Source organism: Ylistrum balloti, unplaced genomic scaffold (genome assembly GCF_031769215.1).
Source record: "Ylistrum balloti isolate Yb309-2 unplaced genomic scaffold, AGI_CSIRO_Ybal_v1 Utg371538, whole genome shotgun sequence".
Taxonomy (NCBI): domain Eukaryota; kingdom Metazoa; phylum Mollusca; class Bivalvia; order Pectinida; family Pectinidae; genus Ylistrum; species Ylistrum balloti.
The window spans coordinates 63,592-135,680 of record NW_026782793.1 but is presented as its reverse complement, the minus strand read 5'-3'; the positions used below and the strand labels follow the sequence as shown (position 1 = coordinate 135,680).

The 72,089-nt window shown below is 33.9% G+C and overlaps 2 protein-coding genes across 3 annotated transcripts; both read left to right on the top strand.

Moving 5' to 3' along the window:
• The first annotated feature begins 31,764 nt into the window (after positions 1-31,764).
• Positions 31,765-32,523, top strand: LOC132562864 (uncharacterized). The gene has a single exon (XM_060227640.1). It carries the CDS (start codon positions 31,765-31,767, stop codon positions 32,521-32,523), a length of 759 nt encoding a protein of 252 aa, XP_060083623.1.
• Positions 32,524-46,761: 14,238 nt separating this feature from the next.
• LOC132562860 (uncharacterized) lies at positions 46,762-58,488 on the top strand. 2 transcript variants are annotated; one of them, XM_060227636.1, is made up of 4 exons: positions 46,762-47,216; positions 48,770-49,000; positions 54,446-57,815; positions 57,951-58,488. In XM_060227636.1, exons 1-3 carry the CDS (start codon positions 46,859-46,861, stop codon positions 55,066-55,068), a joined length of 1,212 nt encoding a protein of 403 aa, XP_060083619.1. In that variant the 5' UTR covers positions 46,762-46,858; the 3' UTR covers positions 55,069-57,815; positions 57,951-58,488. The 2 variants fall into 2 exon arrangements, with proteins under 2 accessions (XP_060083619.1, XP_060083620.1); XM_060227637.1 differs by lacking the exon at positions 48,770-49,000.
• The last annotated feature ends 13,601 nt before the right edge of the window (positions 58,489-72,089 follow it).

Sequence of the window (72,089 nt, the reverse complement as noted above, 5' to 3'; positions counted from 1 at the left end):
CTGCTCTATGATAAAGTCTCCTTACCCAACTTAGTTATAATGCATCTGCAAAGGCTCTTATATTTCTCATTTTTAAACCACCATTTATAAGGTCTTGCATCACTACATTTCTCTTGATTTTGTCTATTTTACTACTCCACAAAAATTCAAATATGATAGATTCGATTGTCTTAAATGCTTTTTCATCGGGATTTGGTAAAGCTATAAAGAGGTGGTTGAGCTGAGAAATTAAAAGGGATTTTATTATGTGTATTTTACCTATTGGTGTAAGATTTCTTCTTTTCCATGTATTTATAAGTGCTTTTAGCTTTACTATTTTCTTGTCATAATTAATTTTTGGCATAGCATGAAGATTGACATCAAATTCTACTCCTAGAAGAGTAAACCGCTCTTGCCCCATTGTAGATTCAAATCTGGTAAAAAAAGTATCTTCACTATACTTCTTAGACCCTATCCATATAATCTGGGTCTTATCAATGTTTACTTTAAGACCTGAAATGCTAGCATATGTATTAAGTTCTTTTAAAGATTCCGATAATGATGGTTCAGATCCATCAAGTGTGAAAAAAGTGTCATCAGCGTATTGAGATAGCAAAATAGGAAGCTCACCTGCTTTGATGCCTTTAATTCTATGGTTATTTCTAATTCTAATCACTAGAACTTCAGCACAGAGGATGAAAATATAGGGTGCGAGCGGGTCGCCTTGTCTACAGCCCCTTCTAATATCAAAGAAAGCAGATAAGTTACCTCCCTGGTTAATTGAAGCTGATACATTTTTATGTAGCGTTTTAAACCATACAATAATATCATTTTTGAATCCAAAATAGATTAAAACCTTTTCAATAAACTTCCAAGAGACAGAGTCAAACGCTTTTTCAAAGTCTACCATTAAAATCATACCTGGTACATCATTTTCTTCTGCATATTGCATTAAATCATATAGTAGTCTAGTGTTTTCTCCTATATAGCGTCCCAATATAAAACCAGTTTGATCCATATTAATTAGCTTGTCTAAAACTGACTTAAATCTATTAGAAATAACCCCTGATGCTATTTTGTATGTAACATTTAATAAGGATATTGAACGCCAGTTTTTAATCAAATGTCTAGGCTTATTCCCTTTAGGAAGGCAGGTGATCACTGCTTGTCTCTGAGTAACTGAAAGTTCTCTATGTGAATACCCATAATTTAAAGACCTGACAACATAAACACCTATCTTATTCCAAAATTTTTTTTTAAATTCTGCAGTGAACCCATCTGACACAGGACTTTTGTTGTTTTTCATATTCTTTAAACATTTACTGGCTTCTTCTAATGTGATTAAACCTTCTAAATTTTCAGCTTCTGTTTCAGAGAGTTTAGGAATACTGTTAAAATTTAGATATTCATTTAAATTAATGTCTGTAATAATTCCTTCTTCGTATAGATTCTCATAAAACAATTTTACTGTTTCTAAAATCTCTTCCTGTTTTATAATTATGTCTCCTTCATCTGTCTGAACTTTCGGAATTATTTTTGATGTAAAGTTTCTATTTTCTAATAAAAAAAATAGCTTGTTGGTTTTTCCCCTTCCTCTATCCATTGTGCTCTAGATCTCACTAAACTGCCTTTCATTCGAAGTATTCTAATCTGCTCTAATTCTCTTTTCTTAGATTCTATCTGGTTTATATCAAGATTATCCTCATTTTCTAAAACCTCAAGGGGTCAGGCCTACTGGTAACATAAAATTGAATCTATTTCACTCACGAATTCTTCAGACCAAATTTGGACAAAATAACTTCATTCAACGATTCTTTACACCACATTTGGACACCACCCAATCATTCATCAAGAGGAAAGAATTGAAAGCATTTGTATTTATCTCCCATTGAGCAAAGACCCTCTGACCCCAACGTGACGGGACCTAGTATTTGTACAAGAATGGTTTCCCATTACTGTAAGTAAGACCTTACCAATCAGAAAGAAAAGATTCTAAAACAAAATTAATTATTTTTGTTAAATCCCCTATCGGGCCCATCTCTATTGCCCAAGGAGGGTCAGACACACCATTCATGTAGAGCTGATCCCTTTTTACCCATGAATATTTCAAACCAAATTTTAAACAAAGTTCAATCATTCCTACAGAAGAATTTGCTATATTTCGTCCCGGAGGGAAGCTGGTGATAGGATGGGGTGGGAGTTGGGGTCAGATCTACCGTACCGTTTATTTACAGTTGAAATTGCCTTCGTCATTAATGACAAGTAACGATTTTTCAGCAAACAATTGACAGACGACCAACGACGGGGACACCACGGTATGGCAAAGGTTCATCGGTCGTTCGAACCTGGTTATCTTATAATACTGACATTAAGAAAGCATATACATAATGTTTTGCATGCAAACATTTTTATTGGAATTGTTCAATATATATGTTACTTGTTTCTAGTACCGTTTCTGCATTACGACACTATTAAGGGTCTTATAATAATTTTGAACGACATTCTTTCAAGGAATTTACATAGTGCATACATCTGTAACAGTCAAATATGAACAAGAATTTCAGCTGCATTAAGGAAATCGCTCAACACGGGTTTTCTTTGAGTAGCTGCATCATAGGTCGCGTATTTCGTACGACTGCCGGCATTAATTTCAAAATTAACGATTACGGTTCATATTATCCAAATATTTCTTATCGGGTTCTTGCTCTTTTCTTCATTGTTTATAGAGGTAATGTCTTATAATGATTTTTGTACAACCGCCTTATAACGCATATTTTTTCATCACTTCACTCTAACAGTCATATGATCACCTGACACCAACTACTACTTACCTCCCTATTCAACACAAAACTCAACACGACAAAGTTATCTCAATAATACATAATTATACGTGCACATTATATATTAATCAGGCATAATTTTGTCCTTTCGTATTCAATTAAATATGAAAATATAGATCAATGTAAAATATATATAAAAAGTAATATACTCGTGTTTCCTACTTAAGGGGACACGAAATCATATATATACCTCACTTAGGGTGACCCGCTACTTGGGGCGACTTTTTTGCTGTCGCCCTAATGTTTACCATTATTTTTAATGGTTAAAACGTTGTTGTACAAATTATTGCATTTAGGCTTTTATTCATCTGCATTTCATCTCTGTAAACATGAAAACAGAAAAGAAAAATCTTTGATAATAAAAATGTTAAAGCATGTTGAATTTCAAACTCTATATATCGATGATTTGAAATAGTATTACTTAGGGGGACAGACGTTTAAACACGTTTTTTCTCTATTAATCAAACGTATATACAGAAAAAAAAATGCTTTTATCGACAAAATATGCTGTAGAATCGATTATCAAAATCTGAAGAAAACAACATCTCTAGATCATCTGCATTTGACTTACTACAAAAATTTGTCCCTATATTTGCCGACTTGGCGTGGTATCCGATTTCAAGCTAACTTATGATTGGTTGAAATATAATTTTCTTCACTTCCTGCATTCGGATTTTCTTTTTGTTACGTTGCTGGAAGTGGATAAAAATAGAGACCATACGAGTATGATAAGTCATTTCGACTGTGTTTAGTTTTCATATATCAATATGAAAATATACTGAGGCGAAAGGGCTTGTTAACGCCATGCTACTTTCCGTTAAGTAATGTCTGTATACATGTGTGACCTAGTAAACAAGCGTGCTGTCATGACTACAGACATAGCTGCACACATTCCATAGGGTTATTTAAACGTACTTGATACACATAGTGTAATGGTGCATTATGTGTATTATTGTTCTTTAGGTATGTACGAGCTGTTACATTAAAACGAAACAGTAAAGGGATCTTACAAATATTCGTATATTTATTGTAACTATCGGAACAAAACATACCGCACAATCAGTTTTCACACATCAATAGTTCATGAATGCGACAGCAAGTGATCAATGTTTTATGAGACAAAAGGAAATGATTTACTTTTTTTTTTAAAGACTTTCTCTCGTGGCCTATCCGTAGTTTACTAGGACACAATTTACAAATAATTTGGTGATCCCAAATCAAAATGTTTCAGTGAATACTTCAAAAAAATCTGTCGTTATGCTGTTTAAAATTACACAAAAGAGATAAGCTTTTAAGAAGTAATTGATCCATTATTTCAAGCGGACAGCTCATAATTTTTGGACCAGGAATATCTTGTTTGGTTTTAACAAAAATTATCCTTTACAGACTAGTACTTTAGGCTGTTCACAATCCGATATGATGAATTATACACATCTACATTAATAAATAAACAATTTGAATTATGTAAAATTATTTACAATTAAGATGTTTCACAGTAACGTTATATGGCACTGCAACTGATAATGTAGTTATTACGAAAAAAATCAGCATATCATGGTAAACAGGATCATGATAAAACAGTGACTACGAGCTGTGATATGGAATAATCAAGGGAAAATATGAATATACATGAAAGATATATGAGAACTTTCTTATTTTTATCATCATCAGCGTATTAAATATTGTTGGCAGAATGTCACTGGTAATTTATCAATTAATATAGATCTTTCGTTCTAAGTTGTTTCATGAACAAGCATACAGATGTTTCTTTTTTTTTCATTTTCGTTTAAGACGAAAAAGTCCGAGAAAAGAAACAAGTGTGTTTTAGGCAAACTGAATTGTATAAGTATACATTATATACAATAAATTTGAGAGAATATTTCCATTTGAAAACTGAGTATTACGTTGTTTTGGAAACTGTGCTTGGTATCAACATTATAAAATAACATCCCTTTCAATTGAATTTTCATCTAAGCACATAAAAACATTTTAGTATCAGTTTCACGAAACGCGAATGTTAGAAATAAATTCGTTTTGACATAATTGCTTGTGAAACACTTATTTACTGAACTATTACAGTGTAAAAAGAAAAAGGATTATAGTACAACCGAAAAAAGTGATCGATTCCTTTCCATCTCGTACACTACGTACGGATCACCTGCCCGATGTGACCTTTTAGTCGTCGAAACGTCACACGCTAATCTTCGACTGGTTGTGTTATAAGGTCATATTTTCTATTGACATTACATACCTGAACGAAATGTTCCGTAAAAGAAAAGACAATAATGCTTGTACATAGTTTGTTTAGGATTTTGTTTTAAGATATGAAACTTGTTCATGAATTCTACTCTGTCTCAGAATATCAGCATATATTAACATCTGAAACTAACTGACTCGTTGAAAAATAGTTCATGGTTTGGTGAGCGAAAAATATGGATCGAGGAAAATGGTAATTTTCAGTAATTGTTGTAACTGTTATAGCATTACCAGCTACCAGAATACACTTGTTCATAATCAGAGTGGATATATTATGCCATAAAATTCAAGGAGGACGTAAAATCAATACAATAAGAAAGACTTTCAGTGTTTCATTGTTCATTTCTTGTGAGAGTTCTTATAAGAAAAAATGAGTCTGAAATGTGCAGATTTCTATATAAGAGAGGAGACCATGAACATGTATCTCAGAGAAAATTTCTTAACATATACCGAAATAGCCTGCGTTTTAATGTCTAAACTCCAGCAATAACCCCCGCTTCAGATAGGGCGGTAAAACCATCAGACAGCGATGACGTTATCTATTTATTAATAGATAACGTCATCAAAATAACGACGTCAAAATGCGCTGTTGTAGACAGTGATTCGGATGACGAAATGTGCTTTAGTAAGAATGGTAGATGATTTAGTCATTTGGTTGCAAAATAGCGTAAATTCCATTTAAAACAACAAACTTTTCTAATTTAGATACATTTTATCAAGATACTCAAATAACGAATCAAGATATGCGATTTCTGCAAACCATTTTTGATGAAAATGCTACGATATCGTTGATGTCATATATTGATGGTGTAGTAATTACGTCATTACATTCTGAGACAAATCTAAAGTACGAATGATTCAGGAGGAAACAACAAATTCCTCCGAATGGCATTATTTTATCTCTTTTCCTTTAGTACCCTTTAGCGTTTTAATGTGTACATCCAAATACCAAATACCATATATCTTTATTATTAACACACCGATGCTGTTATGTGCTCTCTATCATACACAGTCTCACTTAGCGGGATACCTGTAAACCTTTGTCTCTCACCTATTACGCTATGTTGGTTAAGTATCGCTAATTTTCAATCTCTACATAACATAGCAAAGGTGTTCCTATAACAGAACATCAGTATGTAGTTTCAATGGTGTTTACTATGTGGAAAGTAATTAAATGATTGCCACCACTACTTCTTACAGATCAACCAGATCTATGTGTTGTATGAGCGATCTGATTGTGTTTTGTTTTGTGTGGAAATCACTTCAATTCCGTTATGATTCTTGGTCTTTTATAGCAGAAAAGCACAATAATACCTATTTCCCAATGAGCAATAACACATCTAAGATCACTCTTTATTACCACTTTAAAAACCGTCTACGAATATTTATTTTTTACGCTCTGTTGATGCAACAATTCATACTTTGTGAATCGAATTTACGTTATATACAAAAAATGTAACATAACAAAATAGTTGTAATGCTTAACGACTGTAACCCTGAAAAAGGAAAATTTTCAAATTATGACTATGTTCAAACCTCTCGTGAAAGGACAAAGGATGTTTTTTTCAGAATTTACAAAAACTTTGGTAGAATGTTTCACAGGCGAAGATGTTTTTCACAATAGTTTGATAGATGTTTCAACTAGTGTAAATTGTAAGCATTGTCGTTTTCTGAAATAATGCATTATCTGGAAGTAAGTAAGCACTCAAAACAACGAAACTAGTCTGGATCTATGTGAACATCTTAATCTGAATATTCGTGAAATATTTCTTTATTACAGAAAGAAACTAAATAGATGATAGAATAGTCATCAAATTCTGTGAAATGTGTCTTTTCCACAGACAGAAACTGAAAAGACTTTAGAATCGTCATCAAATATCTGATGAAATCCATCTATATCACAGACAGAAACTGAACAGATTATAGGATCGTAATGAAATATCCTTTTAATGTGTCTTTATCAAAGATAGAAACTGAATAGATGAGAGAATCGCTATCGAATATTTGTGGAACCTGTCTTTATCAATTATAGAAACTGAAAAGATGATAGAATCGTCATCATATATCTGGAAAAACAATTTATTACTGATAGAAACTGAATAGATGATAGATTCGTCAACAAATATCTGGAAAAGCATATTTATCACAGATAGGAACAGATTGAATGAAAGAATCGACATCACATATCTGTGAAATCTGTCTTTATCAAATATAGAAACTGAATGGATCAGAGAATCGTCAGTAATCAGATATCCGTGAAATGTATCTACACCAAAGTATAAAAATATCTGGAAAAGAATCTTGAAAAACAGATAGGAACAGATTGAATGATAGAATCGTCATCAAATATTTTTTTAAATTCTGTCTTTATCAAAGAGGGAAACTGAATAGATAATAGATTCGTCATCAAATATCTGATAAAATGCATCATTCTCACATATAGAAAATGAATAGATGATGGAATCGTCATCAAATATTTGCGAAATCTGTCTTAACCAAAGATAGAAACTGAATAGATATCACAATGGCTATCAGATATCTGGAAAAGCATATTTAGTACTGATAGAATCTGAATAGATGATAGAATCGTCAGTCATCATATATCCGTGAAATGTATCTACACCAAAGTTAGAAACTGAATAGATGATAGAATCGCCATCAAATATCTGTGAAATCTGTCTTTATCAACAATAAAAAATTAGTAGATGATAGAATCGTCATCGAATATTTCTGAAATGTATCTTTATCAAAGATAGAAACTGAATAGTTCACGGAATCGTCTGTTATCAGATATCCGTCAAATGTATCTGCACCAAAATTAGAAACTGAATAGATGATCAATTCGTCATCAAATATCTGATAAGATGCATCTTTCTGACATATAGAAACTGCAAAGACGATAAAATCGTCATCAAATATTTGCGAAATCTGTCTTTACCAAAGATTACACAATAGATGACACAATGGCTATCAGATATCTGGAAAAGCATCTTTATTACTGACAGAAACTGAATAGATGATAAAATCGCCATCAAATACCCATGGAATATATCTCAACCAAAGATAGAAGCTTAATAGATGATAGATTCGTCAGTCATCAGATATCCGTGAAATGTATCTAAACCAAAGGTAGAAACTAAATAGATGATAGAATCGTCAGTAATCAGATATCCGTGAAATGTATCTACACCAAAGATAGAAGCTTAATAAATGATAGATTCGTCAGTCATAGGATATCCGTGAAATGTATCTACACCAAAGTCAGAAACTAAATAGATGATAGATTCGTCATCAAATATCTGGAAAAGCATCTTTGAAACAGATAGGAACAGAATAAAAGAGAGAATCGAAATCACATATCTGTAAAATCTGTCTTTATCAACAATAAAAACTCAATTTATGGAAGATTCGGCATCAATTATTTGTGAAATGTATCTTTATCAACTATAGAAACTGAATTGATGATAGAAACGTCATGAAATATCCCTGAAATCTGTCTTTATCAACAATAAAAACTCAATATATGATAGAATCGGCATCAAATATTTGTGAAATGTGTCTTTATCAAAGATAGAAACTGAATAGATCACAGAATCGGCATCAAATATCTGGAAAAGAATCTTTAAAAAGAGATAGGTACAGATTGAATGATAGAATCGACATCACATATCTGTGAAATCTGTCTTTATCAAATTCAGAAACTGGATAGATGATAGAATCGTCATCAAATATTTATTAAATTTGTGTTTAACAAAGATAGAAACTTAATAGATGATAGAATCGTCATCGAAAATTTGATAGATGATAGAGTTGTCATCAAATATCTGAGAAAATTCATCTTTCTAACTTACAGAAACTGAATAGATAACAGAACCGTCATCAAATATCTGTGAAATCTATCTTTATCAACAATAAAAACTCAATATATGATAGATTTGGCATCAAATATTTGTGAAATGTATCTTTATCAACTATAGAAACTGAATTGATGATGGAATCGTCATCAAATACCTGATGAAATATGTCTTTATCAAAGATAGAAACTGAATAGATCACAGAATCGTCATCAAATATCTGGAAAAGTATCTTTAAAAAGAGATAGGTACAGATTGAATGATAGAATCGACATCACATATCTGTGAAATCTGTCTTTATCAAAGATAGAAACTGGATAGATGATAAAATCGTCATCAAATATTTATCAAATTTGTCTTTTACAAAGATAGAAACCTAATAGATGATAGAATCGTCATCGAACATTTGTGGAATTCTTTCTTTACCAAAGTTAAAAACTGAAAAGATGATAGATTCGTCATCAAATATTTGATAAGATGAATCTTCCTCACATATAGAAACTGAACAGATGATGGAAACGTCATGAAATATTTGTGAAATCTGTCTTTATCAACAATAAAAACCCAATATATGGAAGATTCGGCATCAATTATTTGTGAAATGTATCTTTATCAACTATAGAAACTGAATTGATGATGGAAACGTCATGAAATATCCCTGAAATCTGTCTCTATCAACAATAAAAACTCAATATATGATAGAATCGGCATCAAATATTTGTGAAATGTATCTTTATCAACTATAGAAACTGAATTGATGATGGAAACGGCATGAAATATCCCTGAAATCTGTCTCTATCAACAATAAAAACTCAATATATGATAGAATCGGCATCAAATATTTGTGAAATGTATCTTTATCAACTACAGAAACTGAATTGATGATGGAATCGTCATCAAATACCTGATTAAATGTGTCTTTATCAAAGATAGAAACTGAATAGATCACAGAATCGTCATCAAATATCTGGAAAAGCATCTTTAAAAAGAGATAGGTACAGATTGAATGATAGAATCGACATCACATATCTGTGAAATCTGTCTTTATCAAAGTCAGAAACTGAATAGATGATGGAAACGTCATGAAATATTTGTGAAATCTGTCTTTATCAACAATAAAAACTCAAAATATGGAAGATTCGGCATCAATTATTTGTGAAATGTATCTTTATCAATTATAGAAACTGAATTGATGATGGAAACGTCATGAAATATCCCTGAAATCTGTCTTTATCAACAATAAAAACTCAATATATGATAGAATCGTCATCAAATATTTGTGAAATGTATCTTTATCAAAGATAGAAACTGAATAGATCACAGAATCGTCATCAAATATCTGGAAAAGCATCTTTAAAAAGAGATAGGTACAGATTGAATGATAGAATCGACATCACATATCTGTGAAATCTGTCTTAATCAAAGTCAATAACTGAATAGATGATAAAATCGTCATCAAATATTTATTAAATTTGTCTTTAACAAAGATAAAAACTTAATAAATGATAGAATCGTCATCGAAAATTTGATAGATGATAGAGTTGTCATCAAATATCTGAGAAAATTCATCTTTCTAACTTACAGAAACTGAATAGATAACAGAACCGTCATCAAATATCTGTGAAATCTGTCTTTATCAACAATAAAAACTGAATATATGGAAGATTCGGCATCAATTATTAGTGAAATGTATCTTTATCAACTATAGAAACTGAATTGATGATGGAAACGTCATGAAATATCCGTGAAATCAATCTTTGTCAACAATAAAAACTCAATATATGATAGAATCGGCATCAAATATTTGTGAAATGTATCTTTATCAACTATAGAAACGGAATCGATGATGGAATCGTCATCAAATACCTGATGAAATGTGTCTTTATCAAAGATAGAAACTGAATAGATCACAGAATCGTCATCAAATATCTGGAAAAGAATCTTTAAAAAGAGATAGGTACAGATTGAATGATAGAATCGACATCACATATCTGTGAAATCTGTCTTAATCAAAGTCAGAAACTGAATAGATGATAAAATCGTCATCAAATATTTATTAAATTTGTCTTTAACAAAGATAAAAACTTAATAAATGATAGAATCGTCATCGAAAATTTGATAGATGATAGAGTTGTCATCAAATATCTGAGAAAATTCATCTTTCTAACTTACAGAAACTGAATAGATAACAGAACCGTCATCAAATATCTGTGAAATCTATCTTTATCAACAATAAAAACTCAATATATGATAGATTCGGCATCAAATAGTTGTGAAATGTATCTTTATCAACTATAGCAACTGAATTGATGATGGAAACGGCATGAAATATCCGTGAAATCTGTCTTTATCAACAATAAAAACTCAATATATGATAGATTCGTCATCAAATATTTGTGAAATGTATCTTTATCAACTATAGAAACGGAATCGATGATGGAATCGTCATCAAATACCTGATGAAATGTGTCTTTATCAAAGATAGAAACTGAATAGATCACAGAATCGTCATCAAACATCTGGAAAAGCATCTTTAAAAAGAGATAGGTACAGATTGAATGATAGAATCGACATCACATATCTGTGAAATCTGTCTTTATCAAAGTAAGAAACTGGATAGATGATAGAATCGTCATCAAATATTTGTTAAATTTGTCTTTAACAAAGATAGAAACCTAATAGATGATAGAATCGTCATCGAACATTTGTGGAATTCTTTCTTTACCAAAGTTAAATACAGAAAAGATGATAGATACGTCATCAAATATTTGATCAGATGCATCTTCCTCACATATAGAAACTGAATAGATGATGGAAACGTCATGAAATATTTGTGAAATCTGTCTTTATCAAAGATAGAAACTGAATAGATGATAGATTCGTCATCAAATATCTGAAAAAACATCTATAAAACAAATAGGAACAGAATGAAAGAGAGAATCGAAATCACATATCTGTGAAATCTGTTTTTATCAAAGAGAGAAACTGAATAGATAATAGAATCGTCTTCTAAATTTTGATAGATGATAGAGTTGTCATCAAATATCTGAGAAAATTCATCTTTCTAACTTACAGAAACTGAATAGATAACAGAACCGTCATCAAATATCTGTGAAATCTATCTTTATCAACAATAAAAACTCAATATATGGAAGATTCGGCATCAATTATTTGTGAAATGTATCTTTATCAACTATAGCAACTGAATTGATGATGGAAACGGCATGAAATATCCGTGAAATCTGTCTTTATCAACAATAAAAACTCAATATATGATAGATTCGTCATCAAATATTTGTGAAATGTATCTTTATCAACTATAGAAACGGAATCGATGATGGAATCGTCATCAAATACCTGATGAAATGTGTCTTTATCAAAGATAGAAACTGAATAGATCACAGAATCGTCATCAAACATCTGGAAAAGCATCTTTAAAAAGAGATAGGTACAGATTGAATGATAGAATCGACATCACATATCTGTGAAATCTGTCTTTATCAAAGTAAGAAACTGGATAGATGATAGAATCGTCATCAAATATTTGTTAAATTTGTCTTTAACAAAGATAGAAACTTAATAGATGATAGAATCGTCATCGAACATTTGTGGAATTCTTTCTTTACCAAAGTTAAATACAGAAAAGATGATAGATACGTCATCAAATATTTGATCAGATGCATCTTCCTCACATATAGAAACTGAATAGATGATGGAAACGTCATGAAATATTTGTGAAATCTGTCTTTATCAAAGATAGAAACTGAATAGATGATAGATTCGTCATCAAATATCTGAAAAAACATCTATAAAACAAATAGGAACAGAATGAAAGAGAGAATCGAAATCACATATCTGTGAAATCTGTTTTTATCAAAGAGAGAAACTGAATAGATAATAGAATCGTCATCTAAATTTTGATAGATGATAGAGTTGTCATCAAATATCTGAGAAAATTCATCTTTCTAACTTACAGAAACTGAATAGATAACAGAACCGTCATCAAATATCTGTGAAATCTATCTTTATCAACAATAAAAACTCAATATATGATAGATTCGGCATCAAATATTTGTGAAATGTATCTTTATCAACTATAGAAACTGAATTGATGATGGAAACGTCATGAAATATCCGTGAAATCTGTCTTTATCAACTAAAAACTGAATATATGATAGATCGTCATCAAATATTTGTGAAATGTATCTTTATCAAATAGAAACTGAATAGATGATGAATCGTTCAAATATCTGAGAAATCTGTCTTTATCAAAGATAGAAACTGAATAGATCACAGAATCGTCATCAAATATCTGGAAAAGCATCTTTAAAAAGAGATAGGTACAGATTGAATGATAGAATCGACATCACATATCTGTGAAATCTGTCTTAATCAAAGTCAGAAACTGAATAGATGATAGAATCGTCATCAAATATTTGTTAATTTTGTCTTTAACAAAGATAGAAACTTAATAGATGATAGAATCGTCATCGAACATTTGTTAAATCTTTAACAAATATAAATATCATCAAATATCTGTGAAATCTGTCTTTATCAACAATAAAAACTCAATATATGGAGAATCGGCATCAATTATTTGTGAAATGTATCTTTATCAACTATAGAAACTGAATAGATGATGGAAACGTCATGAAATATCCCTGAAATCTGTCTTTATCAACAATAAAAACTCAATATATGATAGAATCGGCATCAAATATTTGTGAAATGTATCTTTATCAAAGATAGAAACTGAATAGATCAAAGAATCGTCATCAAATATCTGGAAAAGCATCTTTATCAAAGAGATAGGTACAATCGTCATCAAATAGAATAGATGATAGAATCGTCATCAAATATTTGTGAAATCTGTCTTTAACAAAGATAGAAACTGAATAGATGATAGAATCGTCATCAAATATTTATTAAATTTGTCTTTAACAAAGATAAAAACTTAATAAATGATAGAATCGTCATCAAATATTTGAAACTGAATAGATGATAGAAACGTCATCAAATATTTGTGAAATCTGTCTTTATCAAAGATAGAAACTGAATAGATGATAGAATCGTCATCAAATATCTGAAAGAAAATTGTCAATATCTGTGGAATATCTTTATCAAAGATAAAACTGAATAGATAATAGAATCGTCATCAAATATGATGATGAAATTGTCTTATCTCAGAAAATTCATCTTTCTAACTACAGAAACTGAATAGATAACAGAACCGTCATCAAATATCTGTGAAATCTGTCTTTATCAACAATAAAAACTCAATATATGAAGATTCGGATCAAATATTTGTGAAATGTATCTTTATCAACTATAGAAACTGAATTGATGATGGAAACGTCATGAAATATCCGTGAAATCAATCTTTGTCAACAATAAAAACTCAATATATGATAGAATCGGCATCAAATATTTGTGAAATGTATCTTTATCAACTATAGAAACTGAATTGATGATGGAATCGTCATCAAATACCTGATGAAATGTGTCTTTATCAAAGATAGAAACTGAATAGATCACAGAATCGTCATCAAATATCTGGAAAAGAATCTTTAAAAAGAGATAGGTACAGATTGAATGATAGAATCGACATCACATATCTGTGAAATCTGTCTTAATCAAAGTCAGAAACTGAATAGATGATAAAATCGTCATCAAATATTTATTAAATTTGTCTTTAACAAAGATAAAAACTTAATAAATGATAGAATCGTCATCGAAAATTTGATAGATGATAGAGTTGTCATCAAATATCTGAGAAAATTCATCTTTCTAACTTAGAAACTGAATAGATAACAGAACCGTCATCAAATATCTGTGAAATCTGTCTTTATCAACAATAAAAACTGAATATATGGAAGATTCGGCATCAATTATTTGTGAAATGTATCTTTATCAACTATAGAAACTGAATTGATGATGGAAACGTCATGAAATATCCGTGAAATCTGTCTTTATCAACAATAAAAACTCAATATATGATAGAATCGTCATCAAATATTTGTGAAATGTATCTTTATCAAAGATAGAAACTGAATAGATCACAGAATCGTCATCAAATATCTGGAAAAGCATCTTTAAAAAGAGATAGGTACAGATTGAATGATAGAATCGACATCACATATCTGTGAAATCTGTCTTTATCAAAGTCGGAAACTGGATAGATGATAGAATCGTCATCAAATATTTGTTAAATTTGTCTTTAACAAAGATAGAAACCTAATAGATGATAGAATCGTCATCGAACATTTATGGAATTCTTTCTTTACCAAAGTTAAAACTGAAAAGATGATAGATTGATCATCAAATATTTGATAAGATGCATCTTCCTCACATATAGAAACTGAATAGAAGATGGAAACGTCATGAAATATTTGTGAAATCTGTCTTTATCAAAGATAGAAACTGAATAGATGATAGATTCGTCATCAAATATCTGGAAAGGCATCTTTAAAAAGAGATAGGAACAGATTGAATGATAGAATCGACATCACATATCTGTGGAATATGTCTTGATCAAAGATAGAAACTGAATAGATGATAGAATCGTCATCTATAATTTGATAGATGATAGAGTTGTCATCAAATATCTGAGAAAATTCATCTTTCTAACTTACAGAAACTGAATAGATAACAGAACCGTCATCAAATATCTGTGAAATCTATCTTTATCAACAATAAAAACTCAATATATGATAGAATCGGCATCAAATATTTGTGAAATGTATCTTTATCAACTATAGAAACTGAATTGATGATGGAAACGTCATTATCCGTGAAATCAATCTGTCAACAATAAAAACTCAATATATGATAGAATCGGCATCAAATATTTGTGAAATGTATCTTTATCAACTATAGAAACTGAATTGATGATGGAATCGTCATCAAATACCTGATGAAATGTGTCTTTATCAAAGATAGAAACTGAATAGATCACAGAATCGTCATCAAATATCTGGAAAAGAATCTTTAAAAAGAGATAGGTACAGATTGAATGATAGAATCGACATCACATATCTGTGAAATCTGTCTTAATCAAAGTCAGAAACTGAATAGATGATAAAATCGTCATCAAATATTTATTAAATTTGTCTTTAACAAAGATAAAAACTTAATAAATGATAGAATCGTCATCGAAAATTTGATAGATGATAGAGTTGTCATCAAATATCTGAGAAAATTCATCTTTCTAACTTACAGAAACTGAATAGATAACAGAACCGTCATCAAATATCTGTGAAATCTGTCTTTATCAACAATAAAAACTGAATATATGGAAGATTCGGCATCAATTATTTGTGAAATGTATCTTTATCAACTATAGAAACTGAATTGATGATGGAAACGTCATGAAATATCCGTGAAATCTGTCTTTATCAACAATAAAAACTCAATATATGATAGATTCGTCATCAAATATTTGTGAAATGTATCTTTATCAAAGATAGAAACTGAATAGATCACAGAATCGTCATCAAACATCTGGAAAAGCATCTTTAAAAAGAGATAGGTACAGATTGAATGATAGAATCGACATCACATATCTGTGAAATCTGTCTTTATCAAAGTCGGAAACTGGATAGATGATAGAATCGTCATCAAATATTTGTTAAATTTGTCTTTAACAAAGATAGAAACCTAATAGATGATAGAATCGTCATCGAACATTTATGGAATTCTTTCTTTACCAAAGTTAAAAACTGAAAAGATGATAGATTGATCATCAAATATTTGATAAGATGCATCTTCCTCACATATAGAAACTGAATAGAAGATGGAAACGTCATGAAATATTTGTGAAATCTGTCTTTATCAAAGATAGAAACTGAATAGATGATAGATTCGTCATCAAATATCTGGAAAGGCATCTTTAAAAAGAGATAGGAACAGATTGAATGATAGAATCGACATCACATATCTGTGGAATATGTCTTGATCAAAGATAGAAACTGAATAGATAATAGAATCGTCATCTATAATTTGATAGATGATAGAGTTGTCATCAAATATCTGAGAAAATTCATCTTTCTAACTTACAGAAACTGAATAGATAACAGAACCGTCATCAAATATCTGTGAAATCTATCTTTATCAACAATAAAAACTCAATATATGATAGAATCGGCATCAAATATTTGTGAAATGTATCTTTATCAACTATAGAAACTGAATTGATGATGGAAACGTCATGAAATATCCGTGAAATCAATCTTTGTCAACAATAAAAACTCAATATATGATAGAATCGGCATCAAATATTTGTGAAATGTACTTTATCAACTATAGAAACTGAATTGATGATGGAATCGTCATCAAATACCTGATGAAATGTGTCTTTATCAAAGATAGAAACTGAATAGATCACAGAATCGTCATCAAATATCTGGAAAAGAATCTTTAAAAAGAGATAGGTACAGATTGAATGATAGAATCGACATCACATATCTGTGAAATCTGTCTTAATCAAAGTCAGAAACTGAATAGATGATAAAATCGTCATCAAATATTTATTAAATTTGTCTTTAACAAAGATAAAAACTTAATAAATGATAGAATCGTCATCGAAAATTTGATAGATGATAGAGTTGTCATCAAATATCTGAGAAAATTCATCTTTCTAACTTACAGAAACTGAATAGATAACAGAACCGTCATCAAATATCTGTGAAATCTGTCTTTATCAACAATAAAAACTGAATATATGGAAGATTCGGCATCAATTATTTGTGAAATGTATCTTTATCAACTATAGAAACTGAATTGATGATGGAACGGCATGAAATATCCGTGAAATCTGTCTTTATCAACAATAAAAACTCAATATATGATAGATTCGTCATCAAATATTTGTGAAATGTATCTTTATCAAAGATAGAAACTGAATAGATCACAGAATCGTCATCAAACATCTGGAAAAGCATCTTTAAAAAGAGATAGGTACAGATTGAATGATAGAATCGACATCACATATCTGTGAAATCTGTCTTTATCAAAGTCGGAAACTGGATAGATGATAGAATCGTCATCAAATATTTGTTAAATTTGTCTTTAACAAAGATAGAAACCTAATAGATGATAGAATCGTCATCGAACATTTATGGAATTCTTTCTTTACCAAAGTTAAAAACTGAAAAGATGATAGATTGATCATCAAATATTTGATAAGATGCATCTTCCTCACATATAGAAACTGAATAGAAGATGGAAACGTCATGAAATATTTGTGAAATCTGTCTTTATCAAAGATAGAAACTGAATAGATGATAGATTCGTCAAATATCTGGAAAGGCATCTTTAAAAAGAGATAGGAACAGATTGAATGATAGAATCGACATCACATATCTGTGGAATATGTCTTGATCAAAGATAGAAACTGAATAGATAATAGAATCGTCATCTATAATTTGATAGATGATAGAGTTGTCATCAAATATCTGAGAAAATTCATCTTTCTAACTTACAGAAACTGAATAGATAACAGAACCGTCATCGAATATCTGTGAAATCTATCTTTATCAACAATAAAAACTCAATATATGATAGAATCGGCATCAAATATTTGTGAAATGTATCTTCATCAACTATAGAAACTGAATTGATGATGGAAACGTCATGAAATATCCGTGAAATCAATCTTTGTCAACAATAAAAACTCAATATATGATAGAATCGGCATCAAATATTTGTGAAATGTATCTTTATCAACTATAGAAACTGAATTGATGATGGAATCGTCATCAAATACCTGATGAAATGTGTCTTTATCAAAGATAGAAACTGAATAGATCACAGAATCGTCATCAAATATCTGGAAAAGAATCTTTAAAAAGAGATAGGTACAGATTGAATGATAGAATCGACATCACATATCTGTGAAATCTGTCTTAATCAAAGTCAGAAACTGAATAGATGATAAAATCGTCATCAAATATTTATTAAATTTGTCTTTAACAAAGATAAAAACTTAATAAATGATAGAATCGTCATCGAAAATTTGATAGATGATAGAGTTGTCATCAAATATCTGAGAAAATTCATCTTTCTAACTTACAGAAACTGAATAGATAACAGAACCGTCATCAAATATCTGTGAAATCTGTCTTTATCAACAATAAAAACTGAATATATGGAAGATTCGGCATCAATTATTTGTGAAATGTATCTTTATCAACTATAGAAACTGAATTGATGATGGAAACGTCATGAAATATCCGTGAAATCTGTCTTTATCAACAATAAAAACTCAATATATGATAGATTCGTCATCAAATTTGTGAAATGTATCTTTATCAAAGATAGAAACTGAATAGATCACAGAATCGTCATCAAACATCTGGAAAAGCATCTTTAAAAAGAGATAGGTACAGATTGAATGATAGAATCGACATCACATATCTGTGAAATCTGTCTTTATCAAAGTCGGAAACTGGATAGATGATAGAATCGTCATCAAATATTTGTTAAATTTGTCTTTAACAAAGATAGAACCCTAATAGATGATAGAATCGTCATCGAACATTTATGGAATTCTTTCTTTACCAAAGTTAAAAACTGAAAAGATGATAGATTGATCATCAAATATTTGATAAGATGCATCTTCCTCACATATAGAAACTGAATAGAAGATGGAAACGTCATGAAATATTTGTGAAATCTGTCTTTATCAAAGATAGAAACTGAATAGATGATAGATTCGTCATCAAATATCTGGAAAGGCATCTTTAAAAAGAGATAGGAACAGATTGAATGATAGAATCGACATCACATATCTGTGGAATATGTCTTGATCAAAGAGAGAAACTGAATAGATAATAGAATCGTCATCGAAAATTTGATAGATGATAGAGTTGTCATCAAATATCTGAGAAAATTCATCTTTCTAACTTACAGAAACTGAATAGATAACAGAACCGTCATCAAATATCTGTGAAATCTATCTTTAACAATAAAAACTCAATATATGATAGAATCGGCATCAAATATTTGTGAAATGTATCTTCATCAACTATAGAAACTGAATTGATGATGGAAACGTCATGAAATATCCGTGAAATCAATCTTTGTCAACAATAAAAACTCAATATATGATAGAATCGGCATCAAATATTTGTGAAATGTATCTTTATCAACTATAGAAACTGAATTGATGATGGAATCGTCATCAAATACCTGATGAAATGTGTCTTTATCAAAGATAGAAACTGAATAGATCACAGAATCGTCATCAAATATCTGGAAAAGAATCTTTAAAAAGAGATAGGTACAGATTGAATGATAGAATCGACATCACATATCTGTGAAATCTGTCTTAATCAAAGTCAGAAACTGAATAGATGATAAAATCGTCATCAAATATTTATTAAATTTGTCTTTAACAAAGATAAAAACTTAATAAATGATAGAATCGTCATCGAAAATTTGATAGATGATAGAGTTGTCATCAAATATCTGAGAAAATTCATCTTTCTAACTTACAGAAACTGAATAGATAACAGAACCGTCATCAAATATCTGTGAAATCTGTCTTTATCAACAATAAAAACTGAATATATGGAAGATTCGGCATCAATTATTTGTGAAATGTATCTTTATCAACTATAGAAACTGAATTGATGATGGAAACGTCATGAAATATCCGTGAAATCTGTCTTTATCAACAATAAAAACTCAATATATGATAGATTCGTCATCAAATATTTGTGAAATGTATCTTTATCAAAGATAGAAACTGAATAGATCACAGAATCGTCATCAAACATCTGGAAAAGCATCTTTAAAAAGAGATAGGTACAGATTGAATGATAGAATCGACATCACATATCTGTGAAATCTGTCTTTATCAAAGTCGGAAACTGGATAGATGATAGAATCGTCATCAAATATTTGTTAAATTTGTCTTTAACAAAGATAGAAACCTAATAGATGATAGAATCGTCATCGAACATTTATGGAATTCTTTCTTTACCAAAGTTAAAAACTGAAAAGATGATAGATTGATCATCAAATATTTGATAAGATGCATCTTCCTCACATATAGAAACTGAATAGAAGATGGAAACGTCATGAAATATTTGTGAAATCTGTCTTTATCAAAGATAGAAACTGAATAGATGATAGATTCGTCATCAAATATCTGGAAAGGCATCTTTAAAAAGAGATAGGAACAGATTGAATGATAGAATCGACATCACATATCTGTGGAATATGTCTTGATCAAAGATAGAAACTGAATAGATAATAGAATCGTCATCTATAATTTGATAGATGATAGAGTTGTCATCAAATATCTGAGAAAATTCATCTTTCTAACTTACAGAAACTGAATAGATAACAGAACCGTCATCAAATATCTGTGAAATCTATCTTTATCAACAATAAAAACTCAATATATGATAGAATCGGCATCAAATATTTGTGAAATGTATCTTTAACAACTAGAGAAACTGAATAGATGATGGAAACGTCATGAAATATCCGTGAAATCAATCTTTGTCAACAATAAAAACTGAATACATGATAGAATCGTCATCAAATATTTGTTAAATTTGTCTTTAACAAAGATTATAGATTGATGATAGAATCGTCATCAAATATTTGTGAAATCTGTCTTTATCAAAGATAGAAACTGAATAGATGATAGAATCGTCATCAAATATTTGTTAAATTTGTCTTTAAAAAGATAAAAACTTAATATCGTCATCAAATATTTGTGATGAAACATATAGAAACTGAATAGATGATCATCAAATATCTGTGAAATCTGTCTTTATCAACATAGAAACTGAATAGATGATAGAATCGTCATCAAATATTTGTGAAATCTGTCTTTATCAACAAAAACTGAATAAAAATCTGTCTTTATCAATATATGATAGAATTTCATCAAATATTTGTGAAATGTATCTTTATCAAACTGAATAGATGATGGAAACGTCATCAAATATCCGTGAAATCTATCTTTGTCAACAATAAAAACTCAATATATGATAGAATCGGCATCAAATATTTGTGAAATGTATCTTTATCAACTATAGAAACTGAATCGATGATGGAATCGTCATCAAATTCCTGATGAAATGTGTCTTTATCAAAGATAGAAACTGAATAGATCACAGAATCGTCATCAAATATCTGGAAAAGAATCTTTAAAAAGAGATAGGTACAGATTGAATGATAGAATCGACATCACATATCTGTGAAATCTGTCTTAATCAAAGTCAGAAACTGAATAGATGATAAAATCGTCATCAAATATTTATTAAATTTGTCTTTAACAAAGATAAAAACTTAATAAATGATAGAATCGTCATCGAAAATTTGATAGATGATAGAGTTGTCATCAAATATCTGAGAAAATTCATCTTTCTAACTTACAGAAACTGAATAGATAACAGAACCGTCATCAAATATCTGTGAAATCTGTCTTTATCAACAATAAAAACTGAATATATGGAAGATTCGGCATCAATTATTTGTGAAATGTATCTTTATCAACTATAGAAACTGAATTGATGATGGAAACGTCATGAAATATCCGTGAAATCTGTCTTTATCAACAATAAAAACTCAATATATGATAGAATCGTCATCAAATATTTGTGAAATGTATCTTTATCAAAGATAGAAACTGAATAGATCACAGAATCGTCATCAAATATCTGGAAAAGAATCTTTAAAAAGAGATAGGTACAGATTGAATGATAGAATCGACATCACATATCTGTGAAATCTGTCTTAATCAAAGTCAATAACTGAATAGATGATAAAATCGTCATCAAATATTTATTAAATTTGTCTTTAACAAAGATAAAAACTTAATAAATGATAGAATCGTCATCGAAAATTTGATAGATGATAGAGTTGTCATCAAATATCTGAGAAAATTCATCTTTCTAACTTACAGAAACTGAATAGATAACAGAACCGTCATCAAATATCTGTGAAATCTGTCTTTATCAACAATAAAAACTGAATATATGGAAGATTCGGCATCAATTATTTGTGAAATGTATCTTTATCAACTATAGAAACTGAATTGATGATGGAAACGTCATGAAATATCCGTGAAATCAATCTTTGTCAACAATAAAAACTCAATATATGATAGAATCGGCATCAAATATTTGTGAAATGTATCTTTATCAACTATAGAAACTGAATTGATGATGGAATCGTCATCAAATACCTGATGAAATGTGTCTTTATCAAAGATAGAAACTGAATAGATCACAGAATCGTCATCAAATATCTGGAAAAGAATCTTTAAAAAGAGATAGGTACAGATTGAATGATAGAATCGACATCACATATCTGTGAAATCTGTCTTAATCAAAGTCAGAAACTGAATAGATGATAAAATCGTCATCAAATATTTATTAAATTTGTCTTTAACAAAGATAAAAACTTAATAAATGATAGAATCGTCATCGAAAATTTGATAGATGATAGAGTTGTCATCAAATATCTGAGAAAATTCATCTTTCTAACTTACAGAAACTGAATAGATAACAGAACCGTCATCAAATATCTGTGAAATCTGTCTTTATCAACAATAAAAACTGAATATATGGAAGATTCGGCATCAATTATTTGTGAAATGTATCTTTATCAACTATAGAAACTGAATTGATGATGGAAACGGCATGAAATATCCGTGAAATCTGTCTTTATCAACAATAAAAACTCAATATATGATAGATTCGTCATCAAATATTTGTGAAATGTATCTTTATCAAAGATAGAAACTGAATAGATCACAGAATCGTCATCAAACATCTGGAAAAGCATCTTTAAAAAGAGATAGGTACAGATTGAATGATAGAATCGACATCACATATCTGTGAAATCTGTCTTTATCAAAGTCGGAAACTGGATAGATGATAGAATCGTCATCAAATATTTGTTAAATTTGTCTTTAACAAAGATAGAAACCTAATAGATGATAGAATCGTCATCGAACATTTATGGAATTCTTTCTTTACCAAAGTTAAAAACTGAAAAGATGATAGATTGATCATCAAATATTTGATAAGATGCATCTTCCTCACATATAGAAACTGAATAGAAGATGGAAACGTCATGAAATATTTGTGAAATCTGTCTTTATCAAAGATAGAAACTGAATAGATGATAGATTCGTCATCAAATATCTGGAAAGGCATCTTTAAAAAGAGATAGGAACAGATGAATGATAATATCTCGACATCACATATCTGTGGAATATGTCTTTATCAAAGATAGAAACTGAATAGATGAATCGTCATCTATAATTTGATAGATGATAGAGTTGTCATCAAATATCTGAGAAAATTCATCTTTCTAACTTACAGAAACTGAATAGATAACAGAACCGTCATCAAATATCTGTGAAATCTATCTTTATCAACAATAAAAACTCAATATATGATAGAATCGGCATCAAATATTTGTGAAATGTATCTTTATCAACTATAGAAACTGATGATGATGATGAAACGTCATGAAATATCCGTGAAATCAATCTTTGTCAACAATAAAAACTCAATATATGATAGAATCGGCATCAAATATTTGTGAAATGTATCTTTATCAACAATAGAAACTGAATAGATGATAGAATCGTCATCAAATACCTGATTAAATGTTTCTTTAACAAAGATAGATACTGAATAGATCACAGAATCGACATCACATATCTGGAAAAGAATCTTTAAAAAGAGATAGGTACAGATTGAATGATAGAATCGACATCACATATCTGTGAAATCTGTCTTAATCAAAGTCAGAAACTGAATAGATGATAAAATCGTCATCAAATATTTATTAAATTTGTCTTTAACAAAGATAAAAACTTAATAAATGATAGAATCGTCATCGAAAATTTGATAGATGATAGAGTTGTCATCAAATATCTGAGAAAATTCATCTTTCTAACTTACAGAAACTGAATAGATAACAGAACCGTCATCAAATATCTGTGAAATCTGTCTTTATCAACAATAAAAACTGAATATATGGAAGATTCGGCATCAATTATTTGTGAAATGTATCTTTATCAACTATAGAAACTGAATTGATGATGGAAACGGCATGAAATATGCGTGAAATCTGTCTTTATCAACAATAAAAACTCAATATATGATAGATTCGTCATCAAATATTTGTGAAATGTATCTTTATCAAAGATAGAAACTGAATAGATCACAGAATCGTCATCAAACATCTGGAAAAGCATCTTTAAAAAGAGATAGGTACAGATTGAATGATAGAATCGACATCACATATCTGTGAAATCTGTCTTTATCAAAGTCGGAAACTGGATAGATGATAGAATCGTCATCAAATATTTGTTAAATTTGTCTTTAACAAAGATAGAAACCTAATAGATGATAGAATCGTCATCGAACATTTATGGAATTCTTTCTTTACCAAAGTTAAAAACTGAAAAGATGATAGATTGATCATCAAATATTTGATAAGATGCATCTTCCTCACATATAGAAACTGAATAGAAGATGGAAACGTCATGAAATATTTGTGAAATCTGTCTTTATCAAAGATAGAAACTGAATAGATGATAGATTCGTCATCAAATATCTGGAAAGGCATCTTTAAAAAGAGATAGGAACAGATTGAATGATAGAATCGACATCACATATCTGTGGAATATGTCTTGATCAAAGATAGAAACTGAATAGATAATAGAATCGTCATCTATAATTTGATAGATGATAGAGTTGTCATCAAATATCTGAGAAAATTCATCTTTCTAACTTACAGAAACTGAATAGATAACAGAACCGTCATCGAATATCTGTGAAATCTATCTTTATCAACAATAAAAACTCAATATATGATAGAATCGGCATCAAATATTTGTGAAATGTATCTTCATCAACTATAGAAACTGAATTGATGATGGAAACGTCATGAAATATCCGTGAAATCAATCTTTGTCAACAATAAAAACTCAATATATGATAGAATCGGCATCAAATATTTGTGAAATGTATCTTTATCAACTATAGAAACTGAATTGATGATGGAATCGTCATCAAATACCTGATGAAATGTGTCTTTATCAAAGATAGAAACTGAATAGATCACAGAATCGTCATCAAATATCTGGAAAAGAATCTTTAAAAAGAGATAGGTACAGATTGAATGATAGAATCGACATCACATATCTGTGAAATCTGTCTTAATCAAAGTCAGAAACTGAATAGATGATAAAATCGTCATCAAATATTTATTAAATTTGTCTTTAACAAAGATAAAAACTTAATAAATGATAGAATCGTCATCGAAAATTTGATAGATGATAGAGTTGTCATCAAATATCTGAGAAAATTCATCTTTCTAACTTACAGAAACTGAATAGATAACAGAACCGTCATCAAATATCTGTGAAATCTGTCTTTATCAACAATAAAAACTGAATATATGGAAGATTCGGCATCAATTATTTGTGAAATGTATCTTTATCAACTATAGAAACTGAATTGATGATGGAAACGGCATGAAATATCCGTGAAATCTGTCTTTATCAACAATAAAAACTCAATATATGATAGATTCGTCATCAAATATTTGTGAAATGTATCTTTATCAAAGATAGAAACTGAATAGATCACAGAATCGTCATCAAATATCTGGAAAAGCATCTTTAAAAAGAGATAGGTACAGATTGAATGATAGAATCGACATCACATATCTGTGAAATCTGTCTTTATCAAAGTCGGAAACTGGATAGATGATGGAAACGTCATCAAATACCTGATTAAATGTTTCTTTATCAAAGATAGATACTGAATAGATACTGTGAAATCTGTCTTTATCAAAGTCAAAACTGAATAGATGATAGAATCGTCATCAAATATTTGTTAAATTTGTCTTTAACAAAGATAGAAACTTATGATAGATGAGAATCGTCATCGAACATTTGTGGAATTCTTTCTTTACCAAAGTTAAATACTGAAAAGATGATAGATTGGTCATCAAATATTTGATAAGATGCATCTTCCTCACATATAGAAACTGAATAGAAGATGGAAACGTCATGAAATATTTGTGAAATCTGTCTTTATCAAAGATAGAAACTGAATAGATGATAGATTCGTCATCAAATATTTGTGAAATGTATCTTTATCAACAATAGAAACTGAATAGATGATGGAAACGTCATGAAATATTTGTGAAATCTGTCTTTATCAAAGATAGAAACTGAATAGATGATAGATTCGTCATCAAATATCTGGAAAAGCATCTTTAAAAAGAGATAGATACAGATTGAATGATAGAATCGACATCACATATCTGTGAAAGACAGAAACTGTATAGATGATAGAATCGTCATCAAATATTTGTTAAATTTGTCTTTAACAAAGATAGAAACTTAATAGATGATAGAATCGTCATCGAACATTTGTGGAATTCTTTCTTTACCAAAGTTAAAAACTGAAAAGATGATAGATTGGTCATCAAATATTTGATAAGATGCATCTTCCTCACATATAGAAACTGAATAGATGATGGAAACGTCATGAAATATTTGTGAAATCTGTCTTTATCAAAGATAGAAACTGAATAGATGATAGATTCGTCATCAAATATCTGAAAAAAAAACATCGATAAAACAGATAGGAACAGAATGAAAGAGAGAATCGATCTTTATCAAAGATAGAAACTGAATCATCAAATATTTGATATCTGAATAGATGATAGAATCGTCATCAAATATTTGTAAATGATATCTTTATCAAATATCTGGAAACTGAATTAATCAGATGAATAGATAACAGAACGTCATCAAATATCTGTGAAATCTATCTTTATCAAAATAAAAACTGAATATATGATAGAATCGTCATCAAATATTTGTGAAATGTATCTTTATCAACTATCTTTAACTGAATAGATGATGGAAACGTATTTGTGAAATCTGTCTTTATCAACTATAGAAACTGAATAGATGATGGAAACGTCATCAAATATTGTGAAATGTGTCTTTATCAAAGATAGAAACTGAATAGATCACAGAATCGTCATCAAATATCTGGAAAAGCATCTTTAAAAAGAGATAGGTATTGAATGATAGAATCGAATCATATCTGTGAAATCATCAAAGTCAGAAACTGAAGATGATGAAAATAAAGTCTGAATAGATGATAAAATCGTCATCAAAGGCATCTTTAAAAAGAGATAGGAACAGATTGAATGATGGAATCGAAATTACATATCTGTGGAATATGTCTTGATCAAAGATAGCAACTGAATAGATGATAGATTCGTCATCGAAAATTTGATTGATGATAGAGTTGTCATCAAATATCTGAGAAAATTCATCTTTCTAACTTACAGAAACTGAATAGATAACAGAACCGTCATCAAATATCTGTGAAATCTGTCTTTATCAACAATAAAAACTCAATATATGGAAGATTCGGCATCAAATATTTGTGAAATGTATCTTTATCAACTATAGAAACTGAATTGATGATGGAACGGCATGAAATATCCGTGAAATCTGTCTTTATCAACAATAAAAACTCAATACATGATAGAATCGGCATCAAATATTTGTGAAATGTATCTTTATCAACTATAGAAACTGAATTGATGATGGAATCGTCATCAAATACCTGCTTAAATGTGTCTTTATCAAAGATAGAAACTGAATAGATCACAGAATCGTCATCAAATATCTGGAAAAGCATCTTTAAAAAGAGATAGGTACAGATTGAATGATAGAATCGACATCACATATCTGTGAAATATGTCTTAATCAAAGTCAGAAACTGAATAGATGATAAAATCGTCATCAAATATTTATTAAATTTGTCTTTAACAAAGATAAAAACTTAATAAATGATAGAATCGTCATCGAAAATTTGATAGATGATAGAGTTGTCATCAAATATCTGAGAAAATTCATCTTTCTAACTTACAGAAAAAATGAATAGATAACAGAACCGTCATCAAATATATGTGAAATCTATCTTGATCAACAATAAAAACTCAATATATGATAGAATCGTCATCAAATATTTGTGAAATGTATCTTTATCAACTATAGAAACTGAATAGATAACAGAACCGTCATCAAATATCTGTGAAATATATCTGTATCAACAATAAAAACTCAATATATGATAGAATCGTCATCAAATATTTGTGAAATATATCTTTATCAACAATAAAAATTCAATATATGATAGATTCGGCATCAAATATTTGTGAAATGTAACTTTATCAACTATAGAAACTGAATAGATAACAGAACCGTCATCAAATATCTGTGAAATCTATCTTTATCAACAATAAAAACTCAATACATGATAGAATCGACAACAAATATTTGTGAAATGTATCTTTATCAACTATAGAAACTGAATTGATGATGGAATCGTCATCAAATACCTGATGAAATGTGTCTTTATCAAAGATAGAAACTGAATAGATCACAGAATCGTCATCAAATATCTGGAAAAGCATCTTTAAAAAGAGATAGGTACAGATTGAATGATAGAATCGACATCACATATCTGTGAAAGACAGAAACTGTATAGATGATAGAATCGTCATCAAATATTTGTTAAATTTGTCTTTAACATAGATAGAAAATTAATAGATGATAGAATCGTCATCGAACATTTGTGGAATTCTTTCTTTACCAAAGTTAAAAACTGAAAAGATGATAGATACGTCATCAAATATTTGATAAGATGCATCTTCCTCACATATAGAAACTGAATAGATGATGGAAACGTCATGAAATATTTGTGAAATCTATCTTTATCAATAATAAAAACTCAATATATGATAGAATCGGCATCAAATATTTGTGAAATGTATCTTTATCAACCATAGAAACTGAATAGATGATGGAAACGTCATGAAATATCCGTGAAATCTGTCTTTATCAACAATAAAAACTCAATATATGGAAGATTCGGCATCAATTATTTGTGAAATGTATCTTTATCAACTATAGAAGCTGAATAGATGATGGAAACGTCATGAAATATTCCTGAAATCTGTCTTTATCAACAATAAAAACTCAATATATGATTGATTCGTCATCAAATATTTGTGAAATGTGTCTTTATCAAAGATAGAAACTGAATAGATCACAGAATCGTCATCAAATATCTGGAAAAGCATCTTTAAAAAGAGATAGGTACAGATTGAATGATAGAATCGACATCACATATCTGTGAAAGACAGAAACTGTATAGATGATAGAATCGTCATCAGATATTTGTTAAATTTGTCTTTAACATAGATAGAAACTAAATGGATGATAGAATCGTCATCGAACATTTGTGGAATTCTTTCTTTACTAACGTTAGATACTGAATAGATGATAGATTCGTCATCAAATATCTGATAAGATTCATCTTCCTCACATATAGAAACTGAATACGAAATCACATATCTGTGAAATCTGTCTTTATCAAAGAGAGAAACTGAATAGATGATGGAAACGTCATGGAATATTTGTGAAATCTGACTTGATCAAAGAGAGAAACTGAATAAATGATAGAATCGCCATCGATCTTTTGTGGAATCTATCTTCATCAAAGAGAGAAACTGAATAGATCACAGGATCGTCATCAAATATCTGGAAAAGCATCTTTAAAAAGAGATAGGTACAGATTGAATGATAGAATCGACATCACATATCTGTGAAATCTGTCTTTATCAAAGACAGAAACTGAATAGATGATGGAATCGTCATCGAATATTTGTGAAATGTATCTTTATCAAAGATGGAAACTGAATAGATCACAGAATCGTCAGTAATCAGATATCCGTGAAATGTATGTACACCAAAGTTAGAAACTGAATAGATGATAGATTCGTCATCAAATATCTGATAAGATGCATCTTTCTGACATATAGAAACTGAATAGATGAAACAATGGCTATCAAATATCTGGAAAAGCATCTTTATTACTGATAGAAACTGAATAGATGATAAAATCGTCATCAGATATCTGTGAAATGTATCTACACCAAAGTTAGAAACTGAATAGATGATAGATTCGTCATCGAAAATTTGATAGATGATAGAGTTGTCATCAAATATTTGAGAAAATTCATCTTTCTAACTTACAGAAACTAAATAGATAACAGAACCGTCATCAAATATCTGTGAAATATATCTTTATCAACAATAAAAACTCAATATATGATAGATTCGTCATCAAATATTTGTGAAATGTATCTTTATCAACTATAGAAACTGAATTGATGATGGAAACGGCATGAAATATCCGTGAAATATGTCTTTATCAATAATAAAAACTCAACATAAGATAGAATCGGCATCAAATATTTGTGAAATGTATCTTTATCAACTATAGAAACTGAATAGATGATGGAAACGTCATGAAATATCCGTAAAATCTGTCTTTATCAACAATAAAAACTCAATATATGATAGATTCGTCATCAAATATTTGTGAAATGTATCTTTATCAACTATAGAAACTGAATTGATGATGGAATCGTCATCAAATACCTGATGAAATGTGTCTTTATCAAAGATAGAAACTGAATAGATCACAGAAGCAGCATATATAGATGTATGGGGTCATGTATAGGGTCATATTTTGGGGGTCATTCCAGATATGGGGTCATCCAGATATGGGGTCATATTTATGGGGTCATCCAGATATGGGGTCATTCCAGATATGGGGTCATCCATTTATAGGGTCTTTCATGTATAGAGTCGGGAGATATAAGAGTGGGTATATAAGCCGGACTTTCACAGTCAGTCTACATCTGAACACTACAAACCATGACAGCTAGAGAGCTACGTTCAGAAAGTATATATGGAAACACAGTGCGATAGTCAATGTGTTACCTTGGTCATCTACGAAGTTGAAGAAACACAGCCCCCAGTGTTTGACGAAGATGAAGAAACGCAAGCACCAGAGCATTTTGTTAGAGAGAAACCCGAAACGACAAAACATTTCGATAGCAAGAAATCCGAAGAAAAAACACCAGACATTGTATCAACGTTCGAAACAGAGAAATCAGATCTTGGCACGAAACAGCAAAATGGTGATTATTGTAAACTGGACATAGGCAACGACTGCTTCGTAGTTGCCAACAAATTCTGTGGAAAAACACTTATTCACATAAGAATGTACGACACCAGTGAAAGAGGAAAATTATATCCGACAAAAAAAGGAATCGCTCTCGATCCTAATCACTGGATTAAGCTGTCATCTTGGTACTACAAAGACGTGGACGAGGCAATAAAGAAATATAATGGTGGTGAGCACGTAGACGAAATGATTCACTTGGGACGTAACAATTACGTGTCACTGAAGACCGGTTACGCCAGAGTGAACATTCGCCGGTGGTTTATGCCAGACCTCGACAAAAGCGAACTGAAAGCCACGCGTGCTGGCGTCGCTTTAACCTTTGAACAATGGGAACGCTTGAAACTCACCATGTTGGTAATGCCAGATTTCATTGGAGACATTCTCGATAACACAGAACTTTGTGTGATGAGGGGTGACCATCAAAACCAGGAAGGAATGATGCAGTGTTTTGACTGCAATCCGAATCAGATTCTGCATTAATAGACTGAGTGATTATGAACAATGTATATGTATTTGTGTAACACCTCATGAATGTACCCCTCCTTGTGTTTATTGAGGTGATAATCATAAAAAAGGAGGAAATAAATATTTAAACTGAATTTCTTGCGTTTCTTATATTTTCATAATATTGATAAAAAGAATAGAAGACATGAAAGCTTAGCGTTGAAAGGGCTTCGGATAATAGTCTGACGTCAGTAACAGCCACCGCTTCGGTTGGTAGAATGCAGACTAAGTGACAGTCAATCATACGTACACCGTCCAGCAAACACCATAAAGTGGGGGTGTTATTTTTATTTTCTTTCAATTCGTCCCCCTTTTTTTAAGTTCATTTATAACAAAATATACTCCAATGTCAAGCACAAAATATACATATTTAATAACATTATTTTTATATACACACAAAATCCTACTATCTTTATGTTATACAAAAGACCAGCAACAACCGTTCTCAAGTACAAATGTTGAGTATTAACACAAGTTACAACAATGATAACATGTATGGCCTGAGTATCGAGCTTAACAAGTTACTCCTTCCACGGCCACACCAGGACTGACTCTATTTGCTGTGATCTTACAGTTTATCCTAAAGCAATTATAATCTAATTCTGATAGGGAAAGTGCCTTCTACTGATCTACAATTAAACCGTGACCAGTTAATGTCTCAATGGTGGAGAGCATGTCCAGCCAATGTTTCACGGCATGATTCTGACACTAAGGTGACCGCAATTAAACTATCTGTCTGATAAGCCAGCCGGTCACATTAGGATTTAACACAAATTATGTTCTTCACTTGAGTAACAAATTTCATCATTAACAGTGTATATATATCCATTATATTCCGTGAAGTTCAATCCTGGAGGACACATGTTTATAATATTCCAAATTTGAGAATGTGTATATATCCATTATATTCCGTGAAGTTCAATCCTTTATAATATCAGCTGAATATCCATTATATTCCGCGAGTTCAATCCTGGAGGACACATGTTTATAATATTCCAAATTTGAGAATGTGTATATATCCATTATATTCCGTGAAGTTCAATCCTTTATAATATCAGCTGAATATTCCAAATTTGAGAATGTGTATATATCCATTATATCCCGCGAGTTCAATCCTGGAGGACACATGTTTATAATATTCCAAATTTGAGAATGTGTATATATCCATTATATTCCGTGAAGTTCAATCCTTTATAATATCAGCTGAATATTCCAAATTTGAGAATGTGTATATATCCATTATATTCCACGAGTTCAATCCTGTAGGACACATGTTTATAATATTCCGAATATGGAATAATACAACTGCAGCACGAATAAATAATATATGTAAAATTCTCAACGGTCTGTTACCGCAAAGGAGAAATTACTGCCGCTATCATATACAACAGGTAACGAATAACCGTGTTAAAATAATAATAAAAATAATAATTTCTTAAATGGCTTCCACGTTTCTCCATTCTGCAGAAGTAGGAGAGGGGGGCAGTGTAACTTTAAGAAAAAAAGGGATGTTTGTGTCTTATCAAAGGTGTACACAATATCTCCATAGTAACTATTGTACACAATAATGTCTTTCTTTTAATAGATTATATCATAATACTTACTTGTAGGATTCTCCTAATGAAGAGGGGGTTCCGCCCCCTCCATTGTAGGAGAGGGTTTCCGACACCACACCTCAGTCTTCGGATATGCTATTAAATATCAAAATAGAGGAATGTAGCGGTTGTACAATAATATATGGCAAGCTAAAGTGGGGGAAAAAGCTCGCTATTCGTGGCATTAATCTTGATTTGAAAAGCTGTACTATACACAACGTATACGTGTGATATAAGGTACTTTAAATGTGCCTAGTAATAAATATCAGTACTGTTTGGTGAATTTTCCTGTCCTCTCTATTCGACAGCGGATATAAAGTTAGAAAGTTTCTTCCACTTTGGTTTGCTAAATAATGACAGATCTATGAGTTCAGTTCTCACTTGATGGATACAGCAAAATAAAACCTTATGAGGGTAAACTTCATATCGAAAAGAGTTCCGAAAAATTTAACTTTTTAACAAAGTAAGCATAAAAGAGTTTTAAAAAATGAAAAACATATACAAATATTGAATACGCATGGTCTGTACAGATGAGTCAGTTCTTTTTGTTTTTAAGTACCATGTACATGTATATAATAATGTTAAATCTATACCGGAAGCGTTGTGGCGCAGTAGGTTTTTGACCTCGGTTGATAGGACAGACGTTTCACGAGTGTTGGTTCGAATCACGGTGGACGCTATTATTTTAAAAAAATATATTCTCTATTAAATGTAATTTGATGTCAATTGATAAAAATTGCTCAATACACACATATATAAATACAAATACTGACACAAAACTAAGATATTCAATTTTATTTCTATCGATAAAATTACCATTCCGGACGACTGAAAATCCGGGAGTATTCGAAAAATCCGGCGCTGAGACATTCTGTTCTCCGGTGCGGACTAAGAAAAAATCAGGCACGCGGCGGCGGCGACGGCGGCGGCCCCTGCCACCAGAATAGGGATGTTGAATAACTAAGTCTGTAAGAAGGGAAGCAACTCCTGTATTCTTGTTGAACTAAATTTTTGCTTTCAACAAATCGGATGAACCCCCCCCCCCCCCCTTGTAAAGGCAAGTGTGGTGACAGGGAAATTGTCTTCAAAGGCAGGGAAACTTCCAAGAAATTCGGTCAGTGGTTGTTTCAAGAGAGACACAGGGATTTCACAGCGATAGCCCACAATATGAAGGGGTACGATGGATATTTTTTACTGTAATATCTTATCGATCAGTCCATCAAGCCGGACCGTCTCATCTACGCAGGATCAAAGATAATGCACATGCACATAGCGAGAGGGCTTAATATCGGAGTCCTTGATTCAGTGAATTTTCTGCCAATGAAACTTTCACAACTACCCGGAGCATTCAGTTTGACGGAATTGAAAAAGGGTTATTTTCCTCACTATTTCAACACTGCAGAAAACCAAACTTATGTTGGTCCTTATCCGCCACCTTCTTATTATGGCTGTGATTCCATGTCCGACAAGGATCGTGAGACATTCATGAAATGGTACGAGGAAAAGACAGAAAGAGGAGAAGTGTTTGAGTTTGAAAAAGAACTAGTTGCATATTGTCGAAGTGATGTTGACATTCTAAAGCAAGCATGTCTCACCTTTCGGCAAATATTGATGGGAATTACGGGGCAACATGGACTGGAATTAAACGACGATGGAGAGATGACTGAAACGCTGGCTGGCGGTCTAGATCCATTTAATGATGTCACAATAGCGAGTGTCTGTACAAGAGTCTTCAGGACAAAATTTCTGAAGGAAACGTGGCAAGTGAAGTTACGGCGAGGTGATCAGATCACTGACTATTTAAAGGCGTATAAGTTGAATGGTGAACTGAAAGTCTTCCACGACGGAGAATGGTTCAGTGGACAACAATTGCAGGAGAAAGACTATGTCATAGAGGAGTCTCATTTCGTCAGTTCTCCAATAGCTCAGGTTCCATCTCATGGTTACACAAGTAGGGATCAGTTTAGTAAAGTATCTATAGAATGGCTCGAATGGATCATGGAGAAGAGACGACGACATGGAAACCAATGTCACATTCGCCACGCACTAAATGGAGGAGAGGTACGTCTCCCGGGAACAAAATACAAACTGGATGGTTACGAATCACCAAGTGAAACCCATCCCGGAGGGGTAGCATATGAATTTATGGGTAAGTACCAATAAAATCAGTTAATTGCAAATATAATTAAAGATTTTTTTTAATTTTGTGAGCATTCAATCACTAAACAACTTTTCTTTGTTATTTTTTTTTGTTATTTCATACGAATTTATGAAAAGGTGAAGGTAAAAAAAAATCAGTTAATTGTCAATGAAATTAAACTTTTTTTCTGTGATTGTGAAAATTCGAATAACGTTTTTTTTTTGTTATTTTTTATTGACATCGATTATGGAAATGAATAAACCAATTAAAATTGTATTTTTCCCTCTATTCACAGATGTCTGTGGCACGGCTGTCCTGAATGCTATCCTGAAGAGAGTCGAAAATAGCCAGAACCCATCAGTCTATGAGTGAACTCTACGAGCTGACAGCGAAAAAGAGAAAATATATACTTTCCCAAGGCATAGAATACGTGGCTATCTGGGAGCACCAATTTAGTGAGCTTCTTAGAAAGAACTCAGAAGCATACAGCTTTGTGGGAACACTTGACGTACAGGAAAGATTCGACCCTCGGAATGCGTTTTTGGAGGACGCACAAATGCCATTAAATTGGCACACTCCGTCAATGAGGGTGAAAAAATCCATTACACGGACTTCACCTCATTATACCCTTTTTTAAACAAGTACACCAAGTATCCCGTTGGTCATCCGTGCATCATTGCACGAGACTTCAAGGACATCGGCGAGTATTTCGGAATAGCGAAGGTGAAGGTTTTACCCCTAAGGAAATTGTTCCATCCTGCTTTGCCTCAGAAAATTGGAGGCAAGCTGACTTTTGCTCTTTGTCACACATGCGCAGAGACACAAAATCAAAAGAGGTGTCATTGTAACGACGACTAAAGAGTAATGATAGGGACATGGTGTACACCGGAACTCGTGAAAGCCGTAGAGCACGGCTACCAAATACTGGAAGTGTACGAAGTGTACCACTGGGACGAAACAGCCCGGTACGATCCAAACACTAGACAAGTAGGTATATTTGAGAACTATATCAACCTATTCTTGAAAATAAAACAGGAATCAAGTGGCAAACCTGTCTGGGTGAAGTCCGAAGAAGACATGGAAAGATACATTAGCGATTATTTTCTTCGTGAAGTCATTCAGTTGGACAGAAATAACGTGAAACAAAACAAGGCCATGGGGTTTCTTGCAAAGCTGCTTTTAAACTCATTCTGGGGGAAATTTGGTCAACGCTTGAACATGCCTCAGACTTCATTCTTTCACGATGCTGAAGCGGACAAATTCTTTCAATGTCTGACGAACCCATCAAAAACAGTGAAAGATTTCCACATCATCAGTGACGACATGATACAACTCATGTGGGAACACGCAGATAATATGGTACCAGAAAACCTACAGACAAATGTGTTTATTGCGTGTTTCACTACTTGTAATACGCGCATGCATCTCTACCAAGAGTGTCTCGAAAAACTCCAAGAGAGAGTTCTGTATATGGATACGGACAGTGTGATATATGTCCAACGTCCAGGGGATTGCAACCTACCTCTAGGTGACTTCTTAGGCGAGCTGACGAATGAACTCGATGGTGGTGACCACATCACGGAATTCGTGTCTGGAGGTCCCAAGCAGTATGCTTATAAGACTCTCAAAGGAAAACACGTCTGCAAAATTAGAGGATTCTCACTTAATTATGCCAACAGTAAATTGATAAACTTTGATTCATTGAAGGACCTCTTGGTGAAACAACAAACGTCCGATGGAATTGATGAAGAACACGAAACTCTATGTATGCCCAACAGGAAAAGGTCATATCCGGCCTGTATAACTCTTGTAAATACTAAAAAGATCACCAGAGAGAAGACACAACGGAGCATATACAACAGAGTGGAAGAAAAAAAGTACCAAATCGTTTATACGAAGCGAGTGATTCAAAAAGACACATACGATACGCTTCCTTTTGGATATTAGTGTAGGCAATAAAAGAATAAGAACTCTGTAATTTAAAAAAAATTAATGTCAAATGATAAACAAGAACAAGTCATGTAAACCCACATAAAACAATGTACATACTTTGTTTCCTTCGTAGTTTACAAAACAAGTCCGTGATCAAAGTTTTCATATAAAGTGTAAATAGTCAAGTGCATATATTTTCATTTTTTTTTTTTTTTTTTTTTGGTTCATATTAGTCACATTATTAACGACAGTAATTGGGACTGAATTCTAATTAAGCTACTACATTTGTACTACTCGATTGTACATTAAAATGTTATCCATTTAATGTCATTGTTCGTTTGTTTTTTCTCTCTATATCCTGGTGGTGCTCCTTTTGTTTTCCGTCGCACGACATAACCTCTTCCCTCTTGACCTTTAGCCTTTTTACGACTGCGGGAATTAGTAATGAATGAAGAAGGTGTGTGAATTTCACGTAGAGCTTTTTGAAATTGTTCGTATCCAGTAGGTTCAAGCTTTGATCCTTTACTTATGACGTCTTTTATAAGATCAGCAATGTGAGAATCCTTCACAACTTAACCCTTGTAGATCATCTGATAATTATCGTCCCAGTCCAAAATTGGACTTCCACTCTTGACGATAAATTCCAAAAGTCCTTTAACTTTGCTCTGAAGCTCCGTAGGAACGATACATTCTAGCATGGTGTTGAGATCGACCCTTGACGTCACCGTGTCCGCCGCACTATTGTTGATTACTTCTTTATTCACTACTGTTTCCTGCATTTGTCTGGGACTGAAGTAAAGCTTCGTACTTCGCCTTGGGTATCAGTATCATCTCCCGAGACATTCTCCTTCAATAATTTCAATACAGGCTTTACTATTAGTGGTAAAATAGCACGCCTTCGGATTAAACTAGCTTTCTTCCGCCTGTTGCTGACCCTTCGGCTGATGATAGATTTAATAAATGTCTGGTAAGGTCTGAGCCTATTTATGTAAGGCGCCTCTATAGGAATCGTTCCCTTGTACAAATTCAAAAAAACTTCACACAATGTGTTTAGTTGACCTTTGCTTATAGTGATAAGCAATGCTTTTCTCTGGTCTGGCTTTGAGGAATACAATAAATGTAAGAAATGAGCGTGCGTCTTCACTGTTCGACTCATGTCGACTACAATGAGCTGAAATTATTTTTGCTTCTTCTATTAGCCTTGAGGTACACTGTGGTGTCCTGATTGGGTAAGACGTTCGTGCGCAGCCTGTACTTGTCAGCAGTTCTGGGCGACATGTTTACCAGAAAGTATCCATATGGAACAGACGTTGCTTTGTCATAAGCGTCCTTGAAATAATTTGTCCTCTTAGGAAATACCTGACTTCCGAACGTAATGACCTGTCTGGAATCTCTAACATTTCTGAATAAGACCACATAATGACAATTCAATGATATGATCTTGGCATACTTTCCAGGCATGTAAGAGGTTCTGTCTCAAAAAAATAACTGTCACATTTCTGTGGTGTGCCGTAACACAAAAAAGAAACAACGAATCTTCCGTTTTTGTTACTTGTGAGATCATATCATCAAGGACGATCACTGTGTGATCAACCCCCTGTGTCCATTCATAGATCTCTTCCTTTGTCGGTAATCCACTATGCAGAATTAAACCGGGTATGTTTTTTTTTCCATTTCATCGTGGAGAGGCTGACTTTCTCCATAGGCAAACACAATTTTGTCTGGTCTTTTTTCAAACATAGCAGAGCTATGTTTTAAGACATTATACGTCCAAGTACTTTTTCCAGACATTGTTGCCCCCGACACCAGTATTGTCGTCGGTGTGTTAAAGGGTAACAGTGCATTAACTTCCCACCATTTGTTGTCTGACATCTTGTCACGTCTGGCTTGCGTTACAGAATGATAACAGATGTAAATGTCCGCTACATATAAATAAAAAAATATTGTTCTAGGGTATCAAAAACTATTTATTCTCATTCATAACGTGCAAACACTACATACAATCAAAATATCGTGTGATGTAATCATATACATATGCGTCAGGGAATCTGCATTGTTTTAATTTATCAACTATGTGAGTCATAGACACGTGTTGACATTTTTGTAACAGATAATACAAGACATGATAACCACAGCTATCGGACGTCTTTGACTGTACAGCTTCATTGTTAGATACACAAGTTTGTGTGTTGTCTTTCAAAAATGTCTCAAAATCTGATGCATGGTACTCTGGCAACCGACCGAAACTGTCGTAGAATTCACCATTCGTTGGCGATTGTAGCCATAAAACCACCCAATGTTTGCCTGGTAAGCCCGAGGGATCCGTGTTACAGACGTATGCTGTTGGGTAACCGCTCACGTAGCGAGGTAATTTATCCGATGGAAACACTCCTCTGACAAATTTCGACAGGCATTTGTCCTCCTTGATGACACAGGTCAGTTGCTTACTGTTCATACTTGTGTATACTTAAAGTCTCTCGAATGATCCACCTCGATAAGAGATGGGAATTCTCCGTGGAGTCCCGTAACTTCTATTAGTGCCTACGTCCATTTTCATTGGTCGAGCCGGAATGCTTTCCCCATTGACGTACAGTGCCACTTCCGAGGCTAAATTGACGAAATTGAACGGGTTTTTGGTGTAGTCACCGTTCACTGCACTCTGTTTCACGAAGGCAAAAAAAGCTTTTGTCGGGAGACTGTTGGACCATACGTTCTGCCAAATGAAAGAACCCGATCCAGTGGGACACGTGTTAATCTTTACTTCCGTTCTCGACAGAGGGTATTTAGCAGTCGTGTCCTTCAATATTTCAGCATGATTGATCAAGACGCCACTGTCCACGTTGATCATGCATGCCTTGAATGCGACGTCTAACAGTTTGAGCCTGTAATCGGGACTATCCTCAGCACTCATCAGAACGAATGGGTTCCGGTTCCTAAACAGTTTCAGGTGAATGTCCACACCATTGAGAAGGTACTTGTCCATTCTGAATATATCTTTGTACAGTGGCCCTTCCAATTCGACAATCTTACTCTTTTCGGTAAAATGGTACCTCAGTTTTAATCCACCGTTGGTCCCAGTAACGGTAGGGTCTCCATCGTCCATGTCGTAGTCGTCTAACTCAAACAATTGTGACTGCAACTGGGAATTCAATGTGTCGTTTCCACTCGACAGCAACACTTTCAAGTATGCTTTCCATGGATAATAACTGGTATTGAGCGATACCAATTTCCCGTTCATGTAACAATCGATCTGTGACCACAGAAAAGGCAGGTTTATGATTCCGGTCTTTTCGTTGGCTGTCAGGACGGTGCCATCGGCCTTGGTTATTTTTACTTTAGCGTAAAGTCTACTACGTCGCAGATCTATGTACTGATTCCCCTGACCCGGTACGGTGATTTCTACGGGACCGTCGTCTTGTTGAAAGGTGGACACAGGCCTACATTCCGAAAAATATATCTTCTCTATGGCCACTTAATTGGGAGGCACGGTAAATATCGACAATTCTGCAGGTATGCCTATGTCCTTGATCTTGTCACTCAGATAAGCCATCACCACTTCTTTGCCCTCTTCGATGAAAAAACACTTTCGTCTTCGAATGGATTCTTGACAGTTTGTGACTTTCTTTTTCCTGTTTTTGTTGTGTTTTTTTTCTGTGTTCTAGATTTAGATGTTACTCCTCTGCGTGATCCCTTGGAACTGACAGTTTTTCCTCGTTTCCTGCCTTTTATAGACACCGGTACATGAGGTACATTTTCCTTCATGGCGTCATTCATTTCGGATTTTGCTCTGTCTTCGACAGCGGCCACGGATGTCACGTGTTTTCCTACCACAGTCTTGCTGTCCTGTTCGTGAGACACGTGAGGGTTAACAGGTATCATGTATGGCTTCTTGACATACATTCCTGCGATACCTCCTCCCGTTTGGTGACCTCTGTATCGTGTAGGATGAAATTTCCCATCCATCATATTCTTATAAAAGGATTTCCATACACCTGGATCTGACACATAACGTGAACCTATCATGTTCTTTAGTGAAACGGTAGTCTCTTCACGAGTAACGTCACCGTCACCTCTCCCTTTAGAAATGATGCTGGTTCGTTGTCTCCGTCCCTTATATACACGTGTACGTCGTGAAATTGTCCGATTCTTAAAGGTACATCATAGGGTTTGTTAAAAATAATATTTCCGTCCTTTTTGTGATATACCCTTCTAAGGAGAGGTATATATTGCCCTCCGACGACTGTGTCGTCGCATAGATCACAACAAACGTACAGTTCTGTGGGAGTTCTGATCTTACCGTCTCGTACCGTAATTTCCGTCAAGGACACCACCCAGTACCCTATGAGACATAGAGGTCTCGGCAACGTTACCCTAAAATCGTAGGGTTCGTTCTTACTATGGATCTTAGCACTGTCCGTTGACCTCAGAACCAGTCTGACTGTCATCCTGTCTTAAAGTGAATGAAGTCTGTCTAAACCCTCCCTATTTATACGTCTTCAAGATCTTTCTTCTTCACCCATGAGTTGAACTTCTTAGGCCAGTGCAACCAAGACACAAGCACTTCCGTTTCGCCATTCCGTTTCCGCTCTTTAATGATTTTGTCTATTTTCCAAGTCGTGTTTTCGTCTACGTTCACTCTTTGCAATTCCTGACTGTAAAATGTGCTCGAAATGAGTTCTCCGCCGAAATCTTCCAACCTATACAGAGGTAAATTTTGTCTCTTAAAGCGACTCCTAACGACGAACACTTCTCCCGTCCACTTTTGGTCGTATTCCCTCTGAAATACGTGTCTGAAATAAGTTATTCTGACGCGATCACCCACTTTGTACTTATAGAAAGGTTTTTCTCGTTTCTTCTTTGTTTTGCTCTCTTTTTTGTGTTCCTTCGGTTTCGATTTCGGTTTGGTTCGCGCCAAGTAGGCCTCAAACGCACTTCCTCTTCGTTCTTTTTATTGATGTTCGATGGCGCCACATTGCCTAGAGGTCTAGATGGAGTATCATTGATGCTTTTTGTGAGCGATTGCAGATGTGACAGGTAATCATAACTCTGATTGTTCATGAACATCCTGTACATCCTATTCTTAATATTCTGGATGTTTCTTTCACTGTAATTTGATTTCTTTTCATTGCGGGTGTAAATCACTTTCACCTGCACACTCCGTAGATAGTCTTGTACCTTTTTTGCTGAAAATTCTCCGTCAGAATCAAAGCGTATCAACGTTGGTTTTCTTCCTTGGGTAAAAATCGATTTCAGTCCTTGCACCACGGATGAACCTGTTTTCTGTTTTAAAGGTGACGTGAAAACGAATCTAGAGAAAACATTTTGAAGTACCAAAATGTACTGTATTCCTTTGTTGTATTTGGCTATATTCTTTACGTCCATCAAATCACCGTCCCATTGGATGTCTATCCCCGAGACTACTACGTGATTTCTTTTGAACTTCCTCTGAACTCTCTTCTGAATTAAATACGCTTCTTTGTTGGACAAATACTGTTTTATCCTTGGAAGTCCTATCTTATATTTCCCTTCCTTCCTAACAACTCTATGTAACTTTTCTGGCCCTGCAAATGCAGCAGGATGACCCGGATTAGTCCAAAGCTCATCGAGGTATTGTTTCTCCTCTGATGACAACATCCTAAAATGACATTAAAGGGAAAATACACTTGTTTATAACTTAATTGTTCCTTCTACCAACCGAAGCGGTGACTGTAGACCTCTGTGCTATTCTTGACTGATCTCATTTCGCATTTCGAATGGCATTGTTGACATGAGCAAGTATATGTTGCAAATAGTTCCACTGTCTGAGGTTTAAGGCGATACCTCGAATGGTGGCCTTTCCAGCAATGAATTGTCTGATGTCGACTAGTACACGTCCTTGGTACCTACATACAGACAAACAAAATCCATTAGGTAGTGAAAACTGTTCCAAACTGCTACACAATGTGCCATTGACTAGAGGTGATGTTGAATCTTCACAGTTTGATATATTTGACACAATCTTAACACAATCTGAGACATTCATCTTGCCTTCTTTTGATGCCAAACTTTCGGTTATAACCAGAGATGTTGTTACTAATGCAATCAGAGCGATTACTCCGACGTTTTTAATGATGCGAATGTGCAGCCCATGTCTCTCATAAAGGGAATTGAGACTAGATGTTATGCTTGGTACCGGTGGTTCCATATCTGGTACAACAAAGTGTTCCATTTTAACCGATGCTTATCCTTCCGTGTCGGAAGCAAAAAATGATGTTAACGAGATCGTTTACCCCTTTTTATGGCTTTCTTCCAAGAGCAAAATATTAACTTAAAAAAAAACAAAAAACAAAAAACAAAAAAAACAAAAAAACAAAAACAAAAAACACACAAAGACATAATCAGATTTTGTATTTCCTACTTTGTGATTATCACAAAATGTAAGAGGGATACATTTAGGAGGTGTTACAAAACCAATTTACAAATGCATTTACTGTCTCCCTCGTATCAGACATGTTTAACATAAAGCCTCTTTTTGACTTCCTTCGAGGCTCCAGCAAAGAAAATTTGTGTTCACACTCTTGTGTTTCCTATTTAAATTTTCAAAATTGGCAAACTGGGTGATCAACTTCTCGAGTTCTGCTTCAGTTATGTCCTTTGGTTCCTTAGCTGTTTTTTCCCTTCGTCATTCATCAAGAGAACACCCCATAAGTAGATGACCCCATATCTGGAATGACCCTATAAATGGATGACCCCATATCTGGAATGACCCCATATCTGGATGACCCCATAAATATGACCCATATCTGGATGACCCTATATCTGGAATGACCCCATAAATATGACCCTATACATGACCCCATACATCTATATATGCTGCTCACAGAATCGTCATCAAATATCTGGAAAAGCATCTTTAAAAAGAGATAGGTACAGATTGAATGATAGAATCGACATCACATATCTGTGAAATCTGTCTTTATCAAAGTAAGAAACTGGATAGATGATAGAATCGTCATCAAATATTTGTTAAATTTGTCTTTAACAAAGATAGAAACTTAATAGGTGATAGAATCGTCATCGAACATTTGTGGAATTCTTTCTTTACCAAAGTTAAAAACTGAAAAGATGATAGATTGGTCATCAAATATTTGATAAGATGCATCTTCCTCACATATAGAAACTGAATAGATGTTCCAAACGTCATGAAATATTTGAGAAATCTGTCTTTATCAAAGATAGAAACTGAATAGATCACAAAATCGTCATCAAATATCTGGAAAAGCATCTTTAAAAAGAGATAGGTACAGATTGAATGATAGAATCGACATCACATATCTGTGAAATGTGTCTTTATCAAAGACAGAAACTGAATTGATGATGGAATCGTCATCAAATACCTGATGAAATGTGTCTTTATCAAAGATAGAAACTGAATAGATCACAAAATCGTCATCAAATATCTGGAAAAGCATCTTTAAAAAGAGATAGGTACAGATTGAATGATAGAATCGTCATCAAATATTTGTTAAATTTGTCTTTAACATAGACAGAAGCTTAATAGATGATAGATTCGTCATCAAATATCTGATAAGATGCATCCTCCTCACATATAGAAACTGAATAGATGTTCGAAACGTCATGAAATATTTGTGAAATCTGTCTTTATCAAAGATAGAATCTGAATAGATCACAGAATCGTCAGTCACCAGATATCCGTCAAATGTATCTGCACCAAAGTTAGAAACTGAACAGATGTTAGATTCGTCAAGATCTGGAAAAGCATATTTAAAAAGAGAAAGGAACAGATTGAATGATAGAATCGACATCACATATATGTGAAATCTGTCTTTATCAAAGGTAGAAACTAAATAGATGATTGAAACGTCATCAAATATCCGTGAAATCTGTCTTTATCAACAATAAAAACTCAATACATTATTAAATCGCATCAAACATTTGTAAAATCTGTCTTTACCAAAGATAGACACTGAATAGATGATAGACTCGACATCAGATATCTGGAAAAACATCTTTAAAACAAATAGGAACAGATTCAATAATAGAGTTGACATCACATATCTGTGAAATCTGTCTTTTTCAAAGAGAGAAACTGAATAGATGATAGAATCGTCATAAAATACATCTGTGAAATGTATCTTTATCAACTATAGAAACTGAATAGATCACAGAATCGTCAGAAATCAGATATCCGTCAAATGTATCTACACCAATATCGTCATCTCATATCTGTGAAACGATTTGAGGTAAACCGAGTCTAAATGTTTGGGGCGATACCGACTTTAAATGTTTGAGGCGATATGAATCAAATCTAAACAGACCTAGGCCATTTTCATTAACTGTATTTCCAAGTGAAATATGGCTATTCGACATTGAAAAAAGGGGAATAGAAAAAATGAACTTCATTTATATATATATATATATATATTTAATTGATTTGGTCCATTGTGTGCGGTCTTTGCTCGTGTCATGGTGGTGCGATATGTCGTCCGGATCCGTTCCTGTCCGTTTCAGTAATTACTAAATACGTAACAGAACAAGATGGCGTCGGCTGAATCGTTTGCTTGCAAGCGTGTTGGTGGAAAGTCGAACATTGAAATTGTATGCAAAAAAATCACGTAATGATTCTTATGTTAGACCTGGTGTTATGAGTTACGACAGTGATGATGATAGAGTATTTGTTGAATTTCCAAAATCGCTTGTTAACGCACTCAACATTGGGTTAGATAGCCTTATGGACGAAACAAACTGGATGGGATATATATCGCTAACGCCTCTCAAGATTTTAAACTCAAATGCTGCGGATTGCCATGAAGGATTTCCATTTTCTAAAGCATATTGTTGTACAGAAAAATATTCCACTCAGTATTCGTTTGGATCCGTTTTCCGGACAGGCATATCGATGCTGATCGAGTTCATGCTTCATCGGACAGTGCCAGACAACAAGCAGGAGAAATTTGTTCTGAGCAAACTTTTGCATTACTTGTTCGATTACCTGGACACAGGTAATACATGTACATATATCATGCACTAACGGAATGTGATTTGATAATTCACGTTCATTAAAAATGTATGAGTTGTTTTTTTAAAATACATAATGTAATTTACTTGGAAAACTGCCTCTCCCCCCTTCCGCCCACTCCTATTCACCTGTTCACGGAATAGGATACAAGAGACAAGAAAGTTTATTGTTTGTCGTATAAAGTATAACATGAAACATTAGCCTAGAAGAGCTATTATTATGACAAACATATAAAAATATCACAGAAATTGTAAGAACATAAACTATAGATTGAACAACTTGAAAGTACTTGAAATGTATCTGCTGTGTGTTACTTATAAATTATCAGAAATATACCTGTTGTGTTTATATTCAACATATTTAGAAATGTATACAAGTGCATTATACAATACTGCTGATATATAATGAACTGATCCCATCTCCATACACTCTTAAGTCTATTACAAATGAATTTGTTGACATGAGCCAGTGAATAAAAAAGGATTATTGTCAGCAAATACATTAACTGTATTATTGAAATCCATACAAGCATACAAGAGTTCAGCTGGTACTCTGTAGTGTCTACAGACGAATGGAGGATGGTCGGACAGACATACTACTGCCCGTATAACCTCCCAAGTTCATTGGGGTGGGGGGGGGGGGGGGGGGGGGCGTGGGGGGTTATAATTATGTTACAGGAGTGAAAAAATGCCGGCCAGTCTGCGGATTGAACCCAGCCACTCCAGACACATGCTCTATACCTTCTGAGCTAACTCACTTGCGGATGATCAGCCCAGTCCAGTTCCACTACAATTACCTATTACTGAAGATGTTTAACAGAACTTATAATTAAAGGCTGTGGATTTTCCAACCCATTGCAACAATTTTTTTTTTAATCATACACAAAAATGAAAACATTTTTGTGCAAAACCGCTGCAAGAACATATGTACATGTGGTGAGCGATGATTTTCACAATAAATTACGATATACTGATATAGCAATTTTTTTTCAAACATGAACGGTCTATACGATTCAATATTCATTTTGGACAATGCACACTGCAACAAAGGTGCCTAATTGGCTCCTACTTGTATTTAAGCAGTGGATTTGTGCCCCCTGAGGCTATAGAGGCAGGCCAATAGGGCTAAATTTAGTAAATTCTTTAAATACCTACTTGTTCTTAAAACGACAGGATAATTTACTAGAACTGGGTTTTAAGCATACTCTGTTGTGAAGGGAAATAAATTCTCCATGATGACTGGCATAGGTCTACATCTGGAGGGGCAGGGTCCAAGAGGGATTTAAGTAAATCCCAAAGGACTTATGAATCCCCAATCAAGAACCATATATGCCTTAACTGGCTATCAAATAATGTGAACACATACAAGCATATACCTACATGTATGTTAAAAATTGACTGTTGGGTTTGGTCTCTATCCTTTGCAGAAATTTAATTTTTGAGCCATATATCTTTGAAATTTTTGAGATTCTGAACTTACTATTAACAATTCAGGCTGTCTTAACCTCTTATTCATATCAACTCCACTATATTTCAGATGCTGAAATTATGAAAAACATGGAAATGTATACAGAGACAGAACTGACAGCAGTTATTGCAAATCATCTGTTTGGCAAGTTGTCTACATCTTCATGTTTTACCATTGACAAGCAGTGCAAAGGCAAAGGTAGAGGACAAGGTGGAAGAGGCAGTAAGAAAACAAGTCCTTTATGCCCTTGTGAAAAGAATGATTGTGTACTGTCAGGAGATTTTGGAGATACAAGTATAGGTACGTTATCATGCAAAACAAACAGTTGAATGTTTCCAGCTGACACATCATTGTTGGCTTACATCCATCACAGTGTTTTTACGCCCACCAGCTTATAGTATTGTGCCAGAAAAAAGTGCTTGTGTAACGGATAACGGGAAAATTACGGATTAATTTGACTTCATCTTTGGAATATGTTGTCGCAAGGGGTTTAGACAGACACCTATTGATTTACAGTGCTGTATGATATGAGGTTGATTTTTAATTAATTTATTTTGGACAACCCTCTTCTTAAACCTCTTTGTATATATATATATATATAAAAGGCTACACCGATGTTGAAATAGATGTGCTAAAAATAGTTCCACGTAGCCCTACACACATTTGTCGTCTGCTAGGCTTGCCTACATGTACCTAATGGTGTCTAACACGTGGTTTAAACCAGGGACTGTTGAGATAGTATTGATACATAGGTATAACTATAACAAAATGCATTATATACACTATGTGTTGTTATCTGAAGGTTAAAGATCTGAATTTCCTGTCCTGATTGTAACTGTGCTAAATTATATATATAGATCTACAGTCACATTTTTATTTTTCAAATCACCTTGCGTCTGTGGTCCGTCCGTCCGTGGTCCTGCCGTCCGTCTGTCATCCGTCCATCCGTAAATAATTCTTGTTACCGCTATTTCTGGGAAAGTACTTGATGGATCTTTTTCAAATTTTATATGCAAGTTCCCCTTGGTCCCTAATTGTGCATTTTACCTTTTTTGGGCTGATCCAAAATCAAGATGACTGACAGGCAGCCATCTTGGATTTTGAGAGTAAAACCTTGTTACCGCTATTTCAGAGGAAGTACTGGATGGATCCTTCTGATATTTCATAGGTATTTGTTTCCCTTGGTCTCTAGTTGAGCATGGTACCTTTTTTGGTCTGATTTGAAATCCAGGTGGCCCACAGGCACCCATCTTGGATGTCGACAGTAATACAGTAGTTTGTTATCGTCTTCCATATTCTATCATATTGATTCAAGACCATGTCCATTATCCACCTATGACTGACTGCTATCTGATAATACTTTGGGATCTTTTTCAAATGATATTTGCCAATAGGTGCTTAATAAAGATATCTTGTGTCATCATTGAGTACATTCAATGAAGACTAGTTCATGAACATTACAACACCTGCAGCAAACAAAAAAAAACAAAAAAAACCCAAATCTTCAAGAACTGAAAACAGATCCTCAAATGGTGGTTTGTAATCAGTTTTTGGACAACAACAGACTTTTTAATTACGCGGTTGTAACAGTGAGAGACTTGATATCTCTGTTATTTATTCTGAACAAGAAATCTCAGGTTATACATCATTTATTGCAATAAAAATAGTATTTATAGCTATAGGGATAGAACTGATATATGTAATTTAATTGTATATTAAGGTACATGTACACACCTTATTCCCCATACTAGGGCCAAAGGGCAGGGTTAGACTGTATTCCAGATTGAAGTTTAGAGTAAAAGTAATCTTTTAACCTGTCCATTTTCAATAGTTGGATGGAATTTTATATAAACTAGATTACCATAACTATTTTATCTAAATTGCCTAAACAATTGCCTTTAACAGCACCATACATGCTGTTTTCCGTCTGTAGAAAATAGGTGTCTTTTCTAGAAAGATATAGTGACTTCAGTTTTTCTAATCATTTTGGACATAACATAACCATGCTTTCCATAGTCCAGCTATTTGTTACTAAGTAATCTCTTAGTACCCAAACATGTAAGCTTTAGTTTGATGCTAGAGCACCTGGTCTGCGAGTCACACCAGGGAAAACAATATCATTAATGAGATAGAGGTCAACAAAGGCCTGGGACTGAAGTAGTGTCTCCAGCACCAATTAAATTTGTCGTTTTCCCCTACCAACATCTTATATCTAATAAAAATGGGTTGTTGACAAGTGTGTTATTGAATTTTAATTACAGGAATGAAATATGGTATTGATAAATGAGATTATATCTGGCAAATATTACGTTTACATTTTGGTTGAATATGGGAAATGTGAACAAATTTTGGAAAGTTTAAAGCAATTCATTTAGCATTGTTGCCATTACCGTATATTGATTGGTTGTGTTAACGTTATTTGTCAAAGTATTGGTGATCTATATATTGACCTCTGACACAACTTTCATTACTTGTGAAGTTGAGATATGTGCAAATGAAAAGTATGCCACATTGACAAGCATTGATGACCGATTTTACCCTTGACCTTTGATGACCTATATATTGACCTTTGACACAACTTTCATTACTCGTGATATGTGCAAATGAAAAGTATGTTACATTGACAAGCATTGATGACCGATTTAATCGGTGACCTTTTGTGACCTATATATTGACCTATGACATAACTTGCCTTACTTGTGATATGTGCAAATGAAAAGTATGTCACATTGACAAGCATTAATGACCAATTTGACCCGTGACCTTTGGTGACCTGTATATTGACTTTTGACATAACTTTCCTTAGTTCTATTATATCATAATTAAATCAAGATATGTCAAAGGTCAACATAAAGGTCACCAAAGGTTACAGGTCAAATCGGTCATCGATATTTGTACAAAACCAATTGATTCTTCAGATTCTTAATTATATATGACCTGATGACGGCCCAATTTGGGACTTCAATACCTTTGACACATAGTCAGATAGCTTCAGCGACTGTGTTGCGATGTGATTATGAGGATCATTCTATCACAGTTGAGCTGACAACGGTGGCAGACATTACAAACTTAGTACGTGATGCCCACTGCCCTTCACTAAAGTTCAGAACCTGCCCATAGGAGTATACTGATTTTTTCATTATTCGCTCGAAAGACTGAATCACATGATTCTGACATCATCTCAATTGAACCCTGAGTAGAAGTTCATTTCTTATTTGGTTATGCCCCCTTTTGCATTTTTGATGGAATTTATATCCAATTTCTCTTTCAACTGGAAAATTCATTTAATTTCCAGTTACTGTATAGCACTTTAAATTCGCAGGGTCAATATTTTGCATTTTCGTTAACGGGAACATATTAGCGGGGGCTTAATTTCGCTGTGCACCCGTTTCCTATATTCATTTCATGGATACCTTAGCAACAATATAATTTTATAACAGCATCATTTCCATTTACTGTGCAAGGTTTTTAGTCAGAGTGAATCAGTTTTGAAAACTTCACAGTCAAAGTGTGTATGTGTATGCTTACACTGCCCCGGCCGTCGTCATGTACCGGTGAATTCACACTCAAAAGAATTCAAAGAACACTTGACACTTACTCAATAAAGAGCTCTGTATCTTGGGTATTAACTACTTTGGTTAATTGTTTCATTCATTTATTAATTTAATTAGGCAGAGGAGGCAGTTACATGTGTTCACCAGTAAAAACTTTAGACCAGTATTTACCTCAGGTTGGGATTGTTAGTTCCACTTGAGTGAGCTCTGGACAGCCACTCAATACATGTCTGTTTAAGAAAGTATCCACCCTTCAGCATTTTGACGCCTCTTGACATGTCTGTTTTTTGTTTTCTCTGCATCTATTTTTAGAACTACATGTATGTAACAGGCAAATATTAAATGCAAACCTACTGGAAGTAGTCTTGTCATGGTTTCAAGTGGTCTTTCAGGATTGAAAATGCCATCTATTTGCCGCCATTTCTTTGCGGGGTTATATAAACAACTTAAAAATAAAGGTCAAAGGGACCTGTTTTTGTAAGCTTGTAAATTGAATGGACATATTATCATATGGCATTGTCCATCCTTTGAGTTATAGTCCTTGTCTGCTTCATGAAATTCTGTTTGTATGAATATCTCCTACAGTTTTCAACCAATTTCTTTCAAACTTAAGCTTGGTAGGCTTTATCACCATGACATGAAGTTGTGTTTTCCTGAATCACACTTTGATTCAACATTATTTAGAATAGTAATGCCCCTTGTCTATTTCATATTATTAAATTTGTCTGAAGATCTCCAACTTACAACTTTCAAGCCATTTCTAAATGTCATTGCACTGATAAATGTTTTGTTAAGACATGATGAAGCACAGTTGATCAAACTTTAAGGAGAGGTGAGCTGATCAAACATCTGCACACTAATGTCAATGGGAAAAGGTCGAAGTCAAATTTCTCTGACACTTCATTGGGTTATCCTGCAGTTGCAAGGGAAAAGGTAACTCTGTCTCACACAGGGTAGGGAAAGACAGCTCACATGCGCTATGACGTCATAATAATCGTCGTGGATGTGACGTCATTGCTTTTTGGGAATTGGAAATCCTCTTCTGAATGGTTTGGCGCAAGAATAAAATCAACGTTTTTTTTAAGTATAGTTGATTTATTTGTAAGTATGGGAGAAAAATAATTAAACATAGGTTCATGCCGTGGACAGAGATATCTCAACCCTCGTGTTGGACATCCAAACTCTTACACTCGGGTTGAAATATCTCTGTCCATGGCATAGACCCATGTAAGATTCTATTAATCTTTACAGTGATAAACATGCTGTTAAGATAAAGCAAATTTGCTTGGAATTAAACAAGGACTCCAGAGTGAGTATCATTAGGGCCCCACAAAATGCAACTGCCCAGTTACAGTGTATGTCTGTCCATCAGCATTTTTGTTTCCAGACAATGTCAAAGAAACCAGAAGGCCAGATTTTCTGAAACTTAATATGATGTCAAACTGTTATGTGAAGATGTGAAAGAGGTGTTTAGAAGTTCCAAAGGTCAGATCAAAGTAACTTGCTTAAAACAAAACTGGATATATTATTTCATAAACACGTTATATCCAGCAGCCTTACAAAAGGCCAAATTCTTTGAAACATTGACTGCCAGGCGTATAGCAGGGAAACTTTTTCTGAGTAACCAAAAAGCCCAGGTCCCAACAGTTTAATGAATATTCCTTAATTTAAGGAAATCTTAACTCCCATTGAAAAGCATTACATAAGCTAAGGAGAACTTTAAATTTAAATTTCCTGAAATTATATATATGTAATGGTTTGCTATTTCTTTAAGTTGAGGAATTGGATTCATGAAACAGGAGCCGGGATGACAATATTTCACTTGTAGCATGCTGTAATAAAGTGTTACCATGTTTTTCAAATTAATGACCTTCATCCATATTCATGGTCACAGATCTCAAATATACAGTTGTAAGCAGCTTATGATGAATAACCAAGAGATATATAGTGTGATGATATTTGACCACCAATATACTGGTATGGAGCACAAGTCTGCTATATAAATGACCTTTTCTGCATTCAAGGTCTCTCCTAACTCCAAAAAAAATGTTTTCTCTTAATTCTAATAGAGCAAATGAACAATAAAGGTTATTGGGCCTCTTGATGGGTCACATAGGAACATTGCTTTGGAAGTGTAAATATACTATTTGCAAATTTGATTCTTGTAAGATTTATATGGTATGTTTTGCAGGAAACTGGATGGTTTGGCATGGAAATGTAGATGTAATAATCAACAATGAAGTTGTCATAGGATCCCAAGATGTTGAAGAAAAGGACTGCAGTCCTGGTGGGAAATCTCCAGTGGAAGGGAAACTTAAAAGTAACTCCTTGTCAAGAAATCCTCAGGTTATTGCCCAAAACATTGTTTTTTCATTCCTCCAAAAGCATAGACATCCTGAAAGTGAAAATTTCCTTTTTCCATGTATTGGAGTTACAGGTAAAGATATGATTGTATACTTTTATGATTCAATGCATGATGTGCTTCTTGAAAGCACATTGATTCCATTACATGGCATGATTCCATCTGCTGTTAGCAATATCAACTTAGTAGCAATTGTTGTATCATGGCTGGTTGTCAACTATAAGTACCTATGTGATGGTGTCATGGAAGAGATGAAAACAATGAAAGCAGAGTTTTTTTCACAAGCTGAAGCAAAGTTAGCTGTTTACAAATTTGACCTAAAGGCCGGTGATGTGGGAAATTCTTGTCCTATGGATGATTCTCAAGACAAAGTGAAAAATTTTCATCACCCATTTCTGATGGATTTGAAGAAAAGAAAGAGAATGGTTGTTCTGGAACCCAGCGAGAGATAACATTTTACTATTGTAGAAAAAACATGTGCAACATAAGAACTTACATGGCATTACTGTACCTAAAGCCATCCTTATTGGAGACCAACTTTATTGGTGTTATTGTGTGATAAAAGTTCCTCATCTTCGCTATACCAAGACATGAGAAATGTGTTTGATTGTGACATTTATAGAGGATCTTATGAGTGTCTATTTGACATGAAATTTATGAAATGAGTTCAACAAGCCTGTAGGCAAGGTGTTATATACAATGAGTTAAATTAGTTCCTATTACATTGGCTTATTTTAGCTTACCTGACCCAAAGTGTTATGTGAGCCTTTATATAATGCATGGCACAATATCCGTCAGTAATCTGTCAAAGTTTCCCTCTAGAACTCTCTTGTCCTTATAACAACTTTGGCCTAGAGTATCATTTGCCAGATTAATTTCTAAATTTGTATCAAAAGATATTTGGTCAAAAGGTTCCTTGGATGAAGCCCAACAAAATTTGCAAAAAATCAATTACCTTGATCATTGTTCAAGGTCGCGAGTCAATTCTATTAAAACCTTGAAATGACTTCTTCTGATTAACCAAAAGGCCTGGGATCATGATATTTGGTTAAGATATTCCATGGATGAAGCTTAAAAAGTTGACCTTGACCCATATTCAAGTTCACAGGTTGCAATTTGTAAAAACTTTTCTTATTAACCGAAAGGCCTAGGATCATGATATATGACCAAAATATTCCTTGCATGAAGCCCAACAGAGAGTGCAAAAAAAATTTACCTTGACCTATATTCAAGGTCACAAGGGTCAATGTTTCCCTTTGAATCTTCTAAGCTTGAAATAAGTTGAATGTACCCACTTTTATTTGCGACAGTGTTGATGTTTATGTATAAGTGAAGAACATTGAAAGCAGGTGAGTGATGCAGGCCCATTGCACCTCTTGTTAGAGGTGTCTCCTGAGAAAATAAGAAGTATGACAGAAGTAAGAAACAGCCTACAAAACGATGAAATATAGCACAAAATTCATGTTTTAGAGACTGAATGATTCCATCTGTCTTTATATATCATGCAAAAAAACGAATTATTTTAACAATTATCCCATCGGAAGGTTTTATCCAATTTTTCTTTTATATATATATATATATATACTAATGGACTGATAGGCTCTGTTAGCCTTGACTTTTGATTCTGTTATTATCAGTCGGTTAATTGGGCATGAAAAAAAACAACTTTGAACAAATCTTTTATTCATTGAAATGAATTCCTTTTTGAATAGATTTTATTAGAATTCTGATAAACTTTCCATATACCATTCAAACTTTAAAAATGGGAGGGGGCTTATTGCTGAATGTAAGTCTGATTCCAAAAGACTTCATAGAAAGTGTGTTATATATGTCTCTGAGTATACATAGTTGAAAATTATAAAGAATGAGCATCATGGTTGCAATGTTTTAAGGCAAAAGGTCAGAGTCTTAGCTAGTGGTTGAATTATGATAGTCTTTAAATTAATTTACTTCTGATAACAATCAGAATTAATGTCTTTTATTAAGCATATAAGTCAACATGTTTTCTTACAACCTGTTGCATTTGAATTTGTTCTTTACTGTGCCCAAGCTAATCAATGTGTTGTGTATGCCTAGTAATTGTCCGGGTTGCACAAATGCAAACCCTTGTTATAGTATGGCGAATGTCTAGCGGTTAGGTGAGGAAATAGGGTACCTGTTTTGTAGAATCAACTTATCCTACACTTTTTGATGCAGAACTGTGAAACTTTGTAGGATGTTTACGTATATATTGGAGATGTGCACTCTGCTGTGGATTCATTCGGAGAATTTTTGTGGATTTTACGGACATGGAAACTTGGTCATATTCTCAGCACTTTGTCTGTTTATCCGTCCGTCTGTTTATTCGTCCATTGTGTCCATCGGTCCATCCTGCCATCCAAACATTTTCCAAGGCACATATTATGGATTTTTTTCAGGGTTTCTTGATAAAAAACCAGACCATACTCACAAAATGAAGAGCCCATAACTGATTCATAATTAATACATGAAATATTCAATATGCTTTCACTATTCCGCAACCCGGCCAATTGTGGCTTTGCCTCACTTTTTGCTCTCCTGGTCAGAATGACCAAGGTGAGCTTATGCCATACCGTGGCGCCCGTCGTCCGTCTGTCTATCAACTGTCGACTTCTTCTCTGGAACCGATGATCAGAATTTCATCATATTTGGCATATTAGGCAGAAACTATCCCCAGGTCAGTGGGACTCAGATTTTTACAAATGATTGGGCTGACCCCCCGGGGGGCCTAAGGGGCAGGGCTAAAAACGGTCAAATTGGCTATATTTATATAATCAACTTCTTCTCTGGAAGCGATGATTGGAATTTCATCATATTTGGCAGAAAGTATCCCCAGGTCGCTGTGATTCAGATTTATACAAATGATTGGGCTGACCCCCAAGATGTATATACTGTTGGTCATAAGATCCAGGTGAGCGATTAAGGGCCTCTGGTTTTGGTACTAAGCCTCACAATACAGTGTTGATGAAATTTTTACTTCATATGTATAATTTTAACTTTACATATATGTGCATTTCTCGAGAGTTTATAGATCACATGGTCCAAACAAACAAAGTTATCTTTGCTGACTGTGCTATCCATCTGTTCATTGTCTGTTGGTCAACAATTTATTGAAATCCAATTCTTCTTCTTTACCACTGAATGGAGTTTGGCCAGCTTTGGCTAAAAGCATGCTTTGAAGGTGGGGATTAAAAATTATGATATGGGAGATTAGAGGTTGGAGCTAGAGTGGGTAATTGGCAATGTTGATTTAAGCATCTTCGCTGGAACTAAAAGAAAGCTATCAAGCATATTTGGCTGAAAGCATCCTTTGGAGCTGGCCTTTCAAAATTGTACAAATGGAAAGGTTGACTTCTCTGGAACACATACATACCATTTTCTGTCATATAGAACCAGGTGAGTGATATAGGGCCTCTCGTTCTATTCTCGGAGGCAGATTATTTTTACATACACTGAAATTTTTTACCTTTTTGTGAATACCTGTTATTTAACTTTTGATTAATCAAATTTACACTAGTATATTTTTATTCAGTATATGGTACAAAATATTGTATGCATGAATTTGTTTACTATTCTATTAACTTACTGCTTAATCAAATTATGAATCGTTTACAACTACAAGAAATTATACAACATAATTATGTCAAAATCTACCTTTAGATTTCTTAATCTATAATGAAATGCATGTTGTTATTTTTATGTTAACAGAAACCATTTGCACAGAATAATATATTAATGTTATTTGGCATTGATGAAGCAGGCCATATATATGCATATTACAGCTCATTGATAATCTTACAAGCCATGTGCGAATCGGAACAACAATTTCTATAATGAATAAAGATGTCTCCATATTCTTTTATGTAACATTTTTTGTTGTGCCAAGGTCTCAATGACAATAATCCTTCCTGTACCTTGCTAAATAATTTGATCAAAAGAAGTATTTAAAGACTGATGGACAGCTGACAGACCATGAACAAAGGTGATTTGAATCATATGATGATGATAGGCTAAAAATCTGCCTGTAAAGTGTGAGTGATATAATATTCCCTATTACCTGTGACATACATGTCCACGTGGACTTGTCACAATCTATTTATCTATACAATAAGTCCCCAACCATCAAAACTCATTAATCAATAACAACACTAAATTTCGTAAAAAGTTGAATAAAATTTAATTTATTACGTTTGCTGTACAATTTTATATAGTGTTATTGTCCATTCAATACAGATGATGTGAACACACTTATCACTGAGATTCATGAGCCCAAGTTGTATTTTGCATGGGTATATATTGTGATTAATTGTGTAATCATATTCACAAACATTACTGATGACTAGTCATTATATTAAGCATGATATTAATTACACAAAATGAGAGATATCATCCAATGAAAGAGTTTCATTGATTAATATTTCTTATTCAAATTGAAGACACTGGTGTTTACCATTAGTGTGATTTGATGACAATGCGTACAATTATCATGTGTTTTCATGTTTCCGATTTATCAAAGGTACATTCAGTGTTGGCTATGATCGACATCAGCTCATCGATAGGTGCAGGTTTTAGGTGAAACCTGTCAGACAAATGCCAAATTAATTTTCGCAAAAAACATTTATTGTAAATAACAGAATTTATAAATCCAAACATCAGAATAACTAAGACAAATTATTCTTTTATCTATTTATGTAACCTCAGATGGTGATCGCCAAGATCCCTCTGGAATGCTTTGCACATTGCACAAATCTTTTCCATTAAACTTAAATCTTTATGTGTACAAAAACAGCTTATTTTGAATGCAAGGACAATGTGACTGTTGGTCATCAATTTCTGAAAGATTTTCTTTTATCATACAGTACATAGCAGTTAACATCTAAATACTAGTCATTCCACGACAACTATTAGACTTGTAAGATGGGCCAGTACATTAAAGAAGTGGTTGTCTACTTTGTTGTTTGCATGGAGTGATGGGAAGTGAACCTCTTACAAATAAAGTACCATTTGCGCGAGGTTCACTTTCCTTCATCACTCCATGCCAGCAACAAAATAGAAAATCAGTCCTTATATTCACATTAACCTGTTTAGGAATTCCATCTCTCGAACACACTTTCTGTTGACCCTACAGTATAATGGATTGTCATTTGGTAACATTGTTGCAGTTATTGTACATATGTGCACATATAGGGAACAGCTGCTAGCTTCATTCATCACTAGGCAACAATGAAATATTGTTCCAAGACACAATAGAAGACTTTTGTTTTCAGGGAATAGGAAATCCGATTTTATAATAAACAAGTTCCCAAAGTTTTTTATGCCCCCGCCACAAAGTTTATCTGTTATAGAGATCACACTCTACAGCGGGAGGAGTTGATTTGTTATAGAGGTCACACTCTACAACGGGAGGAGTGTATTTGTTATAGAGGTCACACTCTACAACGGGAGAAGTGTATCTGTTATAGAGGTCACACTCTACAGTGGGAGAAGTGTATCTGTTATAGAGGTCACACTCTACAGTGTGAGGAGTGTATCTGTTATAGAGGTCACACTCTACAACGGGAGGAGTGTATCTGTTATAGAGGTCACACTCTACAACGGGAGGAGTGTATCTGTTATAGAGGTCACACTCTACAGTGTGAGGAGTGTATCTGTTATAGAGGTCACACTCTACTACGGGAGGAGTGTATCTGTTATAGAGGTCACACTCTACAACGGGAGGAGTGTATCTGTTATAGAGATCACACTCTACAGCGGGAGGAATGTATTTGTTATAGAGGTCACACTCTACAACGGGAGAAGTGTATTTGTTATAGAGGTCACACTCTACAGTGGGAGGAGTGTATCTGTTATAGAGGTCACACTTTACAGCGGGAGGAATGTATCTGTTATAGAGGTCACACTCTACAACGGGAGGAATGTATCTGTTATAGAGGTCACACTCTACAGTGTGAGGAGTGTATCTGTTATAGAGGTCACACTCTACAACAGGAGGAGTGTATCTGTTATAGAGATCACACTCTACAGCGGGAGGAATGTATTTGTTATAGAGGTCACACTATACAGCGGGAGGAGTTGATTTGTTATAGAGGTCACACTCTACAACGGGAGAAGTGTATCTGTTATAGAGGTCACACTCTACAGCGGGAGGAATGTATTTGTTATAGAGGTCACACTCTACAACGGGAGAAGTGTATTTGTTATAGAGGTCACACTCTACAACGGGAGAAGTGTATTTGTTATAGAGGTCACACTCTACAACGGGAGGAGTGTATCTGTTATAGAGGTCACACTCTACAACGGGAGGAGTGTATTTGTTATAGAGGTCACACTCTACAACGGGAGAAGTGTATCTGTTATAGAGGTCACACTCTACAACGGGAGAAGTGTATCTGTTATAGAGGTCACACTCTACAACGGGAGAAGTGTATCTGTTATAGAGATCACACTCTACAACGGGAGGAGTTGATTTGTTATAGAGGTCACACTCTACAACGGGAGGAGTGTATCTGTTATAGAGGTCACACTCTACAACGGGAGGAGTGTATCTGTTATAGAGGTCACACTCTACAGCGGGAGGAGTTGATTTGTTATAGAGGTCACACTCTACAACGGGAGGAGTTGATTTGTTATAGAGGTCACACTCTACAACGGGAGGAGTTGATTTGTTATAGAGGTCACACTGTACAACGGGAGGAGTGTATCTGTTATAGAGGTCACACTCTACAACGGGAGAAGTGTATCTGTTATAGAGATCACACTCTACAGCGGGAGGAGTTGATTTGTTATAGAGGTCACACTCTACAACGGGAGGAGTTGATTTGTTATAGAGGTCACACTGTGTATCTGTTATAGAGGTCACACTCTATAGCGGGAGAAGTGTATCTGTTATAGAGGTCACACTCTACAGTGTGAGGAGTGTATCTGTTATAGAGGTCACACTCTACAACGGGAGGAGTGTATTTGTTATAGAGGTCACACTCTACAGTTGGAGAAGTGTATCTGTTATAGAGGTCACACTCTACAGTGGGAGGAATGTATCTGTTATAGAGGTCACACTCTACAACGGGAGGAGTGTATCTGTTATAGAGGTCACACTCTACAGCGGGAGAAGTTGATTTGTTATAGAGGTCACACTCTACAACGGGAGGAGTGTATCTGTTATAGAGGTCACACTCTATAGCGGGAGAAGTGTATCTGTTATAGAGGTCACACTCTACAACGGGAGGAGTGTATTTGTTATAGAGGTCACACTCTACAGTGGGAGAAGTGTATCTGTTATAGAGGTCACACTCTACAGTGGGAGGAATGTATCTGTTATAGAGGTCACACTCTACAACGGGAGGAGTGTATCTGTTATAGAGATCACACTCTACAGCGGGAGAAGTGTATCTGTTATAGAGGTCACACTCTACAGCGGGAGGAATGTATCTGTTATAGAGGTCACACTCTACAGCGGGAGAAGTGTATCTGTTATAGAGGTCACACTCTACTACGGGAGGAGTGTATCTGTTATAGAGGTCACACTCTACAACGGGAGGAGTTGATTTGTTATAGAGGTCACACTCTACAACGGGAGGAGTGTATCTGTTATAGAGGTCACACTCTACAGCGGGAGGAGTGTATTTGTTATAGAGGTCACACTCTACAGCGGGAGGAGTTGATTTGTTATAGAGGTCACACTCTACAACGGGAGGAGTGTATCTGTTATAGAGGTCACACTCTACAGCGGGAGAAGTGTATCTGTTATAGAGGTCACACTCTACAACGGGAGGAGTGTATTTGTTATAGAGGTCACACTCTACAGTGGGAGAAGTGTATCTGTTATAGAGATCACACTCTACTGCGGGAGGAGTTAATTTGTTATAAAGGTCACATTCTACAGTGTGAGGAGTGTATCTGTTATAGAGGTCACACTGTACAGCGGGAGTAGTGTATTTGTTATAGGGGTCACACTCTACAAACTGGTCTGCAATTGAAAACGAGGGGCACAGGTTAAGTGTCGAGGAATTCGCCATATCCTTAAAATCGATATTACTATATGAATGAGCACATGAATTTCAGACATATGTTTCACCGCCTCTGCTGCTGATCGAACCCGGGACCCCTGGCTTACTAGTCTGACGCTCAACCGATCGAGCTTAAGAGAAGTTCTCCCTACCCGAGAGGTATATTGCGACTGGTATTTACCAGGGTTACATATATAATATATATGTATTTTCTATATTTTCTTGTAAAATTGCTTCCCTATGGCAAAAATTTTCTCGTTGTATCAGCAGTTGCAGATTTCATGGCGGTTGGGAGTTATACCCAGGTGAAGCATATCCAGGTTCGATGTCTGAAATCATTATGTTCCAGTTTTTCATTCTTTTTTTTTTTTTTTTTTTCCCTCTATATTACTTAGTTAATTGTTCAATATGAAAATCTCATCATTTACAGCATTGTTTCTTAAAATACTTTGTTTTATCAAAATCAGTCATGTCCCGTCCATGTATTAAGTTCTGCAACTATTTTTTGCTCGCGCATGCGCTATACTCACAAAGTCACATGAAAACGGTCACAAATGAAAAAGCCACACCGGCTACAGCGTACACCAGTGATAGCCGACACGAAAGAAAGATGGCGGGTTTTGCGTCCAAAATTTCGCATTTTGATGTCAATATGGCATCTCTACAACGTACAAGACATGACAACCTTTAGATCTTGTGATTTCGGCATAGTTATTCAGGTACCCATTAGAGACGACAGCGTGTATCAACTGAACAGGGAAATTGTTTACCTGGCCATTTTTACATATATATACGAGTTCATCAAATCATAATTTGGCCAATACGTGGCTTACCTCGTTCATCAAGACTTCATTGAAACAGTTCTCTTAAAGGTATTGTATATGTTATTAAGTTATATGGCCCCTAAAATATAGAAAAAAATAATATAGAATATATAATATGCCGAGTTTCCCTTGTCGGGTGTTACAACCTTCTCACTAAAATAATTCCATATATAGTCCGTGTGTCAGGGATACACCATCACTGAGCCAAGCGTGCGCAGGTATCATTAACATGCTTGAATACTTGGGGTGTTGGGAAACCATTTTTTGAAATACGTGTGGGTTCCCAGGATTTCAATATTATAAAACTATTTTCCATCACCACTAATGATACTGCAGACTAAATTAAAAAAAGAAGCATTTTAAAATCAAAATTTTAGCCAACCTTCTCTTTCGGTAAAAACATAATTTTTATTGTTGACTCAACATATACACTTCAGTTACGTTTCTATGTTAACCCGATTTCACAGCCGATTTTCAATGTCCAGCCTGACCACTTCCTTGGGACTGGAAACTCCGGTCAAATTCATGTTACTACGCTCTGTTTCGCTTTTTAAAAGCTATGTGTAACATATTCCGCTGTGTATCTATAGCTACTTACGACAAAAATGTGTTAATGGTGAAGTTAAGAATAAGGACAAACGCAAGGATCTAGCAAAATTAATACATAGGACTGCTGTGCTTGTCAGACATTGTAACAGACGTCACATGTTATATGTATGTGAAATGCGGGAATAAATTATAATTGACCACTGACCAGATCTTGGTCATGATATTGCTTATACAAGGCTTTAAATCAAAACTTTTAATAGTACTACCAAGGGATAATTATACCAATATTGATCCACTAGTTATATATGTCGATATGATAACTCCAAAACTGATCATTTGCGGAGCGTTTGTCTCACCTTTTCTGATTGCACTTCTGATGCACAAAAAAAAAACTTCAATACACTAGCACACTGCATAGTCGTGTATCATTTTAACTAATCGTGTTTGTCCCCCCTCCCCCCCCCCCCAACACACACACACACACCGACCCCCTTCTCCTTTCCCCTCCCTTCTTCATCATCTGTGTAGTGTGGCCAAGGTCACATGTGTACCAGATATGCATATTTTAACTTACGTGTTGTTTAAATTCCAGCTATAGAGGTAATGGTAAGAGTGAGCTAATATTGGTTTATTGGGAGAGTGGTATGACCATGTGTTACTCTCTGATTATGACGTCTCGAAACATTGACGACACAAGGTTAAAAGGTAAGGTAACATTCTTGGTTTCATTTTATATAAATGTACTCTTCATTTATATTGGAGGATTTCATTTTACATGTTTTACGTATGTGTGATTTGAATGTCGTCCATCTTAATATACTAAAAGCAGTTTCGTCAATGATGTCCGACGTATTTCTTGCTTTATTGTACAAAGTTACTTTCTGTTGTGCATTCTTTCAAAGAAGACGATTATCTATAATATAATATTATCGATCAAATATGTTGCTGAAATGTTACAACTTACAGACGAATTTAACTGTATCCATGATGAGAGCAATGTTGTTCATAGTAGATGTAGTCGTTACCTGTGTTCACCTGATATAAGTGCTTCGGTATTGTTGTTTTTTTTTTATTCCATTGATTCACTCAGCAACACTAAGTGTAGAGCAAGAGGTTACACATTTGAAGTACAATTTACAAATACATGCCAATGTCAAAACATGCATTATGTCAAAAAACAAAATCAACTGATCAAAAACATGATTTTCCTAGTTAGTATATCAAACCTTCTTACTCTCTATGATGGTAATGTGAGACCCCGGGACGATGATATTCACTATTTTGGTAGATGAAGACCTTTTCATCAATGAAAAGTATTTGATTCTACCGTTCTTGGAAATTGAGAAAATTTTTCAAATTAAGTAAATTTGACCACTTGTGGACCCGCCCATTAGGCTCCGAGGGGTCAGTCAGGCTAAAACTGAGTACATATGACCGCTTGAATGATTTTGAATGAACAAATAAATATATGTAGAAGAATCCTTTTCCTATAGTAGCTATAAGCTAAAGTAAACTTTTTATTTTGAGAAATAAAAAATGTGAAATGTTTACAGTGGTCGAGGCATGACGGACGACGCTGGACAAAAGGCGAATTTAGGTCACATGAGACGAAGTCTTTGGTAACCTAAAAGTAAATAGATTAATGTTCTGTGTATTTATAACTTATTGTAAGACATTTTCTGATTTCAAGTAGCAATAAAATGTAGGTATAAATTAGATGATTTTATATATTATGTTTAATATATTTGCTGCTTGTACGTGTATACAAACTAAAATAAATAAGTAATAAGGTGAAATCTATGAACCAATAACAGCGACAGACCATGAAATATTAATATTAGATATGATATGAAATAACAGCACTGACTTAGAAGTTCAAACATGAATTTTCATGAACAATTTCGGAACTTACTAGGGGATACAGTTTTGGGATAATTATTGGGTTTTGTAGGTAAAGAGATAACCAAATCCAAAATTGTAAATATATTTCGTAAATAAGGAAAAAAACTTCATGAAAGTTCTTGATTTAAAGTTAGCAGCCAATAGTTAAGCACATAAAAAGGGGTATAACAAAGGATACATAAAAATATCTTTATTGTACTCAATATCAGGCAAGTACAGAACGTATTACTTTGACATAGATAACACATATTTTTTCTGGATCTGCTTCTGTCAAAATGGAATGAGATTTTACTATACGGTGATTTAGAGAGTGGATTTGGAGATTTATTATAACGTTGTTGAAAACATTATACAATAATATTTATTGGTGTATATTATCAAATAATAACTGTAATAACGTATGGAGAGATGTATGTTTATATACGGTTCTCCGATAACATTTTAAAATGTGTTTCTAATGTAAACTGGAGTGAAATTGACATTGGAGTAAATATGCATTTCCTACTATCTGTATTTAATATTGAAGAATGTATGTATCCTAAAGTTATGTTCTAATATTATCTCTTATTCAGCACAGGTAAATCACAGGTAACTATTTTAAGCCTTTCTCCTATAATATTAAAGGTGGGTTCCCAATGGTGAACAACAAATTATCAATTCACCTCTAACACTATTACCTGTTACCTCTTCTTAGACACCAATACTTAGCTAATTATAGCTAATTCCGGCACATTTTGTTGCAATAATTCTTCGTTGTCCGGTTGTGCTTCGTTAAAACTAGGATAAAACTTGTACATGTGCCAAAATTTGTCTAAACGACTTTTTAAAATATTCAGAGTTGGGGATTCTACCACCACTAAGCAAGTATATATGTTTATGAAATGTGTTTTGTTTTGAAACTCACAAATCGATACATCGGGTCCCAACATGGAGAAATAAAACTAAATGAAGATTGTTCCGTGGCGGTAATATCATGATACTTTTTAGCGTTTTCATTATGCTACACCTCAACCAAGAAGTCAGGTCCCTCAAGTGTGTTCCTGAAAAGCAGTTTATTTGAAACGTAAACGTAATTTTTAGGTCACTTGAGACAAAGTCTCATGGTGACCTATTGCGATCGCCTTTTGTCCGTCGTCGTGCGTCGTGCGTTGTCCGTCGTTGACATTCACATTTTCGACTTCTTCTGAAAAACCCCTGAACCAATCTCAGTGAAATTTCACAGAAACCTTTCATGGCCAAAGGTAAACCAAACTTGTGAATTATATGGTCCCTGACCCCCTGAGAGGCGGGGCCAAAAAGGTCAAATTAACTGAAATTTCAAAAATCTTCTTCTCAACACCCGGATATGGTAGAATAAACTACTCTTCATAGATAGAAAGGTCTTAAGGTGCTTTATCAAAATTGTGAATTCCATGACCCTGGGGTCTCAACTTTCCTCCTGGGGAGGGGGTAAAGTTTACTATAGTTTATACAGAGAAATCACATTTTTGTCCATTATTTGTTTAATTTACATTGAAATCAATTCCGAATTGGGTAGCACTATCAGCATTGAATAGCAGTTTGGGGGTTTTGCACTTATTGGCACTGACTGACCCTTAGGGGCTGAGGGGCCGGGCCAAAAAAGGTCAAATTGACTGAAATTTCAAAAATCTTTTTCTCAACACCCGGATATATCAAATACTCTTCATAGATAGAAAGGTCTTAAGGTGATTTACCAAAAGTGTGAATTTCGTGGCACTGGGGACTCACATTGTCCCCTGGGAAGGGGGTAAACTTTACTACAGTTTATATAGGGAAATCACATTTTTGTCTATTATTTAATTTCCATTTGAAATGATTGAAACTTGTTAAGAATTATTAGTCTTGGACAGTAGTTTGATGACACCTCATAATTGACCCTGACTGACCCCTGGGCCCTGAGGGGCGAGGGCTAAAGGTGGTAAAATTTGCTGAAATATCAAAAATCTTCTTCATAATACCCAGGTATGGTAGAATCTAGTATTCTTCATGGATATAAACCCCTTTAGGTACTTTACCAAAACTGTGAATTTGATGGCCCTGGGGCACACATTTCCCACTGGGGAGTGTGTAAAATTTACTATAGTCTATGTAGGAAAATGACATTTTTGCTCATAAGTTATTTAGATTCCATTGAAATGATTTAACCTTGTTAAGAATTATTAGTATTGGAGATTAGTTTGATGACCTATCTTAATTGACCCTGACTGTTCCCCCTGGGGCTTTGCGGCAGGGGCCAAAAAGGAAAATAGGAAAATTATCAAACTTCTTTCAAATTCTTAGTTAAAAAAATTACTATCGATTACCTGGTATATAATTTCTATGTTAAATTCATGATGATACTATTAATTTGTTGCTTGATGAAATAGATTTAAAAATATATAAATAGTAAATAAATAAATAAAGAAAAAAAAACTGTGGTCAATGGGATTTGAACTCGCTATTGAATTGTAGGAAAACTACACGTTAGATGGTGTTGTTTACGTTGGAAAAGTGCATCAAAATAAAAAATTTAACAATATTTTGCGAAAGCATTTCCGAAGAAATGATGCCTAACTTTGTAAATTAAGACATTATTGTAGAATATTTACCCTTTGATAACAAATTTTATACACAAAATGGCATGACACCAGGCATGGAGGTTTTATGGGGGGTAGACAGCGTGTTCCGTTGTGGCTTTCTGATAGGAAAGTGGTACAACAGGGGCTCAGTACATGTATAAGCATAAATAGCCGGACAAAGATCTTAATCCCAATTTATTATCCAACAAATGTGTAATTTTGCAGTTGTAAACGTATACAAGGTTTTTACATACATATATATGTCTAAAACTCAGGTGACCGTTAAGGCCCATGGGCCTCTTGTTTCTTGTTAGATTCTTAGGCTAGTGTGTTTTTTTATATTCTGATAAGGCTCTTATGGCATCGTTTCAAGATTCGTTTTTGTTGTAAGATGAATGTTTTCCAAGTGTACTACCCCGAATTATCAACCACAGTCGTAACTGATGAAATTTTAACTGAACAACATAAAGAAGCCTCGTTGCGTGCTCGGAGCAATAGGAGTTATCTAACTTGCGCAAGGACACAATTACGGCAAAAATAATATTAAAAGAGTGAATTTGTATGCAAAAAGGAAATTGAAACTGGTATCAAAATTTCCGTTTTTAAGGGTGAGGAAAAAATGAGTCAGCAACTATGCATCAACAATAATTCTTTATTCGTCTTATGTATGTATACACTTTTTTTTACTTGCACAGATAATTAAAAGGAACAGGAAAAGATTTGATTTTGATTTTTTGTTTTGTTTAGATTGACAACGTACCTCTTATAATTTGCATATAGGTATTTTAGTTGCTTACATAATTATAATCTCAGTCATGAAAGCAATCAGAGCTAGACCGTATTTCGGCATTTGGTCTTATCTGATGGGAACAACAGTTAGAGTTACAATGATTCTGGTCCCCATTTGGTGCTCAGGGGCGGGGCAGTATAGGAGGACTGGAAGAATCATTTTGCATTCGTTGGGTGGAAGTGGAATCCGTCCGGTTTGTCTCGGTCTCGCAAGGTCTGCGGTCGGGCTTTAAAGGGTTAACTAGGTAATTTATTCGAAATTCTTTTTCTAAAGGAATGATTGAATTCTGTCCACGTTTGGTATGGATCATCCTTTGGTGAGACGGGAACTGAATTTTATAGAGGAGATAGATGTTTTCGTTGTATCGAATGTTGTAACACAACAAGGCGTGGACTCTTGCGTAATAGTTGATACATAGTTTATTCACAGCATCAATAAATGTACCAAAGTTCTATTTACAAACGCAAAGTGGTCGTATAGTGTCTTCTGTTAATACAATAGCCTAGTCTCTCCAAGCTAATAAAGTACACCATGACAATGTCTGTCATGATTGAGCTAGGTGGTTTCGTCCATCAGTATTCAGCCCTACTCTCTTCCCAGCCAAGTCTGCTCCCTGAACCCAAATGTCCAGCCCCTCAATTTATAGCCCCATGACGCTGATCTTAAACCGATTCCCGAATATTGCATGATCCATACCTTCTAGTGTTTGGAAACGCTAAGTAATTGATCCCCCCTACAGAGTATTCTAGACCACTGAATGTTCCATGTTTACAACTTCATGGTCAATTATATATTATGAAAGAGGCAAGGTTCCCTACTAAACCTAATGACTCCCTGCCGATCAATTCATTAGCGAGGCGGCCTAAAGATAACAACCTACACTTGTCCATCTCAATGTGTACAATAATGCACCTCAGACTTGTGTAACAATGTACAAAGATTTGTATATTAACAAATGTGTGATGCTACATAATATGTTGATTTCTTCCTGTTTACCGCTGCATGTTTAAGGTTTAAAGATATCAAATTATGCCATTTATGCACGAAATAGTATGAGAGTTTACGCTACATAATATTAAGAGGGTATGTTAAATTATCGACAGTTCAAAAGAGAAAGCAAAAGCCACATATATAATGTAGTATAGGGTTCATTTTATTGTAATTCCTGGTTGCTATTGATTATCTCATGCCGTTAGTATTCGATTACTTATCACTTCATGTTCATTCAAACTAAATTAGTCGTCAAGAAACATAAAAGACACCAAATATTGTGACAGAATTTAAAAGGAGATACAGTAGCCACAAACAATGAATAAAGCTGCACCAGGAAATAGGGTTGTTCTCCTTGGACTCATCAGTGATTAGGCGGTGACCGTGAAAAGTATAAAACAAATCGGTCTACGTGACTTTCTTGCCTATTTTAACTAGTAGTGGCCAATGACGCCGTTACAAGGACTGTCCTCATCATCACACCACAATAATAAAGTTTTGGAATATTTGTCAAAATGTATTTTTTAGAAAATCAATTATTTTTTGCTAGTAAATACATTTTGTGTGTATCATATTTTCAAACTTTAATCCATATCATGCGACTCTTCGGCGTTGCTGACATTAATAGTGCACCACACAATTCAATAAATTCGGCGACAACCATTACCGGAATTAATTTATCACCTAGGGCAACCACAACGTAGAAAGGTGTTATGCAAATGTTCTAAAACAAACACATTCTGCATGATACAAAAATATTTTTTAGGCCGCGTCATTTAAAATCTGAAACTAACAAATTAAATTTCAAACATTACCACTGGAGAACCTATACACGTTTCTTTGACGGAAAGTGCTGAAGGGTCTCGATTTGGATGGGACTTGCTATATCATTTGGATATGTCTACTTACAATAATAAACGTAGTGTCAAACATTTTAGAAACATATATATATATACATAATGTAGCTATAGAAGTCGTTCCAATCTCACAATGCTGAGCGCCAAGCAAAGATTAGTAACGACCGTTTTGGTGGACTTAGCAAGGTGACAGAATCCAATGCTTTCCTCACAGGGGTTAGAAAGAAAAGATTTGCTTTGTGTGTGTGGCTTCTTACGACAAACAGTTGGGAAGGCAGATATAGTATATCGTCCATAAGGAATTGTGGAACGTACTTTGTAAACACTAAAGGCCTTGAAATACGCTGATAACACAAGACAGACGGACGACCGGACAGATGGATAGAGACACTTACAAATGTACACTCTCATGTATTAACATCAAACCAGTTGTAATTATTGGACATCACTTCTTATAAATCAAACCACAAAAACGAACATTCCTTGTGAGGGATCTATTTTAAACATGTCCTAATCGTTGTGTACTTAACCTGAACTGTTGGTAATTTTCCTCGTTGTAATAATACTTGGTATCGTTCTGTCTTCTTACTCTTATTATTATACCATACTTTTAATCAAAATTATCACACCAGAGCTTACTCCAGGTAGAGATCCGTGCAAACAACTATTTCAACAGTGTCCATACATGTACTTTTGACTGAAAAATCGAAGCTTAATTTCGATATCTCCAACATGTTGATCTATGCATGAAAAACAAAATAATCATAATAATCGAAATATTGGCTCATCTGCAGTGATAAACATAACTAAGAGTCTTCTCTTCATTAATTTAAAATGAGTGAAAGTGTACCTCTTTGTAAGGTAAACAGGTTTGTGATATCTGTATGGAAGGGAAGTTAATCCCAAGTTAATATCCGCAACTGGTTTGTCACCGATAATAAGTTTTCTCATATAAAAA

What these genes read in the sequence shown, in the direction of transcription:
- LOC132562864 (XM_060227640.1), top strand. Translation starts at nt 31,765, where the DNA reads ATGGAAACACAGTGCGATAGTCAATGTGTTACCTTGGTCATCTACGAA.
- LOC132562860 (XM_060227636.1), top strand. Translation starts at nt 46,859, where the DNA reads ATGAGTTACGACAGTGATGATGATAGAGTATTTGTTGAATTTCCAAAA. An exon ending in GTTCGATTACCTGGACACAG is followed by an intron (nt 47,217 to 48,769) that starts GTAATACATGTA and finishes ACTATATTTCAG; the next exon opens with ATGCTGAAATTATGAAAAAC. An exon ending in TTTTGGAGATACAAGTATAG is followed by an intron (nt 49,001 to 54,445) that starts GTACGTTATCAT and finishes TATGTTTTGCAG; the next exon opens with GAAACTGGATGGTTTGGCAT.